This window comes from Echiichthys vipera (assembly GCF_963691815.1).
Source record: "Echiichthys vipera genome assembly, chromosome: 8".
NCBI lineage: Eukaryota > Metazoa > Chordata > Actinopteri > Perciformes > Trachinidae > Echiichthys > Echiichthys vipera.
Window position 1 is genome coordinate 14638568 of NC_139833.1, and position 70969 is coordinate 14709536.

The window sequence follows — 70969 nt, forward strand, 5'->3', positions numbered from 1 at the left end:
CCTGTACAGTTTTGTGACTGTGTTTTACATGATTACGCTGCAGACGGACAGACATACAAATAAGTTCCTGCTACAGTAGGTCTATCCAGGACCACATTTTGCCATGACACACACACACACACACACACACACACACACACACACACGCGATACATAAATAAATATGGGATAATGCCAAACTTCTTGGCATTTATTTTATTGGTAATAGTAGCACACCTGGAGAAGAGTCATAACGTAAGTGACCAGTTATAGTTATACAGCAAAAATGTTACTAATAGGGCCAACATTTGCAAACATTAGCTAACATTAGCCGCCATACTCGTGATACCCGACCAACTAAGGCTGCAGCAGTAAAACCTCTGAGCGTATTGAATGAATAAAGAAAAGGTTTGTTTTGTTTCTTCTGAAGCCAACTTTTCATATATAAGCAGAAACACATGTTATTTCTAACCTCAAAAGTCCTCCTAAAAGCACTGCGCTTTAATAATAACATTACAGCCTTCATTGTGTGTGGGTGTGTCTTTTTGTTTGTTTGTTTGTTTTTAAAGAAAGATAACAAACAGATTTACTGCTTCTCCGACTTCCAAAAGTAACATGTGGAAGATTTAAATGATAATTTCATGCGTCATGAACTTTGACTCTGTTCTGCAAAAGTATCTTCAGTGTGTGTCAAAGATGTTATAAAGTGTTATATTCAGACGGCAGCAGAGAACTGTTGCTTGCATCTCTGGAAGTCTGTCTGTCTGTCTGTCTTTGTGTCTGTCTTTTCTCTCTTTCTCTCTCCTTTTCTTCCTCCCCAACCGGTCAAGACAGATGTCCGTCCTCCACAGAGCTGGGTCTGTCTGACGTTCCTGCCTGTTATAGGGAAAGTTTTCGTTGCCACCGTACTCGATGGAGGAATTGTTGGGTCTATGTAAATCATAAATAAGTCATAGAGTGTGGTCTATAGCTACTCTGTAAAGTGTCCTGAGATAACTTTGTTATGATTTGGCACTATAAATAAAATTGAATTGAATTGAATTGAACTGTTTTTAGGTACTATGACACTGCTTTGGATAGTGACAGAAAAAATATCCGTTCATGTCAAACAAGACTGACACAACATGCATAAAATGATTGCGCTTAACGAATATATCAGAAATCTATCGGTACCGTTGATCATGTTTGAGGTTTGTGGACTGGTAAAGTGCAGGTGAGAGAGAAGGGTAAAGTCAGCCGCCAGAGAAAGGTGAAGGTGACATTGAAGGCTAATGACCTCTTTGTAGCACAGCACACTTTTAATGTCAACGCCCTGGTGCACTCCTTATTAGCAGAACACAAGGTTTACTTCAATCTCAATGAACTTTAATTAACTTTCTGCCTACATGTTGATCACTACCTCTGCTGACTGGTATATTTTAACTTAATTTTTACATAAAGTTAAAGTTACATCGCTCCACTGGACTCCAGCCCTGTCTTTCAATTATCAGTTAGCAAATCTATTAATCTACAAAAAAACTTATTCTATATATTTAAGGAGATTGTTTCCTTAAATTAATTTTTATATCCCTGTTGCTCAATTCAACAATACCACTTTGGTGTAAATATAAGCCGAGCCGTGACAACAGTAGGCTTAATATCCACCACATCACATCACATCCCATCACAGTAAGCACCACCTCTCTCTCCTCCTGTGTCTATAAAGCAGGGAAACCCCATCGCAGCATTAGACGCGCTCAGATGGGCTGTGGACACATGAAGAAGACACTACTTTAGGATTTACCAGCCAAGTGTTTTTGCAATGAGTTCAACTTTGTTTTTAATACGGGACACTTTGCATCTGAACTCCGGTTTATAGTAGAAATAGTTTAATCTGTTCAATAATCATTTACTGCTGAGTGTAGCAACAGAGCACATTTCTACTTATTCTTAATTTTGGGACAGTTTATTCTCTCTTTGGCATTATGATGTGTATCTGAAGCGGATAACTTTTGAGGACGAAATCGATTCCATTGACTTTCTTTTTGGGGTGTTTTCCCTAATAAAGGTTAAAAACGGTTTAAACCCACCGCTGTAAATTGGTCCAGTTCATCCTCATTTTGTCGCCGGCATGATGTCCACTGTGCGCCGGCACAGCCTCCGCCTGCAGACCGAGCTCCACCGATGGAGCATCTGCGACCCGGGCAGCCACCTGCTCACGGACAGCCTCCTGTCCCGGGTCCCCACCTGCATCTCCCGCTCCAAGTCCTGCACCAGCTCCGCCGGGGAGTCAGACGGGAGCCGCGGTAGCTGGTCATCCTCAGACTCGGTCATCTCCACCGACTCCACCGGGGAGCCGGCGGAACCCGGGAGACCGTACCGGGTGGTGTTGTTAGGGGCCAGCGGTGTCGGCAAAACGGCCTTCGCCAGCATCTTCGCCGGGGCAGCGGACAGCATGGACAGCGACGACTGCGAGCTGTGTGGAGGTGAGAAAAAGATGAAACTGAAACTTTGTATACTGTTATTATTATTATTATTATTGACAAGCTGATAAATCTGCATTTTATAATCAATTTTAGATGGATACAAAGGAATCCCCAAATAAATAAATTGCACATTATAATAACATACAGACTGAATGGATACAATCTGAAAAAAGCCATTATAATCTATGAGCACCGTGCACTTGTTAACTTCCTTTCCAATATTTCGTTTGTCTGTTTATTGTCAAATATGTAGCTGTTAACAAAAGCACTATAAGTCTGATTACTAATGTAAAATTGTCCTTGTGTTTGTTGTGTATATAGATGAATTATGTGAGAAGGATATCGAAGTGGATGGAGAGCCTGCAACTATAACTCTGCTTGACACATCGGATGCAGAGGTGAGATGAAAAAACAGCTGCATTGACTTAAATCAGAGCAGGGTACAGGGAACAACCCCTACTGTTAATATTTTACCTAATTGTGTGTTTGTCTCTGCAGACTGACAATGAATGGGCTCAGGAGCGCTACCTGCAGACAGGTGATGCCTACCTGTTGCTGTACTCTGTAACTGACCGAGCCTCCTTCCTGCGAGCTTCAGAGCTCCGGATAACCCTGAGGCGCTTCAGTCCGGCCCAGCACACACCCATCATCCTGGTGGGGAACAAATGTGACCTGGTGCGACGTAGAGAGGTGTCAGTCAGCGGTGAGGAGACACAATGTCTGTCCCTGTGTGATGAGCACTGTTCACTGACCTTCCTTTCTATATGCAAGTACTGATCATTGACTTTCTGTTTCAGAGGGTCGAGCCTGTGCTGCTGTGTTTGACTGCAAGTTCATTGAAACCTCAGCCGCCATGCAGCACAACGTCTGGGAGGCTTTTCACGGCATGGTGCGACAGCTGCGTCTACGCCGAGACTCCAAGGAAGCCAACAAACGTCGCAGGCACATACACTGTAGCGCGCGTCGTGAGAGCCTTCCTATGAAGGCCAAACGCTTCCTCGACAAGGTGGTGGCAAAGAACAATCCCAGTGTGGCGTTCTGGCTAAAATCTAAGTCCTGCCATGATCTCTCTGTGCTGTAGAGGCCTGACAGACACCTGTTTTTTTAAACTTTACACCAAACCTTTGAGCAGGTGAACAAGTTACAGCCCGGAGACAGAATGTGTAGACATGGGCCTGTTCCTGAAGGGCTCAAAGTTGGATGGTTCAGTCCTCAGGGTGTTCACGCTGAGCCAGCATGGTGCACACGAGTGGTGTTGCAACATTTCTGCACCGCCATCCATATGTTGCGGCCTAAACCAGACCAGAGTGGACTGAGCTCAGCCTGTGTAATGGGACCAGACAATCTGCAAATGAAGTGACACCTACTGATGCAAAGACTTATCTTGGAGGTTCAGAGATGGACTGAGGGAAACTAAGAGAAGGATGTGATGTTTCTGTGTTTTGAACAAAGCATTTATATGAACATTTTCTCTCCCGTCTTCTCTCTTTCTTTGCCCTTTTACTCTCATCCCTGCCAAATGTATCGCTTGTCGATCCCCAAAGTGCTAAGATTACCAGTTGTAAGCTTTTGATTAAATATGATGATCCTTTAGTTGAGTTTATTTATAACGTGTTGTATTTTGCACTTACTGTAAATAATTAACAGATTGATGATTTACTGTATTTTGCTATTTGTATGTTTCATTGTTGCCTATTGAAATAAAGTGACATCATCCAATTTGGGGGGAAAATGTTGCTTTTGTCTGTCATCTCTGAAAAGATATTAAAATGGGTGATTCAGCTTTGACACAAAGAGACAAACTTATGCAAACTATGACACATCTGAGCTGATGAATCAGGTGACATTAAAACTGTACTTTTTGTGTGTATAACGTTAGTGTATATAATAAATGTATCGGCTGATTGAGCTCAGTAATTTGGCTGCTCTGAGATGTGGGTCACAGTGTGAAACCAGACATCATGTTCACACGCCGCCTGCACAGATATCAAACTCAGTTTTGTCAGAAAAGCCATAAAATATGTTGCCACGGTAACATTCAGAGGAGCCCAGGAAGTGTGCTTCAGTTCAGGGAGCGTCAGGCAGATGGTGTTGGTGCACGGTGGCCAGAATATCTACAGAGCAGCGTTAAACATGGACCCATGCTTTACATAACAGAGTCACCTCCATCTGAATTAATGGCTCCATCCGCTGAACCGAGTCACAGGTTCTGGTTAAATAACAGTGCTGTGAAACGGTGACTCACTCACTCAGCCTGCTTTTTTCTACAGTTGCAGATTCACACAAATCTCCGCCTAGTTTCTGAGCAGCTTTCTGCAGCTTGTAAAGCTTTCAGCTCAGGATGGTAGCATGTGCCATCAGGACGTTTGGAACAAAATCTATGTGAGGTCATGAAGATAAAACTCGAATGAGAAAACAGCCTCTTTCAGGTATTTCTGTGGCATTCATTTGTGCATTTATTAGAGGTGGGGAAGTTTAGAGAAAGAGAGCCAACGCTGGAATCACACCTGCTGTTTGATGGTTTTATATCATCTGCCTTGACCTGCTGAATCACACCAGATGATGATAGGTTTGCATTCTTCTGATGCAATGGAGTGTCAGTGTAATCTGTTAGTCCTATTGTCTACACACACACAGCTCCTTATCAGGCACTGCTGCTAATGGAAAATCTGACAGGAAATGGTGCAGAGGTGCAGAGGTCAAAGTCTGAGGGGAAATTAGAAGCTGAATAATACATTTCTAGAGAACGTCCCCCCATTATTACAACCTTTTTGTTCAAAAATGTTCACTTTTTTGTTCACAATTCACACACCCACAGTCTAAAAAGTACTTGATTAATGTGAGATTCCTACAACTGGTTTGTTTTTTGGCAACTGTAACCCTTGAATAGTGCTCAATCTATAAGCATTTGAGGATTTATATAAAATCACTGGCTAATAATAAGTGATAATGGGTTGTCTTTTACACTGTGAGTATAATTTTTCTGTTCTTCCTGTCTCCTTCTCTTATTTTACAGCTACGCTCCCCATTGGCTAGCTCCACATGAGGGCAGGGTGATTAGACAATCATTAGATCCAATAAAACATAGCTGGTTAACACTTGGTTAACGTTTGACCAAACAGGATGAGGCTGCTCAGATCACTCTGAGGTCTGAGGAGTGACTCGCCTGATCTCTCCGGCAAAGGTAAGTCTCCTCGCTCTCCTGTCCACCAACTTTGGAAATGTTGAGTATTTGGAGTTTAGATTTTGGGATGTGAATAGGACCAAAACTGGACTTCTTCTCTTGGTTTCCACAGGCTGCGTTTGATTTGTCTGATTCTTTCAGTTTTTGGAAGAAGTTTTCTGATCTTCACTTGACTTTTCCAGGGCCTTTGCGTCAGGCGTTAGCATTTCTGACAGCCGACATAATCTGATCATCTTTGTGTCTACCTGGGTTGATGCCAGTGCCTGCTGGCTTTTTTGGGGCGGTGGTGGCGGAGGGAGGGGGGGGGGGGTGACCTCCAGGATTTGGATTTTTGCATAGATTTGGTGTCACAGATGCTGAAATATAGATTGACAAAGGTCATCAAGTCATTGCGCTAAAAGGAGAATCAAAGGGCCTGTAACACCCAAATCACTGTATCATACGGCTTTTCCACTTTGTCCATCAATCCCTTGCTGGACAAATACAGTTAATAATTCAATTTACTGAATATTTTTAACACTGGAAGTTAAACCAAAATGGCTATCTGTAAATTGGTAACGCCTGCATGTTGGCTTGCTAGTTAAAATATGCCAGTCAGCAGAGGTAGTATTCAACATGGAGACAGAAAGTTAATTAAAGTTCATTGAGATTGAAGTAAACCTTGTGTTCTGCTAATAAGGAGTGCACCAGGGCGTTGACATTAAAAGTGTGCTGTGCTACAAAGAGGTCATTAGCCTTCAATGTCACCTTCACCTTTCCGTGGCGGCTGACTTTACCCTTCTCTCTCACCTGCACTTTACCAGTCCACAAACCTCAAACATGATCAACGGTACCGATACATTTCTGATATATTTGTTAAGCGCAATCATTTTATGCATGTTGTGTCAGTCTTGTTTGACATGAACGGATATTTTCACTGTCACTATCCAAAGCAGTGTCATAGTACCTCAAACAGTTCTCTGCTGCCGTCTTTATAACATATGACACTTTATAACATCTTTGACACACACTGAAGATACTTTTGCAGAACAGAGTCAAAGTTTATGATGCATGAAATTATCATTTAAATCTTCCACAAGTTACTTTTGGAAGTCAGAGAAGCAGTAAATCTGTTTATCTTTCTTTTTAAACAAACAAAAAACAAACACAAAGACACCCACATTTGCAAAGACACAATGAAGGCTGTAATGTTATTCTAGTCTGTGAGACCGCTGTCACTGAGGTTAAACACTCGACACTGACCTTTAGGTATGTACATCATATCTTGTCTTGAAAGAAAAGTCACCTAAGTCTGCCGTTGCATGTAAGCTCTGACTTTCAGTTTCTCTGAGGTGGGTGGTTCACCTGGTTGTGTATGTGCAACCACACGTAGAGTTAACATGTACTCACGTGTGGATAACCCAAGGACAGAAGATGGATTTTCTTTGTCCTTATGAATCAATTACACATTGTGCTGAATAGAGAAAAGCGTACTGAGGCAAATTGTTTCTAGAAGGACTCAAGTAGCAATTATACATATCACTTTCCCTTATTCCTACAAGCATGAGATGTGAATTTTACAGCATACAGAGGTGAATTATATGCCTTTTAGAATATAAATGTGTAATTTAAATCCTCCTCTCATGTCACCTCTCTGCTTCCTCAACCACCTGCTTTCTCCCTCCCCATTTCTTACATATCCTATCCCACATATCTCCTCCTCCTTTCCCAGACTGTGATCATGACACCCATGATGCATCTGTTGTTGCTCCCACTCCTGCTCAGCATAGTGAGTATGCTGCAACTGTTGCTCTTGTTCTTCAATACATATTCATAATAAATGTACAAATACATAAATCTGTAAAAGGATGATTAGAAGTGCACATGTGTATATTTTTTCTAAAGGGATTTGAAGCAAGGTAAAAGAAATGTGTGCAAAAAAAACCCCACCTTTGGTAACTTATTTAAAATACTAAATGAAGGTGAAAATTTGAGTTAGTCTTTCGTCTGTAGACTTTGCTCCCCTGGGATACAAGAGTTTCCCCACTTGTCGTGTATATTTGGTTCAATAAATAACTGGGCTGTAAAAAAAACAACCTTCCCCTTAATGCCTGACTACATTCAGCTACAGTACAGAGCTTAAAGAAAAGGGCAAATGTGGGCGTGAATGTCCTCAGCCTGTACTATATTCAGTGACCTTTGACCTCTGTTTCTGTGCTCTGATAGGCTGCTGGGAAGGATCTGGAGGAAAAGAAGGGCCCGTTTGAGAACACACAGCTGGATGTGCCAGAGGGGACACCAGTGCCATATCCTATGTATCAGGTACAACACACACAAACACACATACACACACACACACACACACACACACACACACACACACACACACACACACACACACACACACGCACGCACGTAAGCAGTGGTGGGAAGTAACATTTACTCAAGTGTTGCACTTGATTTATTTAGATGATTTTAATCCAGGTCTGTATCATGGCAATGTGGCTCAGTGATAGAGTGGGTCGTCCTCTAATTGAGAAATCGGCGGTTCGATACCCAGCTTCCCTGGTTCACATGTCGAAGTGTCCTTGGACAAGACACTGAACCCTGAATTTCTCCCCGTGCTGTGCATGGGTGTGTAAATGTGGTGTGCATGGTTCGATTAGATTAGATGGTATGTAGATTCTGCCATCAATGTGAATTTCTGTGTGAATGGGTGAATGTGACAAACACTGTGAAAGCGCCTTGAGTAGTCAGAAGACTAGAAAGGCGCTATATACCGTAAGTACAAGTCCATTTACCATTTACCATTTACCATGTGGGCATTGAGTTCAGATGAATGGTGTTTGGAATTGTCTCAGTGGTGGAAGTACCCGGTGGAAATGAGTATAGTAGATTTGATGAAATACACTGAATAATAATAATAATAGATACATTATGACACAAAACAACACGTCTCCAGCTAACACCATTCATCTGAATGCAATGACCACATTGCCATGACACAGACCTAGATTAAAATTCTTCCTTATTGAATTTTATCCATACATGTTGTCTACATTTTATTTATGATTTATTTGTATTTATTATTATTTTATTTATTTACGAGTCTGTTTACTCCATGTAAAGCCAGTGAAGCATATACTTGTGTTTTCTTTTGGTTAATTGCACATCCCTACTGTGACTGTCTGTAGGGGTTGCAGGTTCAAAGTTATTAATTGCATTTTAAGTGAATAAAATGCTGTGCATTGAGCATGTCTTGATTTGGAGTTCATTCACTTATATGAGCTACAATACGTATGTAAAAATGTCTTGTAATTACTTATCAACATAATGGCATACAGAATTTAACATACGTGTTAAAAGTTGGATTTTAAAACCATTTATTTACATAAACATATAACAATTGGTATTCAGATGTTTAATATTGACTGAAAAATTCTCAGAGAAGCAGATTAACTCAAACTTCTCAGAAAATGTTACTGAAATACCTGAGGGAATATCATTTGTAAATTGCAGTTTTGGTTTTATGATCGAAATTGAACAAATCGCCCAGTAGGGCACCTATATATGCCCTACTGGAGGCATATATATATATATATATATATATATATATATAGTCAAATGACATAAAAATGGTCAAACTGCATTACATCAATATTTTGTCATTTGGACGACGCTTTACGTTCTGATGCTTACATGTTTTTATTTATTTACAATAGTTTTAGTAGTAGTAGTTTTCATTTTTCATTTGTCCCATATCAGGTTTACACAGGAGTGTACAAAAACAGGTTTTACAATGCGGTCATTTCATATGGACTATTTATTTATTGACTTACCAGAGAATACACTATGTTGTGATGTACAGTAAATCGCTATTGAGATATGAAATGGCCCATATGAGGCTATATCGTCCAGCCCTACTTCTTCTCCATTGATTTTAATATTGTACATTTTACTCCATTACAGCTGTAGTTATAATAAACTTTTAAGATTAGGAATTTACATTTAAAGGACTTATGACATACTTTAAAAATGCAATACAAAACCCCTTATACATCTACTTGCCACAGGTTTGAGATGTGTTGGTCTACACTAAACATGGATTTTCATAGGTTTCATAGAGTCCCAGAGAAAACATTCTTCAGTATTTCACAAAATGCAAAGATAAGTGAAAAGTAAGAAAAAAAGTTTTTTCCCTTTCCTCTCCTAAACATCCCACAACCCCTCAGATCTATCTTGTGACCCTTTGGAGGGGCTCACCCTTAGGTTGAAAACTACTGAGCTATGTATTTGTTGCCTTTTGTCTGTGATCACATGAAGGGTCAAATGACTCTAAATCAATCTGATATTGTTCTCACAAGTCTCTTTATTTTTCTCCCTTTCTCCCCATCTTTCACTCGTAGTTTCAGGTGACCCATCCAGGTGTTAATAATTTCAGGCTGAATGGAGAAGGTAAGGAAGACATTAAGATTTCAAAGGACGGTTGGTTGTTCCTGGAGAAGCCTCTGGATTGGTCTCGAGAGGACCATTACATGATCATGGTAAGGTGGTCCTCACTTTTACTTTTGCATTGTAGTAGCTATAAAACATGCATTTACACATATTTGCTTTTGTGTGCACGGCTATATCCAGGTGGAGGCTCTGGCAGATGATGAAGTTGTGGATGGCCCGGTTTATGTGACCATAAATGTGTTGGACGTCAACAACAACGCTCCGTACTTCAACCAGAGCGACTACACGGCTGTAGTCAGAGAAAACAATCCAGCAGGTATGTATTACAAGAATTTAAGTAAGAGGAGAAAAAGAAAAAAGTTTAAACCAACAGTGGCATGGTACAAATGTATACAGTGGCCTTCCTACAGTTAGTATGTTTGTACAGGTTGTTCACACTTGAAGCTGTAAGTATTGTAAGTACATACAATCCATCACAGGCAACAACAATGGAAGCTTTTGTACTTGAGAGTAAATGTGACTAAAGGACCAGTGTTCTTCTACCCCACCTTTGCTTGGGCATCGCGGCAGTTCTTAATGCCACGTGTAGATCAGTAGTTATGTAAAAACACCGGCAGGATTGTGCATTGTGTCTCCTACATGCACATGCATCCAAATAACAGTGAATTTCAAAGCTATACCATCAGAGAGAAACAAGAACACATAAACGGAGAGAAAAGGAAAACACGGTTCTTGGATTAAAGCTTTTCGAATCTGCTGTGCGTCTTTATTTCAGACTCTAGCGGATAAGCTAAAAGATACACATGTCAGGGAAATTTGTACAAACCTATTCATAGGACATGACGAATATTGCAGTTTGTAGAATTAAAAACACATGGAGTCGTGGATAATATATTTTAACTTGGTGTAAACAGCTTAGAGTTTCAATTTAAAGTTAGAACAAGCTTATACGTATATAAATACTACTATAAAGCTACTTCAGGGGAAGTCAGGATTAGGATAGAGGAAAACAGGATTTTTATGGCGGTATAAGGTTGTTCTTTGGCAGTGGGTTCTTGGCAGTGGATGTTGGTGCTTTCTAAGAGGCATCAAAAAGAAGAATATTCCTCATTACAGCTGTGAGTGTTGCAATGCAATTCTAAGCTAACTGTAACAAAGAGATACAGATGACTTGATGTTTTACGTGATGTAAAGTTCAAGCAAGTTTACGGTCTCTGCAGAGTGATTTTCACACTGTAATTAAATGAAGAGAAAACAATGGTGGTCTCCTAAAAACCCAAATGGGATGGTAAATAGTACAACAAATGTGGAGTTCATAGGCTGTAGCATCTAAAAGCACCACTGTGGTTCTTTAAGACTTCCCTCTAAGCAGTATTTCTACTGACATCCAGTCATTATACTTCTCCATTTTGAAATACTCCGACAATCACCTTGCTGTGGTAAAACTTTAAAATCAGTTTTGTGTGTTGTTTTAGGTATCCCATTTACCCGCGTGTTCGCGTTGGATAAGGACGACCCAAAGACTCCCAATGCTCATCTGAGCTACAGCCTGGTCAGCCAGATCCCCAACAAACACCACGTTCCCATGTTCCAGATCGATCCCAACACTGGAGAGATCTCCACCACAGAAGCAGGTGATAACACACAAATTATTGCACAGACATGAGCCCAGACATTGGCACACAGAACTAGGTGCAGTGTCTGCGGGAAAGTCTGTAATAATCTGTCCATCTCTGCCTGTAATCTGGCGGTATAGTGCCACTGTAAATCCAGATTACACAGATCATCTTGTGTGCTCAAGATTAACGCCGATTGGAGGCAGATTGCCTAAATGTGTCGCGTGATGTTGATCACTAATTACTTTGAGCATGTGGATGAGTCTGTGTTTGAAGATGCCCGTTTACATGTGTGAGCTGTTTGGCGTCACACTGGACAATATTTGATGTGTGTGTTTTCTCAAACAGGACAACAGATGCTTAAAGCCAGAGAAGGCATCCAGTATGCCAGAGGAGAAGATCGGAGCATTGACGCTCTGAAGACGAGGTTTAATGATTACTGTCCAGTGCAGAAGATCCCCTATGAAAATAACCCCTTCTTCACCTGTGTAGAGAGAGCAGGTTTGTATCTAGCAGAATAATAAAAAATATCAGTACAATAAAATGATAAAATCTTACGTAGATTTGAGAACCACTTATCTGCGGTTTGATCTGTGTCACACAACTGTATACACATACTTTGGATTTATCTTAAAAGTGATGAGTGATCCCAGCCAAGGGATTTGTGGTGTGTAAAATCTACAGCGTGTGATAGCGAAGGGCGGTGTCGATGTAGATAAGCACAGACTGTAATGAAGAAACGTCTGTCAGCGATTAGTGCTTTTGGTGTGACTTATTGGGTGTTGAGTTGATGCGTTCATCCAAGGAGAGTGGTTAAGCCAGCACCAATGTGACTCAGCTTTCCAAAAAAAAGAGATCTGCTTTTTTGTGATGTTCAACCCTTCAAACCTTTTTTATTTCGGTTGTCTTTACAATGGATCTAATTGCAACCCTTGTCCTTCTCTGGGCTGTCAGAAATAAGGAGGAGGAATGTGGACCCCCTGGAGGACCCGGACTTCACCCTGTCTGTGCGCGTGCAGGACCTGGCAGGAACATCAGAGAACGCGCTGAGTGGAAACGCCAGAGTGCACATTGTCGTGCAGCAAAACTTGTGGGTCAATCCTGGACCTGTGACTGTTAAAGAGCAGTTAAAGGAAACATACCCCATGGTCATCGCAAAGGTGCGGTGGGATGCCAGCTCTGCACAAATCTCAGGTTAAAGTGCACTCACCTTTATCCAGTAACTAACTCACCCACTCTGGCCTCTTTCCTCCCTTTTTGGATCCAGGTCCAGTCTAATGAGCCCAACGCCATCTACAAATTGATGCAGAAAGAGCGAGAGCTGAAATTCCCCTTCCAGATCACAGAGGATGGAGAAATACAACTGACAGAGGAGCTGGACAGAGAAGACAAGGACATGGTACACAATACATGCTTAGTTTGCTCAATAAATCTCTTTTATCCCATATGAAAATAACACTGACTTCTAGGGATGAATGATGATGATTCTTGAACTTGTGTTCTGTTTCAGTACATCCTGGTGGTGCTCGCAGTGGATCAAAATGACCAACAGGTGGATCCACCCATGGAGATTCAAGTCTTGGTGGAGGATGTGAATGACAATGCACCAGTGTGCGTGAATGAGGAGAGTGTGTTTGAGGTGCAGGAGGACGAGCCTGTAGGTAAGATGCGTGTGTGATTGTTACATGACGCATTCATGATACAATTGAGTGTGATCCATGTGCTTGAAGGTTAGGATGGTGCCTCATTCAGCCAAAGTTACTTCTATTCTCTTGCTTTGAATTAGATCTCACGTGTCTTCTGTTTTCTGTGTTTCCGGGTCCACATTTATCAATTGTTTAAGATTTACAATTAAGATTGCTCTAAAGATTTTATGTATTTAAGTGAACAGAGGCGGAAGAAGTAGACAGACAGACAGACAGACAGACAGACAGATAGATAAATAGATAGCTAGAGAGAAACTTAGATATATAAATAGATAGAGAAATTGATTGATAGATAGATAGATACACAGATAGATAAACATATAGACAGATAGATAGATAAATAGAAAAATTATAAATAGACAGATCGATAGATAAACAGATAGATAGATAAAAAGATAGAAACATAGACAGATAGAGAGATGGATAACCTTTATTTGAACAGGGAAAATCGATCAAAAATAGTTATACAATAAAAAGGTATAAAACCAAAATCACAGATACAACAGAACACAGACTAAGATCCTTTACTTAATTAAAATAAGTAAAAATCATGCATTCAAATGTTTAATTTAGTAGAAGTACAAAAGTATTAGCATCGAAATGTACAGTAAAAGTAAAAGAATGCTGAATGGCCCATTTTAAATGTATGTGCTATTGAGTGTCACATTGACAAGAACAGAAAATGAACCTGAATGGAAACTCAAAATCCAGCTTTACTCTTGTTGTTTGCCTGTCAAATTTAGGCAAATAAAGCGCTAAAAATATCTTATTCTGAATCATACATATAGCTTGTATTGATATGTTGCACAATCGCTCTGATATGTGTCTCAGAATGTGTGTCATCACTTCTGATTCTGCACTGCAGTGATATAGAGTAGGATTTACTATCACTGTAACAAGCCTCTGGAGCCTCCTCAAATTCAAGAACATTTTAATTCTTACTCTTATAACACTTGTGGTTCCAGGCAGCCTGATTGGTCTGCTGTTGGCCCATGACGACGATCAAGAAGGGACACTGAACTCTCAGCTGACTTTCACCATCGTGTCCCAAAATCCACCCACCACACCCAACGCCTTCTCCATCGACGCTGCTTCTGGAAGAATCCAGGCATTACGCACGCTGCAGAGAAAAGACCAGCAGGTGTATAACCTCAACGTCAGAGTCAACGACCAAGGTAATACAGACACACTGTATGATGTAACACACCTGTAAATAGACGTGAATCAGTTTTAACTCTGAGTACTTGTCGTCTCACAGGTTTCAGCACAGAATGTAAGGTCGTCGTAAAGGTCATTGACGTCAACAACGAGATGCCTCTGTTTGAGAAGAACAATGTAAGTATTTGAACCTCTTATTGTCTCTTATTTCACATGCTGTTTGGCTGATTTTCTTCATGTTTGTGTGTTTGTGTGTTTGTGTGTGTGTGTGTGTGTGTGTGTGTGTGTGTGTGTGTGTGTGTGTGTGTGTGTATGTGTGTGTGTCTTGTGCAGTACGGCAATCACGCTCTGTCAGAGGACACTCCTGTGGGACACACGCTGTTGACCATTAGAGCAACAGACGCTGATGACCCAGACAGTGGCAGCTCCCTTATCGAGTTCCACATCACCGCCGGCAACGATGATGACGTTTTTGCTGTAGAAACCGACGGCAAAGGCATTGGTCATCTGGTTGTAGCGAAGGTACTGCATCTCCATTCTTTACATGCCACACACGAACACACACACATGATTTCATACAACTCATTGACTTTGATCTTTTACTGTTCGCTGAAACTTTCAAGGCCCCTGTACCATAAACGGTTCATTATTAACCACCGGTGGTTTTGTATTTATGTGATATACTCTTAAGTCTATATAGGGTTGTCATTGTTTATTGATTTATTGATTTATTTTTATTAATAAATGTATGGTTTTGTCTAAAGGTCCACAGATGGTGGACTTTTGAAGGGCCAATGTAATAACGATAGTTTGGAGGGAAAAGCCAGTAAATCGGCCAATTTGAGAGTCTTATTGAAGATATAATCTACGTTGTAGTCTCGATTGATACCATAATTTAATGTAGAACAGTGAGTCCCTCCCCTCTCCTGATGTCAAAGTACCTTTGTCATAATTCATTAATAATTCCATACAATAACAACCCTAAAGCTGTCCTATATACAGTTACCTTTATTTATATATAAATTATCTCAGGAACAGTTACTTCGGGTACGGAGCCTCCTTGTGAAATGGGGAAGTACATCCCTGCATGAGTGGTGGACGCTGCACAGCCATCGGCCACTATCCAAGCCCGGTTCCACCTATTTAGATACTTTATTAAACATCCTATTGCCGCCAAATGGATAGATCGGTTGACCTTTAGTTAAGTCTATAAAATTCTGAACATACTGTGCATTTTAGTCCAAGGTCTCATCATTCTTTTGTTCAACCAATAGTCCAAAACCCCAAATTGTAAATGGCTGATATGATATAAAACAGAAGAAAAGCGGCATATCCTCGGATTTGAGAAGCTCATGTTTGACATTTTTACTTTATAAATTACTAAATTACTAATTACTAAAACAATCGGCTGTCAAAATAGTTGGTAATATCACACAAACATTAGAAGTCAAAAATAAATTTTTTCATAGATTTAGAAGAGTGTAAGTTGATTCTATAGTTGCTGGATTTGAGGTATAAATGTAAATGTAAAATTCCCTGAATAAGACATGTGAGAGATGCAGAGTTGCGACTCTGCTGTGACTTTTAACATATTCTTTGCCTCCTTTATCGCTGATTTTTTCTAACCAGCCTGCTTGTCGTCTAACAGCCTCTGGACTTTGAGTCGTCTCCCACCTACAACCTCCAGATTGATGCTCGTAACCCAGAGCCGCTGATGGCAGGTCTGGAGTATGGCAGCGAATCCACAGCCTCCGTCTCTGTGTCTCTCACCGATGTAGACGAGGCTCCAGAGTTCAGTTTGGACATCCTAGATGTGACTGTGCCTGAAAACACCACCAAGGGATCAGTGTTGCTCACCGTGGAGGCAAAGGATCCAGAGGGCAAAGAGATCAGGTAAACACACGCAGAAATAAGGAGCGGGAGCAGCAAGCAATGTACTGTCGCGGCTGGAGGCAGCAGCAAACTGTATTTAGCCACCAAAAAATAGGCCCACGGAAAAAAGTATTTCAGTTAAGTGTATGCTATATTCAGAATATTTTCCCTGCTTTACTTGTGCCAGTTAGCCCTATTTAAGTTTACACGGGGAACTGAAGCTGGTCTGTACTCTTCGACAAAAACAGTTATTTCATATCTCACAGGAGTTTGTTTGTTTTATTGTGTGACTTTGGTGTTTTAAAGGGTTAGGAACTAACACAATTAACAATCTAACTAACCGATCAAGGCAGTAGAGGTAGTAGATTCAGGTAATACACTGACTATGGGTCAGTACCTGATACTTAACCACTTTCAAAAATACTTACTTTCCCTTTCAGGTGCAGTTGCTCTACAGCCACTAGATCCTAACGACCACTATCTTTCTACAGAATTAAAGGAAATCAGAGAACTTCCAATTCTTAAAATAGAGAACTATTCACTTTCTTCCACATGACATTATGAATACCAATTGAATTTGTCAATCTTTTGTTTTGTTTTGTTGGTGTAGTAACTACAAAAACAGCTCCAAGCTGTATGCCCAAATATAGACTTGAAAACATCCTCTTCTATGCCCAAATACAGAGTTGAAAGCATCCTCTTAGAAACCTGACGGAGACAACACTGTTCTGCCTCTTAACAAGATGTACTGTATGATAGAAGACTGAACACAAACACACACATGCGTGCACAGATCAGCACAGGCTTTATTATTAAATCTCACTGCTACTGTTAGGACTATCACATGTATCCAAACCAGACTATTGATTTGTTTTGACCACCATTATTCCCCCAGGTCCTCCAGTTCAGAGCCTGGTGTGTTGTGGATGTTTTCTAAAATCTGCTCGCTCTGTATGTGTGTGCCTGTGTCTGGTTTCTGTTGTGTGTTGTGTAGTTTTAAGTTGGACGGTGACACTCAGGGCTGGCTGGAGATCAATTCTGCCACAGGAGAGATCAAGACCAAAGAAAAGCTGGACAGAGAAACTCTGGAGGCGTTTGAAGTCACGGTCATTGCATTTGAGAAGGGTGAGATTTTAGACTCATGGGTTGTTGATCAGCTGTTATAAAGGCCACAACGTTTTTAAATTAGTTCTAGTTGACCTCTTTTTAGTTTTTTTGCTGTTTAATTAAAGGTCCCCTATTGTAAAAACTGAGATTGTCATGTACGCTTTAATAATAAAGCAAGTGGAGGTGCTATATATATAGGCTGAAAGTATCAAAACGCTCAGTCCACAGAGAAATGCACACAGCCCGTATTCAGAAACAGTGTCTTTAAACGAGCCCTCAGGACTCCTGTACAGTTGCGATGTCACAAATATGCTATATATAAAGGCAGAAAGTGAGAAAGTCACTTTCTCAGAAAGTCCTTCCCCGGCTGCAATGGCGGTGCAGATTAGGAAGACCTTGAAACACTGACCGATCAGGCTACTGCAGGAGGGGGGCTCCTTTGGGAAGGGGTCTTAAAGAGACAGGCACTAAAAGGGAGAGTTTCAGACAGAGAGTGAATACAGATATATTGAGAAACAGACAGTATGAGAAAAAACTTTTTTTTTAGTTTAGTTAGTTTTTTAATATTAAAGCATGTAAGCATGTTCTAGTAAAAACCCAAAATACAAGTAAGAACCTGAAATTGAGCATAATATGGGACCTTTAAAAATTAAAACCCTGCTAATAGAGAAAAAAAAGGAGTTTCTAATCCGGAAACATTTTTCATACTTTCTGAAGAGAACCCGAAAAAGTCTTCTGAGCATGTCATGTCGGTGAGGCTGCTGGATGTGAACGACAACTTCCCCAAACTGAAGGAGACCCAGGCCTTCATCTGCGTGAAGAAACCCGAACCTGTCATCCTCAAGGCCGAGGACACAGACAGTGCCCCCTTCTCCCAGCCCTTCACCTTTGCTTTCTCCCACGGCAAGAAATCTCACAACTGGGAACTGAAAAGTATTGACGGTACGCTGACATACTGTACAACTGAAGATCAGAAGATGGTGTCAAACTAAGTTGTGAATTCAGATCATTGCATCGTTCTTGTTTCCTTTTTTATGTCACACAGGTACAACGGCTAAACTGACCCTGAAGAAAGCACCGATTGAAGATAAAACCTTCTCGCTCTCCATTAACATTTTAGACAATGCAGGCATGGGAGTCCCACAGTCGCTTGAGGGTGAGTTCAGCCTTTTAACCTAAAGCAATTCTTACCTTTCTGGCATGCAGTTAGTAAAAATTTGAACATGAACAACTCCGCCTCCCTCCAAAGTCCCACCCTGATCCCCCTGCCTATATTTATCTTATGAGACTTTTAATATATGAGAATTGAATCTTTTTGAGTTTTAACACCTTGTGGAATTCTTTTACATTTTAGTGTGCTGTACGCTTATTAGGAGCATTTTAAGATTACAAAAGAAAAGTGTAAAAATGCCAGAAAAGTAAGAATTGCTTTAAGCTTAAAGAGTTAGTATGGCGTTCAAAGCAAAGATGAAAACCAACAATGAATTGATCCTGAAGTATTGTTTTTTCAAACTCAACCTTCATTTTGATCTAAACCACACGCCTACTTAAAACCACCTCCGTGTTAATTCCCACTACAGGTGGTGCCTCCAGGACCACATTTGCCATGATGACACAAACACAGCCCCACACACACACATACACTTACACAAACTCAGATTCATAAGGTGAAAACAGATCAGTGAAGCCCCCTTCACACTGCAAACCTGAAATTATCTAGACATTACCCGGAGGAGCTGTATGTGAGAGCCAAATGTCCAAATCAGTTGGATTGGAGATCAAACGGTCCTTACCCTCCCAGCTCTCTCATACTAAATGAGGTTAATCTCAGAGTGAGCCCATGTGTGAACGCAGCCGCTCATTGTGCGGAGTATTCACAGCGACAAATTGGGTGCGTTAATGACGTTTCTACCATGTCTAGAAAATGTCTAAAGTCTTTTGTCTAAAGTCTTGTTGTGGCGCTAAATGATTAGACAAATTCAAGGAACGGCAAGTTTGTTTAGGACCAAACTGACGAACTGTCCGCATTACCGCGTTGTTTACAGTCAGTGAGAACACGTCTGAAACGGACAGTCTTCGGTTGTGTGCTGGATGTGTGACAGAGAAACTCTGGACATTGTTCTCAGTTCATATGTGAAAATGGCCTAAGCCACACTGTCACCATGTGAGATAGTTTACCTTATTACCATGAACACAGACACTGTAACTTATTTGGATTTATTTTGCTATTAATGCTGTATTAATTCACCGCTAAAAATAGTCCCCAACAAATGTACTATTTTCTCCTTTTATAGTAAGATTTGCTAAATACTAAAGTGCTGTGCTGTTCGAGGAAATTAATGAGCCTTTTATTAGGTTATTTTAGCTTATCTATACATAAATTGGTATTTTGTGAGCAATTTTTAAAAGAGTTATATCTCTATATATTTTAGCAGGAAAAGACAGGTTACACAGGATTTCCAGGGCTGAGATATTATATATAAGAGAAGGTTGCTGATGAACGAACACATTGTTTTTCTGTGTCTTTCTAATGGGATTTGTATACAGATATTAACCTCTGCATCCTTTAAATTCACAACAAAATGACACATCATGTATCTTGTAAAAGTTTAATGCACATGTGTGTTGCTCTCTACTCTCCATGCCAGTGAGAGTGTGTAACTGCACAGATCTGGGCTACTGCTACATGGCACCAGAGGGACGTGCCTTCAATTTTGGGTTGGGACCCACCGTGGGGATCCTGGCTGGCATTCTGGGATTCTGCAGTAAGTCTGACAAACTCTCAAATTAAAGAGGATCATGAACAGACGTGACCCGACGTCGTGTACAGACTGATGCTTTTATCTACTGTAGTTGTATGTTGTTGGTGCTGACTCTGTTTTTTTGTTGTCTTGCTGCAGTTATCGTCTTCGTCATAGTGATCAAACGCGTAAATAAAGATGGTAAGAAGACAGCCGAGTCCGGAGAAGAAGAGAGGAACGCCCTATCAGATTAGAGACTACAAACACACACGCACATATGTACTTTTATACTTGTGAGGACCCTAACCGTCACATCTACAAATAAATGAACAATACAAAAATGAATTAATAAATGAATCATCAGCAGAACAACTGCAGGAGTGAGGGCTGGATTTTCCAAGTTTCCGCTCTTTCAAGGTCTGAAAGTGGAATTACTGCTCACAAAGATAGATGTACACACACACACACACACCCACACACACACACACACACACACACATTTACATAAGATTATTATATTTTATTTACAAGAGAAAGCTGATTAATAAGTGCTGTGCATACTTAATTGCTGTCAGGTGGGTACCTGCTAATCATGCATTTATAAAGCTTGTTAACGTATTTTATTTGAGTTTCGCTCCCAGACTCAGGTTGTTTCATTAGCAGGTGAATCATCTCACATCATTCAATTTGTTTGTGGCCCAGAGCCTTTGTGTTGTGATTCTCTCCTACTTGAATGTTGTGTTACAGCGGGAAATATCTGTAATGTTAAGAAACATCTTACCCCAGAACGTATATGTGTAACAAGAATGCCTGTGTTGTTTTGTAATGAGCAGCCACTGCTCTGTTTCCAAATAGACAAATAAACTGGGAACCACTTTAGATTTCATTATTGTGTGTGTGTGCGTGTGTGCGTGTGTGCGTGTGCGTGTGTGTGTGCAGTACATGTCAGAGCGGGCGTGGAGTACAGCAGGTGATCGGAGACCACTGCACCTCACCTCAATATAACTTCCTCTACACTCTCTGATTCTGTCTCTGGCTATCATTTACTCTACGTCCGTACAGTAGTCAGTACTGTTGCATCCGTCATTCTCTTTTTCTCCTCCCTGACGCTGTTGAGGCCGTGCTGCTGCTGATGCTCTGAGTCATCTCTGACAGTGGGAGACAGGCTGCAGATTGTTTGCGGTGCTGAAAGGATGAATTGGTATGATTGTGGGCTTTTGTGAAGCACAAAGAGGCTGTGACACACAAAACAACACACTCTGACACACATGAGAGTTTAATGTGGGTGCCACATGTGCTGCCATGCTTTCTTCCAGTCCATGTGCCATGTTTGTGAGTAACTTTGTGTGTGTGTGTGTGTGTTTGAGATGAGTCATTTAATGGCCTGCTGCAGCTTCTAGTGTCAGAGGAGTGGTCTGAGCTACGGTCTTAATGACAAACTCAACATGGAGCCTCTCCAGTGTTAATGTCTGTGCTCTCTCCTCGTCTGTATCCCGGCAACACTTTCCACAACAACAAACACACACACACACACACACACACACACACACACACACACACACACACACCCACACACAGTTCTGGAGAGCTGGTAGGGGAAGTTGAAAGTTGGAGGAAAGACAGGGAGAGTAAACTGTGTGATGGATGACCTGACCAGCTCTGGTTATCAATCCTCACCTTCACTTGCAGACACACACCCAAATGTGCTGTTGATCCCTTTTATCCTAATATAGAAGTAGTAAAGGGATATGTCTCGCCATCACAATCGCACCAATATTTTAAAGACAAAAAGGTGTCAGAAAACCAAGATATATTATAATAAACACATTTTTATTATGCTTTTCAACATACAAAGACGCACACCGATAATACGAACAAAACACAGCGGACACAAGAACTAAACATCTGGACATCCAAAATACATTAGCGCATTCTGTACATAGCACACAATGTACTCAAAGAGATTATTTGCACTGTTACATAAATATGCTGTGGAAGTATAAATGTGAAAATATCATAGCTTCTATATTCAGTATATCAGGAAACACTCAGTCACCTTAAATTTTATCTGTAGGGCAAGAAGGAAATATACATTTATGATTTTGGAGAAAGAAATCCTAAAAATTCATCAGTCATTCCAAACTGTCCTTATTGCAGTGAATTTTTAAATAAATATTTGTACAATTTTGTTTCGATCTGTACTACAGCATATTCAGTCTGAAATGAAAACATTCCCTAACACACATTTTCAGCTTGTGACCCTTTAAAACGAAGACATCTCAATATTCAAATATGTTCATGTCTGTTGTGTATTTTATTACAATATTTGAAAGTATTTCACCACTTTATATTTAAAGAAATCCGCAATATATACACATTTAAGACATTATTTCTAGCACCCTATAATGGAGTTGTACATATATAAGGACTTGTATTTGAGGTGTTTATTTATGTGCAGTATTTGTCAAAATTCTGTTATATGTTGTTATAGAATACAGCTACAGTAGTAAACATGTATATCCAGTTGATGACAGTATAGTTAAACCTCCTCTATTAGACACATTGGCCTGACTGATGCTGCAGCATCATCTAGTGGCTGTTGACTGACTCTGAAAATAGCTGGATCAAACAACTGCGTCAGTGTTGCTACAGTGTAACTCTCAGTGCCGAAGGAAGAACTCAGATCTTTTATTTAAATAAAGGTAGTAATACCCCAGTGGTAAAATACTCCATTAGAAAATAAAAGTACTGCATTGAAAATGTACTTAAAGTAGCAAAAGTTTCCCTCAAGACCCAAAAAGAAAAAATGTACTATTTGGACCAAGTGGACTGAGTACATCAAACCAGTTAGATTAGATTTTAAATGGACTTTAAATGGACAATAAGAAATGTTGTGCATGTAAGTTTATGTTTGATCTTGTTTTATGTATACATATTTAGATATGTGTGCATAGGTAGATATGCATGATCGTATGCATGTGTATGGGGTGTTTGTACCATAGAACTCTGATGAACCAAAGAGTGAAAAGCTTCCCATGTTCAACTATGTGTAGTTAACTGGTAAATGGACTTGTACTTATACAGCTCCTTTCTAGTCTTCTGACTACTCAAGGCGCTTTCACCCATTCACACCACATCTACACACCCCTGCGCAGCACGGGGAGCAATTCGGGGTTCAGTGTCTTGCCCAAGGACACTTCGACATGTGGACCGGGGGAGGTGGGTATCGAACCACCGATCTCTCAAATGGAGGACGACCCACTCTCTCCCACTGAGTCACAGTTTTGTGTGTCCAATTGTTAAAAAAAAAAAAAGAAGGGCAAAATTTGGATATTTGAAGAAGGGAAAGTCTCAAAAATATGTTGTCTGTATATGTGTGACTTTATCGGTACACAGCAGTAACTGTGTGAGACCATATGTAAGAATGTATTTGCCAAAATAAAAAAAGTAGCAAAAGTAAAAGAACTCAAAGCGGAAAAGTGGTCCCTGTATGTATAAATTAATATTTATTCAGGACTTTAACTAAAGATTTGAATCAACCTGCCAATTGTTTCTTCCATGAATCTGTCACTTGGTTTGTAAAACATCAGAAACTAGTGAGAAACACTTGGAAATATTTAGTATTTTTGCTTGAAAAATGACTTTGGTTAATCAAATATCAAAGCCATTTCTTTCTTTTTTTCATAATTGATTTAATTATCATAACATGATATTTTAAAAGCTCTTAATATGAGTGAAACTACTTTCCTCTGAAATGTAATGCAGTGGAAGGATAAAGTAGTAGGAAATGGAAACACAAGTATAATTTCTGTTAAGTACGGTACTTCATTTGTTACATTCGACCACCTGTCAGTGCAACATGTAACACTGAACCCACTCATGTAAGCTGAGTAAAATGACGACTGACTCACCAGCACCAGCCAAGGTCGCAGTGACACAGTGCCACATTAGCAACCTGAGACGCACTGACCCTCCAGGTGCACCAGCTGCATTCAGGGATGTGTGTGTGTGTGTGTGTGTGTGTGTGTGTGTGTGTGTGTGTGTGTGTGTGTGTGTGTGTGTGAACCAAAACAGACAACCACAACAACAGCAGTAAAGTGGTTTGCATTAAGTATTTTATTAAACCATTCCATATATAAAACTTAACCCACATAAGTTACAATTTATACATATAATTGTAGATAAAGATGTGTAACATACCGCAAAGGCTGAGTAAATAATCTTTAATACTCAAACAGCTTTTTCTTTATACTAACATTCTGCGAATTAATTTGGACTCAAATACACTTGAACACACAGCTCCGGCCCGGTCGTTAGTGTTTAAGTGGAGAATATCAGAAGAGTGAGTCTGCTGTCACCATGAGTAGTAAAAACCCAAACTGCTAATGACCATTCATAAAAGAATAAACATAAGGCAAGATGAACTTTGAACAAGCCCCACAAGGCTCGGAAAAGAGCTACAAACTTATATTTTGCTCAGTATCTGCTTACATACATGCTGACTTTCGCTTCGGTGGTCTTCCTGTCGTGGTGCACAGGGCATGTCCTTCCTGTTCGACTGTGCAGCCTGTAAATATTTGCATAATTTTGTTTTGCTCTGTTCTTCAGCAAATTCAGTCTGAAGTTAAAACATTCATTGGCATTTTTGGTTTGTGACCCTTGAAAATTATTATTCTAATATGTTAATTTGGGGGATTTTAGAAGTATATGGTATTTATTTATGTAGATTACAACAAAATTAGTTTTTTCTCTCACTTCCCTATAATCATCTTGTGACCCCTGAAATCTTACTTGGGATTCATTAGTCAGCGCCACACAGGGTGGTAATCACTACACTACAGCCCCTTTCACACATTCGCTGCAAACCTGAAACGATCTAGACATTGCCCGGCTGGGACCAGGCATCAATCCCTTAAGGCTCCCTGTACAAAGACTGTGAAGACGTTTCAATCATGCTGCGGCCAAGACCGGATGGAAACAAACCTCTGACAGTGAAGAAAAAGTGTGATTTACACCAAGACAGCAATGCAACCTGCGAGAACTCAGAAAATTCAGAGAGTGAATTGAAAACTTTAATATTAGAGTCGGATGTAAAAACTTTAAAGTCAGCACTTAAACCTTGGAGGTAACTATTTTAATTGAAATCCGGTGTGGAGTAAACATCATCATCCATATACTCATTGACCGAAGTGTAAATGCAGACGAACATGAGTGTGTTTTTGGACAGCACTAAGAATATCTCATACAATTACAAACACAAAAAAAGTAAAAACAACAGTCCTCTGTCGTAACAGAAGCCTGGAAAGTGAGAAAGATTGTGCCGGGATGCAAATAACAACCAGACAGCAGAGAAGGACAGTGTTGGTGTTATAACGCCACTAGTTAAGAGTCCACATCAGAGACGCAGGTCGAGTCCAAGACGGCCTCTTCACTTGTACCAACCTTCGCCCTCTTTGGAATCTCTATAATTTCAACCCCCACCGAGTCTTTCAGCACACGAGGAGGTTGAATCTTTTGGCACAAAAATAAGTGTGTAACAGCATCTTATCAGCCACGCAGAGAGGTGTGTATGAAACAGTTGCCAGAGTATATTGGCGGCATAAATAAAAAGTTATATGGGAGACTTCAATCCAACGAAGATCTCTGAACTTCATGAGGAAATGGATCTTCTATAGCACTGCATATAAACATACAAATTCTTTACATAAATAGAGTTAAAACAATTCCAACTGCTGGACAGATATTTTCTTAATATGGCCTGTTTGTCCACAGAGTGTGCTTGCGTGTAGATCTAAGGTGCACAGTTACATAAGTGTGTATGTACTCCCAACTTAAACATTACTGAATGGCTTTTGTGTGGCTCAGGATTGCCCTTCCTGTCTCTGTGCTCCGATCACGTGAGGGTTGAACTGAGAGATGATAATGGTGATGTCATCGCGGTACATGCGAGCCAGCTCTTCGGGCAGCGACAGCATTTTCGACAGCCTCTCGTGGTCGACTGTGCCAAATTCGTTGTTTCCCACCGCGTGACGCATCAGGTGGGTCGATGAGTTCTGATCCTCAAAAGCCGAAGACACGCGGGCCTTTCTCTCTTCAAGCAGCCCCTGCATCTGTCCCAGGGTGACCTTATAGCCTCCGACTTTGAGGGGTTGACGCTGGTGCATCCCTGTTAAATACTCCCCCACGATGCGCACAACTTCCTGTCTGTGGAGGGTCTCCCAGAGGCCGTCAGAGCCGATCACCTGCAGGGACAGATAGAAGAGAGATGGAATCAGAAAACACACAGGAAAAAAAACCACACTACTCACATACTCACTGAAGTTTTTGTAAATAAGCTTCATTACAAAACACTTCGTATCATAAATATTGCCACTGGAAACAGATCTTTCTTCACAAACACAACTATAGAGTTCTCATTTCGAAACAACCAGAGAATTAAAAAAGTCAGCCATACAACTTGCAATCATGGGTCTAGAAGCTAGATAATTCCTTGCCAAAACAAAAACACCAGCTTTTTTTAGTCATTTTGTTTTAAAAGCAGCCGCCCAAAACCATCTGTGATGAGCAGTGCAAACACATTTATCAGCCGAGAGCTTCATTTTGTAATTTGGTAAGATATAAGAATGAATTAGCTGTGACTGAAATTACTTAATGTGAGCAGCCAAATCCATAATGTGTCAAACTATCATTCTAGCATTTTGAAGAGGGTAGAAATCTCCTGTATTCTCCCTGAATTCCTCCGCATGTCGATCAATTCAGCAATTCAAATAAGTCTGGTGTTGTACCCACTGATGGCTGTAGATACCCTTTGGGTAAACAGTTGTCCACTCAGAATAAACTTGAATGAGATCTTGAAAGTTGACTTACAGAAACTACAACTTTTAATGCAGTACATATGTTTTTGAAGTTTGTGGAAAAAGTCTGATTATCAGAGCAGAAATCTCCTTTTGGAAAGGATGTAAAGTATCACTGTGTTTTTGATTTGTCTTCTCTCACCAGGAAGCGATCCTGTGGCCGCAGTTTGTGGTACGTGATCTCAGGCTCCGCGGTCAGGTAGGGGGGCGTGTGGTAGTTAGGAGGGATGAACTTGGTCTGCTCGTTCTCATGGAGCTGATCAGGTCCAGACTCTAACACACACTTCTGTAGTTCAATACTCCACTTGAACTTCACATCCCCAAACGCACGGAACGGCATGAGGAGGCCGAGCAACCGGTCCTGATAAAGACAACAACAGAAAGAGGGGAAGAGGTCTTAATAAATGCTGCAACGATATTCAAATTGAGCAAACAACCAGATATCTTTACTTGTCGTATAACTGTCTTCCTCTCTGATGGAGGGTGTTCACTTCGAATCCGAGCCACCTCCTCCTCATTCTGGGCGCTGTGGTCGTTAGAGAGTGTGAGGGCGCTAAATGACCCGTCCTCCTCCTGCACACCCAACACCGCCCGAGCGTCACCTGAATTGGCTATAAAACTTTAGGAGTAAAGAAGAAGAAGAGAGTCTGAGAAATATTATTTTAAAATGTGTTATGTAACAGGAACGTGCATGTGTGTATTTATCCTTCTTACAGGTCTGATCCATCGATGTGAGCCACGCAGGCCGTTGCTCCAGAAAAGGCCACTCTCAGGACCCAGTAGTGCAGAAAAGCATTCGGGTCACCAACCTGCATTGAAGAATAACACTGTGAGTCTGCAGACAGGATATGGTACGTGGTTTAAATTACATGGAAAGGAATGACACCAATGAGTTCCTCTTTAAAAGTTTAAATTTAGATGCTGCTGCCATAGGGGAGAAGGGGATATTCAATATGTCTGAAGATTGTCAGTCATCCAGGTTGAGGTTTGAACATGTTTCACCTCTCATCCAAGGGGTTACTTCAGTTCTGACTGACTGTATTTTATCGCTGTGGGGTCATTATCAGGGTCACTGATACTCCTGAGTGTCCTCAGCCCAAATGTGAACAACGTCGATATTCAATATGTATTTTAATATGCAAGACTACACTCTAATCCTGCACTCAGCAAAAATTGAATGACTTGCAATTCGACTCAGACATGAACATCAAAGACTGTGTCGGTTCCAACACTGGTGCTGCAAAATCTATTTAAAGTGTTATCTTAGATTGTGCCTGATCATCTTCAACACAGTTAGACAAACTGCATGCCATGATGTCTTATGTGTAATGCATAATGTCACAGTACTTGGTCTAAAAACGCTGGAAGGCAAGTGCCATATTAAGCCTTGAAAATTTAATTTTCAAAATTTTTACATGAACTAATGTTTAAAGTAGGTCTAAATGTGATTAAAGGCCTCAAATCTTTGACTTCAATTGCTTAATATTGACTAAATATCTAACAAACTGAGTCAAAGAGTTGAGTGTGATGGGTTGACTACTCAGTGGTCTGTTTACCTATGAACATTTACTAAGCAAAACCCAAAATAAACCCCTAAATCTGCAAACATGTAAAAAGGCATGCTATGGGATTTAACAGTTTACGGATCTTTGGGGGGGACATCTGAGTTCCTCATAAAAAAAGAGATGCTTTTAAAAGAACCAGCAGAGGGGGGTAATACAAAGCTCGATCAGTGGGTTAGTGAAGTATAAAGCCTGGATCAGCTGTGACACCAAAGTCCCTCTCTTTTAGCGTCGCTGAATCACCATGGTAACTTATGCTTTTAACCAAACCTGGTTGGGAGGAGATTTTTTAGCTTAGACTTAGAGCTAAGACCTAGACTTTCGTGTTAGATCGGCTACTTAAAAGTCAAGCGCAGCTTCCTAGACTTCCTTTATGATAGAAACAGGTTCTCATCAGAGGATATTTGCTATTTGATTGTCCTTGTTGGAACTAATGTTGGCAATATTACACAAAGAAGCTGTGCACTGCGATTCTTTTCCACCGGGTACATATTATCATGCAGTTAGTGATGCCTCCACTCTGAGCAAAAATACAGATTAACTCTTAAGTGAGCTACCGTTTGACTTCGTATTTTTGACAATCCAGGTTATCCAAGCAAACCCTGGGTATGTTCAGCGCGCTGCGTAGTACACCCCTCAGCTCCATTTCACATTAAGACAGCAGACAGTTCCTACCTGAGCCTCCAGGGAAATGTCATTATCCAGCCTCTTGAAGGCATTCATCAACGCCTCGCGGGTGTCTGGAACTTCGCCTGGGCTGAAAACAGAGAGAGAGAGCAATATGTGTGAAGCATAAAGAGAGGAAGCCAGAGGTCGAGAACAGATACCGACAACACCACTATTGGCAAAACAACAGACGGGCCAGTGTTGGTGTGGGCGCATTGCTTCCCAGTTCTCACCTGGTGAGATCTATTAACTCCTGCCAGTAGGTTCGGAGGCTGTTGAAGTAGAGAGTCTGAGCCTCCCTGCTAAAGTAGTCGTTAGGGTGTTTGTGCCACTGCAGGATGGGACTGAGGGCCCTGCCAGCCTCCACTGCTGCCTCAAGCTCACACAGTGTGTTGTGCGGCAGCAGAGAGACTGCTATGTAGTAAAACAACCTCTCACTCAGCGCCTGGCAGAGAGGAGGAAAAATAATGTCAACACCACAGGGTATATCAGGGTATAGCAGGGTAATGTATTTGAAAGGTTTGTTACAACTTCTCAAGTTATTAAGCAAATAGTAGAAACTGAATTAAGAAGGAGAATAGTAAATATTCGTTCCTCCAACCTGCCAGTTTTACTATGTTTAAAAATGTAATGTCTGTTTGGTGTTCAGGCTATTCTAAGCATGTTACAAGTATGCATGAAAATGTATTTTTTATTTCAACATATTAACTCTTATATTAAATAATAGTAGTTTTTACAAAACAGTCACTTGACAATGAAAGATAAACTCTGTGAATGTGAAAGAACCTGCTATGTATTGTAGGTAGGGAGTGGGTATTTTAAGATGAGAGAAACTTTGTTGTCTGTCACAAAGCAACAGAAGTTCTTACAAACAAACAATTCACTTTTAAAACGCATATGAAAACAGTCAACTCCACCTGTGCACAGGCACAGCCAGCATGGCCGTCAAACACGCCCAGCAGCATTCCTCGCGTCTGCAGGCACGTGGCTGCACTTCGACGGTCTTCTATAGGAGCGTTTGCCGGCAGCTGATTACTCTCGAAACCCATCACTGATGACACATTCTTCCCATCAAACTCTGGCACCTGGAACCACAACATAATGGTAGGATGTAAATGTAAATGTGGAGATGGCAAGACGGGTTTTCTGTTTGCATAAATGACTCCACAAACCTTGAAGCTGTACTCGTTGGCTTTCAGAATAGAGTTCACCTGCGGTGGTGTGAGGATGTAGCTGTAGAGCCCTGAGGTTGTTTGGTAACTTCTTGAGTGCTGGTGGCCCTGCCATATATGGGAGGACCGTCTTGAGGCTCGTTGCTTAGTGATGGGTGATAACTGCGACTGGTGTTGTTGGCATGGTAACAGACTGGAGGCCAAGATGTTGGCACGGGGCAAACCCCTGAGCAGCTGAGATGTCACAGGCATGGCTCAAGGTACGCTGCAAGGACATACACAAACAGAAAACCATGAAAAAAAACGATTGAAAAAGCTTACGGAGCTAAGAAAGCAACAGCTGGATGTGCGAATGATGTAAATAACAAGAGGCCTTCATCCGCAGAGAAGATTGTTCTCTCTCTATGCACCATTAGGCAAACCGTATGGAAACAGAAGGAGATGATGTGGTAAGGTTTAGATATTGGAACAGGTTGACAGTAACAGGGCCTAAATAAATACCCTAACACCACCAACCTACCACACTTTTGAATATTAGAATATGAAAATCTTTTGGATAACTCTTTGGTAAGTACCCTTTTTAAACTCCATCCCTGTTGACTAATTTTCACATGTTATGCACGTGAGCAATAAACATTAAATCAGATTAATGGTTTAAACAGGTTGTTGATTAACTGCCCGTTGTACCAGAAACTTCCATCCCATTCTTCTACTCCCTGGATGGCTATTGAGCCTAACATTAGACACAACTTAATGATATTATCACGTGTTGAAATACAACCATTTAACTGTAAATTTAAGAGGAAGGCAAATATATATATATATATATATAATACATACACTCAGTTTCCAGGTGATCTGGTGAACCCTAACTAAACGAATGCAGTCTAAAACAACTGACATGAGATAAAACCTACCTCCACGAAGGTCGTAAAGTTCAGTTTAAGTTGAAACTGTTTTTAGAGAGGTTCAACATTATTAATCATTGTGGTGCTGTTCAATTCTACAGGTGTTTCTAATATTTGATATCAGTGTGGATACGCTAATATAAAACACATGTCTGTATAATGCATTATGGCTCAACAGCACCATCACAAATGACCTCCTCCAAAATGACCATATGGTTTAAACAACACTTCTTTTGGACAGTTGCATTACAACCTTTTAGAAGGCAGGGTTTATTGCAAGTCTTCTGTATTAGACTATTCATTTTGGCTAGGTGTAATTCAAAAAAATGGCAACTAAGTCTGCATCTCAAATCCCTCGGATCTATGTATCTTGCATGCACACACATTCATTCGGTGTGAGAATATCAAACCTAACCGAGGGTATATAACTAACTTTTCTAGGTGTTGACGTGCCGTAGCGTCACCCAGAGATCTTAACAGTCTTGTGCAAAACCACAGTGGCATCATCTGACTTTTGATATTGCGGTTTCAGCACAGTTCACTTGTTGTTTTTTTCCCCCTGAAGTCTGATGAAAAGTAGTATCAGGAGACAGCACCAGAGCATGTCTGTATGGTGTCCGGCTTTGAACTCTCCTCTCTTCTTCAATTGTAGGTCAGCGGGACTAAAATAGCTTTTGGAAAGAATCTCAGCCCTGACATTTGGATCTTGAGAAATGTTCTAGTGACCTAGTGAGCTGGATCCAGGCTGCGTATCTCCATATAATCTATTCTCATTGCATAATTTAAGTACATCTGCAGCTGCTCAGAGCTACGTTGAGTCAGTCTGGTTCTGGAGAAACATGCAGCAGCAGCAGCAGCACAGATGACGAACATCCATGCTGCTGTTGTTTCAGTGAAAATGTCCTACAAGCTGACAGCCTAACATTCTCCCAAACTCCAAATGTGCATGAGTCAGACAGACCACAGAGGGGCCGTCCCACATCTGAGTTCAGCAGGAAAGTTGCCATGTTTGTTGACATCACTAGCCTCCCCTAGCTAGCAGCAAAGCAAGTCTACAAGCAGTTAGCTCAACTTGCAACACAGAACATCAGTGTCAGGACAAAGCTAGGCCACCAAACCCGTGCCAAGATAATGGCACTTACAGATAATGAGAACCTTAACTCTCTCTAATGGATAAGACGTGCAGTAAGTCAGACAGGGAGAGCAGCCAAATGCATGCTAATGTTAGCTAGTGGTGTCAGGGTTACACCCACCAAGGATATGGATAAAGTCTGCACACATTTAAACAAAAACAACGCCGACTGAAAGCCCCCTAGACGCGACTGTCGAAAGGTTTGAGCGAAGAGCAAAGTTCAGGCTCACCTTAACCGACGGATGTGAAGAAGTTCGTGAAGTTCATGACTTAACCTCCAGGTCTGTATCACTCTGGAGAGCCGCACTGCAAACTGAGCGCTGATTGGCTGAGCTCAGCTCTGACGGACGCGCTGACGTCACGTCGTTCCCTCACGCACGGAGAGTCTTTAAAAATATATTTTCATAGTTCATAATAAAAATGTTGCTTTCTTTTAGTTTTTGACTAAGGCTAGGGATTTATAAAAATTATATAAATTAAAACGTTGGTTTGGAGACTGAACATTGTTGATTGTGAATAAAATATTTACCAAATAAAATAAAAATAAAAAACTAAATACTGACACTTGCTCTTATTTTCATAATAAAATATACCCCTGGTATTTAATGAAATGCATGATAACAAAGACTATTACATATATATATATATATTGACATGACAATGTTTATTTTTTTATTATTTTTTATTTTATATGAGATCCTTGCTATATTTATTTTTTCTATTCATTGTTTTTTGGAAAGTGAAAAAGCTCTCATGTGTTGATTTATATGTTAGTGTTTGACACTTTCTGTATAAATTAAAAAGTTAAATAAAGAAAGAAAATTTCAAAAAAAATTCTTATTTCATTATTGTTATTCATCTGTTTTGGAAATGTGAATATACCCGTAAACTGTGGCAAGATATTTGTAGATTCATTTAAGGTAATATCTGCTGTGATGTTGAGTTCCTCTTGCAAAATGTCCCTTTCGGCGTGGTAAAGAGTGACGCTCCAGCTGAAAAAGAATATTGTTGAATTAATCTTATTTTAATCTTGCAAAGTTTTACATCCATGTGTAAATTTTCCAAAGTAAAACCCATTTTTTTGTGTTTTCATGAAAGAACTGGAGGTGTAATTCAAGTCAATATCTTCTGCTAATAACAAGAAAGCTATCAAAATTTTAATCTTTGCTCCCACTTTAATAACTTTAATTCAATTTAATTTCCATTGCTCATGTCCCCCTGGTGTATCTTAATTTTACCCCTTTTTTAAATTATCATTATTATTTTATCTCTATTTATATATTTATGTATTTATTTTGTTGTTAAATCTATTTTCTATCCAATTGTTATTAATGTGATGCTCATCCCCTGGTTTAATGCACTATTTTGTAAATCAATATTAAAGTAAATGAAAAAACTACTGATGTAATTTTTTTCTTTTAATGTTGTATTAAATAAATAAAGTTTGTTAAAAAAATAAATACTTAAAAAATAAGTCTTTAAAAAATCACAAGACTGGGCACACTATATTACAATTATACCAAAGGACATCATTACTACATTCAAATGTAGTAATAATAAATCTTTAAAGTTACATAATGAACTTTATATTTATTATTGGTAAATTTCATATTCATAAAGGAAGATTATCTTAGCCCTTTCTTCACATTAACATTTGCATGTTTATTCATTTAATTTGAATTTAATTATTTTTGACATTCTCACATTTAACAATTTGTGAGGTGAGATTTCCTTAATAAACCTCTGCAAACAAATAAATAAATCAAAATATCCAAAAAGGTTTTCATGGTTGAATTCAATTTGTACATGGATACATTAACCCTTATGACAAACAAAAAAAGTGAACGCACATTGCTATATTTGAATGAATTATAACCCCTTATTAAGATATTATAACTGTTATCATTGTTTATTAATTTTAAAATGCATTATTTTTGTATTTAATTATTTACTTTTTATATTTTATTTAGCTATATCTTTGATATGTATTATTTGCACACTGTAATCTCATTTGTATACAAAAGTCTGATTAAAGGCTGATTGTCTGTTTGTTTCTAAGTAAATAAATTTAAATAAATGAATAATTACAATAAATTAATTATAAACATATTCTAAGAAAAAGCTGAAATAAATACATTTGAAAAAAGCTGATTGGTCATAAATCAAAACAGGGCAGAATCTGTAAAAATAAAAAAAGAGCTTTTTAAAATCTCTCTAGTCATTTAAACATCGACAACCTCTGTCTGAATTCTGTTTGTACATGGAAACATTAACCCTTAGGACAAACGAAAGAAATGAACGCATATATTTTCAAGAACTATTTTCTGTACCTCCTAATTAATGTATTATTATATTATATTACATTATTTTATATTTAATTTGTTTAATATCTTATTTAATTGATATATACTGTACTTTTTACTGTAATGTCTAAAATCGTAATGACAATTAAATTTGTAAAAAAAAGTATTGATCCATATTTCATCAAATGTTTTACATTGCAGGAGAAAGTGCATCTCTGTCTCAGCCTCCTGTTGCACAGTGACCACATATTCGGTTTTCTTTTGGTTGCCATGATTGTTTTGTGTCTTCCTGTTTGATTGCCAGTTTGTGGTCACTGAGCCTGTACTTTCTTATGATCCGTCTCTGTTTTCTCTCTCTGACAGTAGATATTCTGCCAAATCATAAACTCTTTTTTGGGACAGATAACATTCTCAACTATTTCTGCTTTTAGATATGTTCTTCCAATGTTTAAAAAGTGATCTTTCTGTACACTTTATACATGAAAAGGTGTAAATATTTGCAGAAATAACAAAAAGCCACTTTAAAAACAGAGTCAGGTGATGTTTTAGTGTGTGTTCCCACTTAAAAGTCAAAAGCCTTGAAGCTGTTGACAGCTGGGTGGAGACATGCAACGGATTATCTCCAACAGAAGTAACGATTGCAGACATTTAACAGCAGGAAAATACATTCAAACTCTCAAATAAGACAATTGCCCCTACAGTGGTAATGTTTTGCGACATTGTCCACAACAACCGAATATACCCAAATATGTTAAAGGGATAGGTATAACAGCATAATGGCAAAGCCTCTGAGGATTGGCAAAAATATTCTCACAGTATAGTCACCTCACACTTCTAACTTTTCTTCATATTATCACATGAATTCCATGATTATCATAAAACACCTGGGGGAGTAACTGTGTATTATTAAAATTTCCTCAAAACAAAATTCAAAACAAGACTGTTTTCATATCAAAACATTTTAATCAATAAAAAAACATCAAAATCTTTACAAAATTATGATATTTACATCATCAAACAGTAATGAAAATAGTGTATATGTAGTGAAAAGTACAAAAAGAGCTGAACAAGCTGTAAACAGTAAACATCTTTGTGAGGAATGCCTCAAAAAACAACACACATGACCCTACCAATCACGTAGCAGGGAGTTTTAGATCAGAAATCTCTCATCCACCAGAGTCTTGTTGACAAGGTTCTTCCTCCCGAGAGTGTTACGGATTAAGCGAAATATCTGTAATAAATGAGGTAGTTTTCAAATCATGTTCTTATTCTCAGAGTGAAAGCGACATAATGTATATGCTTCAAAACACTTACCATTTGCTGCACATATGTAAGCACAGCTGCGAGTACAAAGCTCTGAGATCCGAGGTCGACGACACAGAAGAATAAAGTGTCAAAGATCAGCAGCGTGCCCTCGTTTCCATAAAACAGCACATCACTGAAGGAGTGGGCCTCATCTGCAGTGAGAAAATCAAACAGACATTATATACACACACAGACATACGTATATAAACAAACAGAACTGTGCAGCCTATCTGGGCCAAGAGGTCGTTACCATTGTAAAAGATGCTTTTGTCAGTGGGTTCAAGGAACTCCATCCCTATGACCCTCTCCAACATCAGCTTGTCCTTCACAATGTAGTCCATGTCAGGTTGTGCCTGAGGTAAATAACATTAAAGACAGAACAAGGTTGTCTGTACAAAATATTTCATGTCAATGATAACAAAACCTATACTTCACAATCTAACAAATAAATGAACGTACAATCACACTCTGCTGGGTTCAATGTGCTTGTGTGAGTTAATGTACGTGTATTTGTACTAACATGGTCTATGACGGATCCCAGGAAATGGTTCATGGTCTGGTAGCCTCTGGCCCTCTGCTCAAACTGGTTAGCCGAGAATGCGTCGATCGGCCGCGATGGCCCGTGCCTCTGAAATACAAGCGACCATTTAAACTGGGGAATTATTTTTCTCTTTGTTTGATAGAGTTCATAGCTTAATTGCGAACGCAACAGAGAAAGCACACACCCTGCCGATCTGGTCCCGTATCCTCTCATACTGCGACCTCAGGCGGTTGGTGAGAGACACCTGAAAGGTCTGGATCTCTGTGTTGGGAAGAAGACCTCTTTGACCGCACAGGGACTCCTTGGGACAGAAGAAGAGACAAAAGTAAGAGGATGTGTGATATCAATGTCATAAATATATTAAGACGACTGACACATGTAGTCTGCCAGTGTACATACAGCTTCTCTATTCAGGTTGTTGTTCATTTCCTCCATGTTTGTATCTGCATGCCCATGAACTGAACGGCCGTGAATGTAGTAGCCAAAACAGCGGTGAGATAAGAGCAAGACAGAAATCTAGGACAGGAACACAGACAAAGGACGCTGAGATAAAATACTCCGAACAGATAACATGTTTAAAATATCACAAAAACATTGCTACTTACATTACTGATGGAGCAGAGGTCTACAAACTGACGGATTTTGTCCTCCACAAAGTGCTCATGAAACACAGTGAAGAAAATCACCTGTCGGGACAAGTGATTATAATTCAAAAGGGGCTCTCCACACTCCATACTTTATACAATATTTCCCTACTTTCTTAAGAAAGACAGGAAGAGGTAAGAGACCGAAGGGAAGTGAGGGAAGACGTGGTGGCAGTTTTACCTGCAGAAGTCCAATACAGAGCCACAGCACGGATGCCAGACCGTAGCGCAACATAAGGCAGTATGGGGGGGTGTATGCCTGTGAGGAGCGCTGTAAAGTTGGCCAGGGGTCCCTCAGGGCCAGGTTAGAGAAACCCAGCACCTTAAAAAACACAAGGTGACATGTCAGCAATGGGGGAAACGCACAAAAGCTGCAAGAAACAACAGAGTGCATGCTGGTGTAAGAGGTACTTCAAGAAAGAAGAGCACAGCCATGATCTGAAAAGTTGGGCTGATCTTGCGTATGGTCTGGATCTCATTCCATTCGTTGGCCACAAAGTAGGTCCTCCAGATGCTGACCGGAGAGGGGTCACGTTTTGGCTCGCCAGCAGCTGAAACAGCAGTGAATATGTATGTGATATACTGTATATATGTAGGGGTGTCACAATTCTCCAAAATCTGTTTTGATTTGAATTTGGATTTTAAGGTTGGGATTCGATTCAGTGTCAAACTTTTTCAGCACTGACAGTAAAAATGTTTACACTCTCATGCCCTGCTAAATTGAGACAGTTGTACCCAAGGTCACAGTCGGGTCAGTGACCAGCACAACAGTGTTAGGTCATGACTTGTCTCATTCAGAGCAATAGCTAAACTGGAGAGAAGCTGCGTTGATAGGACTTCTTCAAGGGCATAAGGAGTTAGACTTCACACAAAAACACATGCAGAGTGTCCCAGAAACAGGAGATACACACACTAAACTCAACACACACCAACATATGAAAGAGTGAACTCTGCCTCTCCTCTGAACAGACTGCCTGACCTTAGAAATGTGTTGAATGTGTCCTGGTATAACTGCAACATGACTTGAGTAAGCATAACTTGTGGCTAGACTCCAATAGTATTGTAACATATATGTAGATGAGTAAGGAAGAACCATATTTGGTTGTTTCTAATCTTGGATATCCAGAATGAGTTTAAGTAGAGTTGGGACGGCACTTAACGAAGCTACTCCGTGGTTGAATTGTCTACTTAATCTTAATTCTCCACGATCAAGTGTCAATAAATGTTTCAGTTAAGTCATCAAGTCTCCCCGACCTTTCTTGTCTCCAAGTTCTTCAGCTCTAAGATTTTTCCACAACAATAGCTGTGCCACACCCTGTTTGTCAGTGTAACTCACGAGGATTGCTCAATGTTGACACACCGGTGACTTCAGGGAAGCAGGAAGATTTTCTCTTTCTCCATTATCTCTGACTCTGGCAGTGGCCTTGGAATAGTGCAGCTGCAGGCTACCGGTAAGCTAACGTCACCCTGTGTCTTTAGCTGGATGCTGCTGGATGCTGAGCTACACTGTGTCGTCTGTGTGTGTTGTTTTTTATTCTTTTCTTTGCAAGTAGACGTCGATGCTGCTTTTGATTTTGATATATTAAATTGAAATCTCCAGTCGCTCTGTTTTCCATTTAAAATCAAATCGTGATACATCTAATGTATAGACAGCACCAGTCAAAAGTACAAGTCACTGGTACTGTATATGGTTAATGTAATACAAATCCTAAATAACTGCTTCTAATAAGCACAGGGTGAATATGTGTTTACCTTGCACGGTTCTGTTAGCTTTGCTTCGTGGCCTCTCCCAGTCAATAAAGAAAACATCAATTGACACCTGAAGAATCAGCTTATGGAGAAACTGGATAGCCTGTATACAATACACGAAACAACACTTTTTCAAAAGTTCTGAATAGAAGCTTTGAAAAACAACATAGATCATTTTTTCATTTGTTCAGTGGGTATCTGACCTTGAGAGCAAAGGCACAACCAATGTACGTCACAAACTGCTCCTCCTGAGCAGGCAGTGGTAACAGCACTGAGACAAACTGTTGGGCCTAAACAGACACATACACAAATCAATCACAGAAAGCCAATAATAATCACACCTAAATCTATGCATTCAAAAATCTGTTCAGGCATAGAAAGTAAAGGAGGAAAAAGACTTGCCTTTAACGTCTAAGAAGAGTACAGAGAGAAAAAAAAACAGTTAGAGGTCCATGCAAAGATAACACAAAATATTGGAAAATAAATAAAGTTTGAAAAAAGGTCTCAAAGGAGAAAGCCAAAGAAATTAGAAACATTAAAGATCACTCATGCAGAAAATCTCCAATCCTGTTTAAAGGAATTAGACTGACCTTGTAAAAGATGAGCCAGTAAAGTCCAGTTCCCACAGTGACGGCGAAGAAAACATTGGCCAGATCTCCGGCATAAAACAACAAAAACTTCAGCATAGTCTGAGGCAGAAGGAGGGAGAGGTTGACATTATTCCCAAGCTTCACACCATTATTATGGACGAATGTGACTTAAATTATGACATGTTAAAAATACAGTACCTCCACATCAATGAGCGGAGAGGCTATCCTCCTCTTCCAGCTGACTGTCTTTAGCAGAGAGTACAGGACGGCCACACCACCCATCACACCCAGAGCGGTCTGTGCACACACAAACATATCAGAGTCACCGGTGAGGCTGTATCCATGAGTGCTTTGACATTAACGCAAACAAACAAGAACTGCTCTTTTATCTGTCACATCAGATCATTTAACAATAAACGTTTTATTCATACTTCTACTCACATCTGTCTTCATGCGAGCCTCATTCTGATCCATCTCATACTCCACAGCAAACGTTGTCTAAAAACAGATTAATTAATTTTAACAAAAAGCTCGATTTGAGATAAAAAGCATCTAAAAAAGCGTTAAATTCCTCTTTAACCGAAAGCCTACTGACAAAAACAGTCTTTATTTATTTATTTAGTACTTATTTTTGTGACAGAAATAATCAGCTGTATGTGTGTGTGTGCGTGTGTGTGCGTGTGTGTGTGTGTGTGTGCATACTCACAGTCACAGTTTGTGTTTTGATATTTGTGATGGGAATGTCTATGTAGGTCACAGTCATTAAAGGGGGAAACACCTGTCCTTCCTGGGTTCGTGGAACCAGCTGAAATCTACCAAACACACACGTTTTGGTAAAAAAAAAAAACATCATCACTTCTCGAAGCAGTAACAAAAATAAGCTTTTACGTTCTTTCTGTTCTACCATGGTGATGTGCAAATTGGGAGCCCACCTTATTTTGACACTGCTGGCTACACGAATGACTTTGGGTTGGGAACTCATATTCTTCTCTCTTCCGCTCAGTGTGTCGACAACAAACATACGTCGAGACAGGTACCAGTTCTTCATGTTCTCTGAAAAAAGGCAAAATATTGTATATCAAAGCTATGCACACGCACCCACAGACACAAACAATGAGTTGACAATATGTACTATACTCGTGTTTTTCACCTTCCGAACATTATTGAACTGAACCCCACTTTGTTCTCCAAGATCTTGTGCTTTCAGAATCAACTCACCAGGGCACCTACACCTTTTCCAAAGTCAAATTCAGGCACTTTCAGGCATTTCAAGTTGCATTTTCATGTTTTTCTAGCACCTTACAGCCGTGGTAAACTATTAATTTGTTTACAGCATATGCAGTATATTCAACATACTTATTATTGCTATATTATATTATATATATTATTATGTGCTCATCACGTTAAATTAGATGTTCGTGTGCTATACACAACCCAAATTATGTTTCGAGACAGCTTTCTAAAGAGGGGTGACAAATGAAAGAAAACCAGCCTTTCACGTTTGTAAATAGACTTGCCATTTGAGCTGCAACAATTAGTCGACTAATAGATCAACTGATATATAATCACCAATTATTTTCATAATCTGTTAATTATCAAAAGTCATTTTTTCATGCAAAAAATGCTGTTTCTTATTTGTGTGTTTTTGTGTTATATTATATATGTCATCCAATAAAACATAACATTTCAAGCACTTTCAAGCACTTTATTCAAAATCCAAGCACATTTCAAACAAAACACTGACATTTTAGTGTGGTGTTTTCAAGGATTTCCAGAACCCGTACACACCCTGACTCACTAAAGGTCGAGACGGTAGATGATAAGAACCACAGAACAGCTGTGATCAGATTGTTCCACAACACCCACCTTGGTTGATGAACCGCCCATTGTATTGCTGGTTATAGACCAGTGTAGGCAGTGGGAAAAGTTTTCGGTTCTCTTCTCCACCAAGTTCCATAAACACATCATAGAACCGCGGCTCAGGATGCGTAGCCAACAGCTCTCCTACTAAGAGATCACACTACACACACACAAACACACCTCACAATGTAACTGGGCATTGCATGAGAGTTTATGCACCCTCTCTGAGTTAAATGAAAGAAGAAATACTCACACTTTCTTGGTAAGCGGTTCCAAAGCTGAAGGCTTCCGCTTGTTTGGTGGTTGTTTCTGGACAAAGCTAAAAGAGCAGAAGAAAGGTGGAGTGGACTATTTACCTTACTCCGCCTTTATACTTTAAATGAACCACATGAAAAACTACTTATTTTAGTCAACATTAACAACTGAAACATGCTTGTTGTTAACATGCAAAAGAGTGGCAGGCAACAATGACTGGGATCAAGCCCTACCAACAAACTTATCAGGGGAAAAAATCCAAGCTTAAAATCCGATTTATATTATCTTTCATTTGACACCATACCTGGAGATTACCTCCTCCTACTCGTTCCCATCTGAGGAACTCTCCTCTGACGTTATAGACAGCAGCAAGCAGCTTAATGTCAGTGTTCTGTCAGACAAACAGAACATGTTTTTTGTAACATTTCAGGTTTATTGCTCAATTTGTAGAATCATGGAACAATGGTTTTATTATGAAAACTGAAGAATGAGTAAAGTTTACCACTTACCTTTTTTCTTCCTCTGAAACTGAACCCAATTGGAACAGGATCAGTCTGAAGCACTCGACTGGCCAGTCCTGGTTCGTCCCCATAGAAAAGCCATGGCAGATTAACTCTCCTGGAGACAGAGTAACCAAAGCACTTACTGTCCACTCTGGGTGCAACACAAATACTGTATAGGGCAAATGAATGAAATGAAACCTTGGTAGTCTCATTAATAATTTGCAAAAATAGCACAACATAAACATATATGCTATGATAATGTTGATTACCAGTAGGAAATGTCTTGAGTTGAGCTCAAAGCAGCCCTGGATCTAAAGATGGTGCTAAAGAGACCGCAGGCATCGGTGGAGACGCCACTGACCGAATGCATGTTCATCACACACATGTTCCCGAGAGCCTGACACGCCGTAAGGTTGGAGAAGACCTGTAAACACACAACTTTGTTTATGCACAGCAGCTGAAACACACACAGCATGTTGAAGAAAAATCACCCCCTCATAATACTAAACTGTCATAATAAGGTCCCACTGCACAAAATATTTAATTTGTTTTAAGAAGAGATAGATAGAAGATACATTTTGGCATCAATCACGGTTAACATTTCAATGGCTGTATTGAATGTCTAGGATTCGTCACAAACACACACAACACAACGAGACAACAAAATAAGGTAGGGACTTACAAGGCAGGCTGCTGACGAGGAGTACAGGTTTTTGACGAACCAAGCAGACTGGACACTGAATTTCTGCAGGGGGGAATAGAGCAGAAAACACTGATTAGAATGCATCAAACAAACAAACATGAAGTGAGAGAGAGGCAAGGGAGACTCACCAACTGAGCATAGTTGACACTGGGATTCACATTGGTGGAGAGGCTGCCTGGAGGGAAACATAATCCGCCTGCCTGGAAAATCACATAGCAACCACATCGATGATGCATGTATCCTATGAGTCTGTTTGTTACTGAACGTTGTGTGTATGATGTGTCTGGAGGAAGGCATGAGGGTCAGCAGAACGTACCTGGACATTAGGAGGCTTACACACACAGGAGGTGTTAGTGAAGGTAGCCTGACATCTCTCACACCTGAAAGACAATTTTTGAAAACTGATACAACTCTCACATACTGTACAAAGAAAATCAGGAGTGATGGACGGCAACGCCAAATGCAGGTCGGGGTCAGTGTGGACTGAAAACTACTTATCTCCATGGTGTTGTTATGATGATGTCGTCTGTGACATAAATTCATCATTTCAATTCAATATAATAATCCATTGGCATTAACAGTCGGCCTGTTTCATTGTCAACATCTGTTGACTCATTTGTTATGATGTTGATTTTGCATTTGTGTTGTGTCTTTTGCATTTGTGTTGTGTCTTTTCCATCGGTGTTGCATGTCTTTTCCATCGGTGTTGCGTATCTTTTGCATTTGTGTTGTGTATCTTTTGCATTTGTGTTGTGTATCTTTTGCATTTGTGTTGTGTATCTTTTGCATTTGTGTTTTGTCTTTTGCATTTGTGTTGTGTCTTTTGCATTTGTGATGTGGCTTTTGCATTTGTGATGTGGCTTTTGCAATTGTGTTGTATCTTTTGCATTTGTGATGTGTCTTTTGCATTTGTGTTGTGTCTTTTGCATTTGTGATGTGGCTTTTGCAATTGTGTTGTGTCTTTTGCATTTGTGATGTGTCTTTTGCATTTGTGTTGTGTATCTTTTGCATTTGTGTTTTGTCTTTTGCATTTGTGTTGTGTCTTTTGCATTTGTGATGTGGCTTTTGCAATTGTGTTGTGTCTTTTGCATTTGTGATGTGTCTTTTGCATTTGTGTTCTGTCTTTTGCATTTGTGATGTGGCTTTTGCATTTGTGTTCTGTCTTTTGCATTTGTGATGTGGCTTTCGCATGTGTTTTGTGCATTTTCATTTGTATTGTGGCTGTTGCATTTCTGTTATGTGGATTTTTTTATTTGTGTTGTGGCTTTTGCTTGCTCAAGTGTGCATAAAACAGCTTGGTATATCAGTGTTTCGGTTGTATGGTACGTACCTGTCTCCACTGCGGTTTGGCACAGCCAATGCAGGGGAGTTTCCGTTACATGTTTCACATCTGGCCTCATTTAAAAGGTTTCCATTGACATCTCTCTCCACTGGAAAAAAACGCCCATGTTCAGCCATTTAAACATAAAAATATAGAATAATCTATGCTATTGTCTGTGTTAATTTTACAGCAAGCACATCCAACGTTAAAGACTGTTAGAAGCATTCTTGCAATTCATTAGCTCTGTCATTGGTGACTCACCCAGGACATTGCCTTCTGGGCACTGGCACTTCCCCTCATCACTGAGACTGCCTGGACAGCGGATACACCCCAACCCACTTTTAGTTACTGCCTGTAAAGAGAGACAACTTGTCAATTATATCAAATGGTACTGGAAATTCTGTTTAAAATGGTAAAGGTAAATTGCACATACAGGTTTGTCAGCGGGACATTGCTGACAAGTAATGGATGCCTTGTCGGTGGTGAGAGTTTTGTACCCAGTTTTGCAAACGCAGCCCAGGCCTGCAAAAAAAAGAAAACCATTGGAAAAGTTAGTGGGAAACAAGGCTATTGTACAGTGTTGAGTTCTGAGATATTAGTTAGTTAATGAATATCAGCTGCATGGTCTGTCCCTCCCACAGGGCTGAAGGGGTGAATGAAGTCCCTGTCAACACCTGCGAACACTGCTGCACCAAAAGTAAGCCAGATGATTACCTGCGGAGATGGATAAAGGTTGGCGCATGCAAAAATGTCCTGTTGCTATACTTGCTAATGGCATTGGAAGAGCAAAAGGCAATGAAAGAAGGAACAGCAAGAACCAATGAAAGAGATCTCAGAGTGTTGATTTGATAAGCACTAACACTAATTAATGGGTAAATACAAAAGTTATCAAACTGGTATGGAAGGGAGTTATTTTATCGTAATCAGTTTATGATGCTGGCTAACCATTGTTGGTATGAATTTATTATCACTAAACTCTTGATTTTATGCTACAATAAAGTTCTGATAACTTGTTGCTACAATTCACTGTAGGAACAGATGACACAACAGAACTCAATGTCACTTTAAATCTATTAAAACAACAATGAAGAGGAAATACCCTAGAAACTACCTGTTTGTAGAAAACATTTTTTACTGCTCTACTTCCCTCTTCTCTAATCTAACCTATTTGTATCAATGACAGGTCATTGATAGAAATGCATGAATTGTGCTTTGATTTTACTGGATAACAGGTGTGAAGGAGAAGTAAAGGGGACAGAAACTGAAGCTTACTTTGGCTCTATTTGAGAATTTTCTGAAAGATAAAAGAAGAGAAATCTGTTTTCAAGACTTACCAAAGGAGGACTGTCATTGATTCAGACCCTAATTTTTACTCCTGCTGGACCCTCGCAGGTCAGTTTGTAGTTGTCAGAAAAACTTTATTTCTCTCTCTAAATTAATACTTTATTACCAAAATACTGTACATTTAACTTTGGGGATAATCATTTTTAGCAAGCGCTTTATTAAAATTATCGTATCTTAATATTATTAAGAGAGATATTAAAATATCTATATCTAAAGATGTTCTCTCTAGTGTAAATTGTCTGAGTGGAAAAGCTGCTCAAACGGAGGGACAATGTATCTTTCTTAAAAGATGGAAACATTCCTTCAACTATTTATAGAAGGGGTGCATAGATAGATATTAGTTAGAATCGTCTGCTCAAGCAACCTTCCCTTTGCAGTATTTGTATACTTACTTTACATGATTATGGTACTGTTAACACTTTAAGTGGGATAGGTGTTGTTGTAAAGGGCTGGTGTGGTTTTGTGAAAAGTCAACAGTCAAGAACCATGCAAGAGACTTGTTTACTTAGCTATGGTTTGGTATATGTTTCAGTACATTGTGTTAGAATTGAAATTTAAAATATTGTGTTGAAGGGGAAAAAACACTCAGTTTGATTTCCCAGCACTAATGCCAAACATTCACTAGCTCCAGCTCCTCGCTATTTCTTTGAATTATGTGCACACTGAACATCTTTAAGTGATGAACCTTTGGTGGGCAATTAAATAACATAGTTTAGAAAACTAATAGCTTTTTTTCTTTCTTTAAAAAAAACTGTTTTCTGACATCTAATAGACCAAACAATAACTATTGCTTGACTATTGATTTTGATTTGATTAAAATGTATTTCAAACATGAACACAATAAACAGAAAATCACAATATTTTAGAACTTTTCTTTCCTTTTCTTTTAGACATGTCCGAAAAGGAGTGTTGAGAAGCATATTTAATCCCACCCTATTCTCCATCATTCATTATGAGTTAGTCAACAGCTTCCTCTATCACACATTGTTTTGAACACATGAAGAGTTTGGGTGGATAAATGCATAAAGATGGAACCTAATTCACTGCTTGACTATTCCGAATGATCTTGCATTATCGTGATAAATATCGATATGTAAAATTAGTATTTACATATAATATATAACAAATATTACTAATATCAAAATATTGACTTTAACCACATTGCTACCTACTTTTGTCCATGGTTTTAGGTATTGACTTCACTCCAGAGTAACGTGAACCTAAACAGCACATTGTGCCTTCTTTTTTAGGATGAATTACTAACGTTAGATATATTCTTATCTGCTTCATAATTTCTTAGCTATCCATTTGCACTGAGCTAACTGCTAACAAGTCAATTTCTTTGCGTTGGCTGAACACCTCGCAGAATAGTGAAGTAGGTTTAAAGTAAGACTAACGTTAATTAACGTTACGCTTCTGTTGGCGTAAGCTAATGTCGTCAGTGAATCAGTACTAGTGATGTGGTGTGATGGTAACTAACCGACCTGTTGTGCTCCGACGCTGATTTGAACCGCATCTCACACACGACAGACTCGAGATATCGAAAAATTCTTCCGCACTGCAGTCTGAAGGAGCCTTAAACGGGATAATAAACTGCTGGCAACAGAGTAGATCTATATTTATTAACAGAAATAATGTAAGACGCACGTTGTGTCTGTTAGCAACACACGGTAGCGTCCCCGTCGCCATGGTAAACAACAACGGTCTTCCTTTTTACCCACAATCCTGTTCATCCAGCGTGATGACGTTGAGCCCAATTCATGTGTGCGTCACAGATCACCGTCATTAATACAATTACATATCATTTTCAAGAGCAGAGATATATATAACGTTTATATCTGTTAGACTTCATTATACAGTCTATGGTTTATATATAACGTTACATATATTATAAATATTAACATCGTGAGTTAAATGTCAGGCAATTTAATTGCAATGCAAACTGTACATAAAATAAAGAAAAATAGTTAGTTTAGATAAATCTTACTATTTAATAAGAAATAATTACATTTATTGAGAAAAATGTAAATTGGGAGGCCTTTTCAAGACACAATTAATTCTTTTTTTTTTTTATTTCAGATACAATTGGCTACTACATGCGCGCGCACGCACGGATGCACACACGCTGTTAGAATAAGTTGCGGTTTCTGCACCCATTTGTCAATTTTCTATTGAATCACTTTGCTAGGCAACAGCCTTGGTCCTTGTTAATTTCTTGTCAGCTGAGTCATTCACATTAAATGCAACATAAAATAAACTAGGAAACATTTAGAATGTTTACTTCTTTAAAAAGGTAGGTCAACATAAATTGCAATTAATTAACCTACGGTAGTTCTTTATGTTAAAGTAATATCAAAGAGCTCTGTTAAACCATGTGTTGTATTGACCCTTAAATGTGAGTAATTACTAACAAAGATTATAATGATGAAATGGTTAAGAGTTGAATGAATGAAGTAATCAATTAAAAGTTGTCTAAAGCTGAGCAGGAATCGTACTTTAAAATGTCTTATTAAAAACTGTATTCTTAATTTGGATTGTGCAGTTTTAAATTGATTTTTAAACGCTCTTATTTCTTTAGGATTTCATTGATGTACTTTTACTGTTTTAAAGTTTAATTGAGAAACTATTAAATTAATAAATGGATTCCTGTTTTAAATGTACAAATCGATATTCAATAAAGAAAGGCATTATTTCAATTCCAATGTCCCATGAGGTCTTGAAGTACAATAACTTGTCAAAATCGTAAATTGACAGAACCGAGTAAGATAACAACTTAAGGCGTGGGAATGAGACATCCTGCTACTACAGACCGGGACAGCATCACCATAAAAGTTAAACAAGCCCAGGCTTGTCTCTCTCACACACACACACACACACACACACACACACACACACACACACACACACACACACACACACACACACACACACACACACACACACACACACACACACACACACACACACACACACACACACACACACACAAACACACGTAAAAAGAGAGGAGAGTAGTGGCTAGAGTAAAGAGAAAATTGGGCACTTCATTCTCGCTTCTTCTTCTTCATGTGAGCAGCCTGACATCTTGGAAAGTGACTTTAATATTTTCTCTAGTCGAAACAAAGACCAGAGCATAAGAGGATCGATTGAGGATTATAAAGTGGATTTTGGAGTTCCTTCACTTTGGTTACAAGTCTTGACTTAAAGAAGAGTTGAGGAACTTAACGGGGTACACACATGCCCTTTTTGTTTGAAACAGCAGACACATATTCATAGGCTATTCTTTGTTGAGGTCAAACTTTGTGGAAGAGGGTCATTTAAAAAAAAAAATGGTACTGAATGTAGACAAATATTTAATGAAACAGCTGCTTATTCCCTTTCCGGTTGATCGAAGTTTGTTACGTCATTTTCCACAGAATGAGCGAGGGACTTTTGGCAGGAAATGACAGCCTTGCGGCTGTAGCTTGTTCACTTCCTTTTGAATTAGTTATATGCTTGCATAATCCTCAAGAGAAAGACACACACACGCGCACACACACACGTGCATGTAAGTAAGACTTTACAATTTAACATTCAAGTGAAATGATCTTAAATGAATATTAGAGTGGAAGGTGTTTATTAGAAGCCTTAAACAGCTAAATGGATCGGGTGAGAAGAAAGAAGCTGTGCAGAAAAAGGCAACCCATGGGCCGGGGCTGTGCCAAGTAAAATGAGCTATCTGATTACTGTTAAATGTTATGGATTAAATAACATAGTCCGTTTCGGGCTGATGATTGTGGTCATTTGTTGGCTGAAGAACTGTTTTTTTTTTTTCTGATGAAAGATACATTTTTTGTAGTTTTTAAAATGTCTTTTATTAACTAGAACAGGAAATAGCTATATAGGTGTGTGATGATAGGGTGTGATGGTTTTTAATTAGAGCCAATGTGTCAAATCAAGAGGATAGTGAGCTGAACATAGATACACTCCCTCTAATATCGTTTCACTTCACTGCATTCGAAGATACTAGTAAAATCATTTAAATGTCAAAGTGCACCTATATGAACCGATGAAACCAGTGTTCTTGATCATTTCACACTTTCTAATAATTGTGCTGACTGTATATTTGAGCTTTACTTTCTTTGAGAAATATGAACTTCCTTTACTGTAACACCAATGATGTATTTGTTTTCACACGTTACAGTTTTGTCCACAGTGACATTTGCTTAAAGCCCCTGTTACACACTCTTGTGCGGTAGGTGGCGGTATGCACCTGAACGTTGTTTTTAATCCTCCACTAATCCAGAGAAGAAGAGAAGAGAAGAAAAAGGAAGAAGAAGAAGAAGCTCCTCCCACCCATCCTTTCTAAAGCTGAGCGGTAACTTGCAAGCAGGGGGTGACCACTCCTTCAGGACGTTATCACGGAAAACTTGAATCGAGACAACAGCAACAACGCTCGTAAAAAACACGTGTTATCAGTTATGCATTGCATCCACATGTGGTGAGTATTTGTGCGCATTTCAGTGAGGTAGAAAACTTCTTCCCTTCGGAGCTGCTGTGACGCACGTGTTTATTTTCTTCCTGAATATCTCGAAGTCTATGTAACACGTGTGAGTGTTTTTTTTTTTTTTTTTTTTTTAACAATTGTCTTAATTTTCAGACATCTTGACCGGTGAGAGAAAAATGACCATAATCCTGCGACTGCAAGGCCTTAATGTGAAGGCGGGAACTGAAGATATAAGGACATTCTTTGAACACCTTCACATACCTGATGGTGGAGTGTTCATAGTTGGAGGAAAGCTCAGAGAGGCCTTTATTGCATTCACCAGCGCAAAAGATGCCCAGCTTGCCATGCGGTTCACCGGAAAGTTCCTCAAAGGGTCTAAGGTTTCTCTTCACATAAGCAGCTTGGCAGAGACAGAGCACAAACTAAAGTCATTGTTAAAGAGAAAGAAAACTTCCCCCACACCACGTGCTGTGCAGAAGCATCCGGATGCAAATGTGCTTCCTTCTAATGCAAGTCCTCCCAATACTGCAAATCTACCACCACCTACTGGAAGGCCTCTTGGTCCCAGCACTGCAGAGCTGCCAAAGCCTCTTCATCCTGATAATTCAAATCTACAAACTTTAAATGCAAACTCGCTTGATACCAATACTGCCTTTATTCTTGGGGTTTGTACGGTCCTACAAGGTCTCCAGTCAACCCTCCAAAGACAAAACAATGACCCAGTGCCAACAGGTGACCTCCCCAAAACGGACAACACAGTTGTGTTGGACCCGAGGACATCAAGGCAAACTCTGGACACGGGGCCAGGCTATGTTAGGCTATTTGGTCTGCCGACCTCAACTACGAAAGAGGTCATCTGCCATTTTTTTGAAGGGTTGACGGTACAGGAAGCTATAGTCAATGTTGAGTTGGGACGCAGCCACGCCTGTCTTGTGAAGTTTGCAGACATGCAGGATGCATCGGATGCTCTTCTCTTCAACCAAAAGCCACTGGGCTCCATCTGTGTGGAGGTACGTGCAGCAACTGAGAAGATGTGGACCAGTGCGCTGCAGGAATGTATGTTGAAAAAGGACAAAATAAAATATTTTGATGTTGAGAACAATGTGCAACCTATGCAAAATCCTCTTAGGGAAACTGCAAATCAAAAACAAAAAGACCCGTCTGCACTGCAGGTCAAGAGGCGCTCCGTCCACCAGTCGCCATCTAAAGCACCAAAGAAGCCAAGACCTAACAGTGACTCAACAGCTGTTTTATCACCAACTGTGGAGTACACTGTCATGGTCAGGAATCTACCCAAAAACATGACCAAGACTGAAATAAAAGAATTGCTTGGGTGTCCACACCTTGCACATAATCATGTATTACATCTGCTCGACAAGGAAGGCAACAGAACAGACACCGCTTTTCTTTTTTTTAAGCGCACTGAGGACTACGACTATGCAATGAATCTCAGTGGCTGCCATGTGGGCTCTGATGCCATTGAGGTCTCATCGATCACTAAAACAATGATGAGGGACATGATGGCCGAAACCCTTCCCAGGAGTCTTAAGCAGTGCCCGAAGATGCTCAGGAAGAAGAGACCAAATGGAACGAGATTGCATCCAGTTGGGACAAAAGAATCACCAAGCATGAGCGCAGACCAAGCAGCGCAGGCATGCCTGTTTGTAAGAAACATGCCAGCAGATGTACAGAAAAATCAAATAAAAATGCTGTTCAGCAAATACAAACTGAGGAAGGATAATATCATCTTACTGCATGGCAGCAATGGTAAGGGTATTGGTGAGGCTGTTGTCCAGTTTAAATCGCCACAGCTTGCTGCACTGGCTCAAAGGCTCCACGGTCAGCACTTCCTAGGGACAGAAGTGCTTCTCAGTCACATAAATGTGAAGCAGATGGAGGACATTTTGATAAGAAATGCTTGGGGAAGTGGATTAATATGGAATTAATGCACCAATGCAGACGCTGTGGCCAAAGACTGATTCTTTTCCCATCAAGTTTATAACTAATGCGGCTTGATCACATCAACCTACTGAGTTTTGTGAGACTTGGTTTCCAGTTATTAAATCTCTACCACTCTATCACATTCCCTCTGTAAACATTCCATACATTTACAAAATAAAATGTTGTCCACTGTTTTATGGCGTAATATTTGTGTACTAAAACAAGGAAGATGTCTGAAGGGAACAAACGTGTTCATGAATGAGCATCTGATAAAACACAGTGCTGACATAGCACGACAAGCACATCATCTCACGAAACAGAAAATAATACTTAACACCTGAACTGCAAACTGCAATCTTCTTCAAGTTAAACGGAACACCAGAGGAAGCCGACATTGCAGACCTGGACAAACGCCAATGATCATCAAACTGGATGGGCGGTAAAAGTCTATACACAACCACGACTAAAGGAGCTCACTCATTCACATTTGGAAACACCAGCCAATTAACTAAAATAGTAGGCGAGCAGAAACAACTGGAGCTACGAACCTTTGAATACACAGATAATCAACAGGATTTGGAACATGATACCCGGACAATAACTTCTACTCCATATCTAACAACAATAACATATGTTGCTACTACACTGATAAACAGTATAATCAGAACATTAAATCAAAAGGCAAATTATCGATTATCCACTTCAACAGCAGGAACCTCTACGTGAATTTCAATAACGTCAAAGAGTATTCACACAAATTTTCACAACCATTCAACGTCTTGCATTATCTGAAACATGGATCAACCGGGAAAAGGAAACGACTTTAAGTTGGAGGGATACGACCTTAATGACATGAGCAGAAAAAATTAAGGGTGGAGGTATGGTAGCATTATAGGTGGATACAACTATAGAATATTAGATGATATGACAACTGTGGTTGACATTTGCTGGAATGCATGACCATAGAAATATTCAACAGTATAAATATCATTAGCTGCATATATAAGTCACTGGGGTCAAGCATTGAAATCTTCAGGGGCTGGATGGTAACCATGTTTACAATAACAAGTAGCAAAGCAGTTTTTTTATGTGGAGATTTCAACCTACTAAATCCCAATCAACACAACCTTACCGAAGACTTTGTCAACACAATGTACAGTATGACTATTTCCAAAAATCACCAGACCCAGTAGAATTACTTCTCGTGCTACACTCAATGACGATATATTCAACAATGACATCGAAAAACAATCCAGTAAGTGGATTATTAATCACTGATATAAGCGACCATTTGCCAGTCTTCATAGACGAGTGAGACTGGAGGAAGCTCTCAATTCAATAAAAAGGACTTACTGGCGCAAAATTGGGACTTAATAAACCAAAAAAGAGACATTGATAGTGCTTATGAAAAAGGAATACTAGGTTTAAGTCACTATTTTAAAAACAGTCCAATCAAAGAATATATCAGAAAACAAATAAATACTAAATGTCCATGGATTACAATATGCCTGCAAAAAAACCTCGACAGAAATTTCATAAGACAGAACTAAAGATTCAGAAAATAAATATAAAAAGTACAAGAATACGTTGACTTATAAGAGAAAGCAAGAAAGATTATTATAAGGAAATATTAGATAACAAAAACAATCTAAATAAAAGAATATGGAGTATACTTAATAGCATCACCAGAAATGACACAGGGAAAACAAATTACCGTAAATATTTTATTGATAAGGACAAAGAAAATATAACATGGAGGTTGTAGCTAATAGCTTTAATCATTTCTTTGTAAATGTTGAACCAGACCTGGCTAAACAAATCCATGCTCCAGGGACATCTGGAGAAATGTATAAGAATTTATTTGTTTCTGATGGCAGTAGATGAAAAACAACTTTTGGGCACTGTTAAAAAAAAAAAAAAAAAAATGTCCAACAAAGATGGCATCACAGGTCTAATACTGGGTTGGATAAAATGTGATTTAAATAACAGGCAACGGTTTGTGAAGCTGGGCAGCTGCAGTTCTACATCTTTGTAAATTGCTTGTGGTGTCCCCCAGGGGTCAGTGTTGGGTCCTAAATGATTCATTATGTATATAAACGATATCTGTAATGTGTCCAAATGCCTTGAGACTGGTATTGTTTGCAGACGACAAATATTTTTTTGTTCTGGGGAGAATTTAAAAAATCTACAGGACAAAATAAAAGAAATGGGCAAACATGCTTTGAAAGAAACAAAATATCCTTAAACTTAAGCAAAACCAAAATAATGTTATTCAGTAATTGCAGAACAAATACACAAGTAAATATATAGATAATGCTGTTGAAATTTCAAGTTCATGAAAATACATTTCCTGGAGTTATAATGGGTGATAGATCAGCTGGAAATAACACATTAAACATGTACAATCCAAACTGTCAGACAGCATTTCTGTATTACAGAAGGTTAAGCAGGATCACAAATCAATCCGCATTCTCTACTGTTCATTAATCTTACCCTATTTTAATAACTGTGCAGAAGTCTGGGGCAAGAACTATAAAAGCTCCCTACATTCAGTAAAAAAAAGAAAAAAGAGCAATACGCATTATTCACAATGTCAGGTATTTGGATCACACTAATCCATTAGTCTTACTGTCCGAATTATTAAATTTAGCAGATCTTGTTGCATTTTAAGCAGCACAGCTATTGTTTAGGGCCAAAAATAAAAACGTACCTGACAATATACAAAAATACTTCAACGAGCGAGTGGAGGGTTATAATTTCAGAATAACATTACATTTTAAGGTACAAAGGGTCCGCACGACCAGAAATACTTTTTGTGTTGTGGAAGCAATGTCCAAACATGAACCAGTTCAAAATACTTTTCACAATGTAAAGGGATGAAGGGGATGGTTGACAAACAATGGTTAAATATTATTTATTTTTTAGGTAACTTCAAACATATGACTTGTATGCCAGTTTTATGTAAACATACGTCTGTATGCATGTCTAAAAATGCCTTGGGTGAGTCTATGGTTAAATATGTGTCTATGGTCTAATTCATATAGTATGTAATTGATAATACACTTAATTACTATTGATACATTATCATTATTGTTATTATAAGCAATTGTAATAATTATTAAATATGTAAGAAGGGTTATGGAAAAGGGGTGAGTAAATAAGTTGTTTTCACTTCTTTCTGAGCTGTAAAGAAAAAAAAATCACTGGACATTTAAATTTTGATTTATGATTTTCATTGCTCTGCAAATATTGCTCGGCACGTCGAGTTGTTTGACTATTTTGATTTTTGTTTTTTATTCCTATTTTTATGTCTTTACTTGTTTGGAAAAAATAAACAAATACAAAAATGTCTGCATATACTTGTGTAGGGCTAAATGTCAATGTTGGAAAAGGGTCCACTTTGAAATTGAAACTGCTGGGGACTTTTATGCTGCACAAATCTATGATAATGGAAAGGAATAGACCTTAACTACACAGTCAGGAGGAAAAACACAGATAGTTATTTAGTGTAAAACTGGGATGCGGTCAGTAATTTAATGCATCCACTGAAACTTGTGTCTTGAACCCTTCTGGGACTATTTTCAGAACCTATTGAAGAAGCCCACATTATAGTCTATATGTAGCATAGGAACTAAATATCGTAAGGAAATGGCTGGAATGAAAGTATTTCAAAACGTGTCATTTTTACAATTACTTTTAATAGAATAGGGCTATGGGAAACTACAGCCATACACTTATGTTCAGTTAAAGCTGCTGAAAACATGCACAAGTAGTTTTTTGTAAAATGTTTAATCTTATAAATCTTCCCATATTCTAAAGATGTTAAACAAATTTAAAAAAAAGACTACTATGGATGATAGTAGTCAATAAAGCAACAAATAAGCAACAACAACAAAAAAAACTGCCTAAAAAATAAAACTCCTGAAGTCATGACTGGTGCACAAAGGGATGAGAAGATCGAGGTGTCGCATCTTGTGATTGTCATTCGTAATACCTGGGTGGACCATCAGAGAACCTAGATGGACCTGCAGAGAGACATGCCAGAAACACATTTAAAAAAGGGGAGAACGTATACAAGAGACTAAAATCACAGTTTGATTTATTTTAAATGTGACCAACAGAAATTTATTTGGTACATTTCTTCTTCCGGGCAACAAAATAACATCACATGACCTTCTTCATTTGCGACACAGATGCATCAAATGGAAAAGCTGAGGAGACTTGGTGGTTACATACCCGAGAGACTACTTGAGTATCGGTCGTTGCTCAGCAATCTGGGGTTTGTAGAGGAGAAGCTTGGGGAGCTCATTGAGAAGCTGTCCAGAGTAGAGCCCTGAGAAGTAAATGAAGGCCGCATTTGTGAGATGGAGACAACGCACATGTTGCCAGTTACACTTTGACTCTTTTCAAATCAACTGAGATAATACGACAATTGAGAAATCTGGACAAATGCATATCTGGTTTGGTAGGCTAAATCAGATTTGATTTGTCTTTAACATTTGGTTTTAAAATTCCATTGTAGAAATGAGCTCCATACCGTTGACACTTTCCGCAGTCTGTACTCCATCAGCACATCTGTTAGTTTCTGCGTCACCTTCAGCACCAGCTGTGCGTCACTCTCATTTTCTATCCGGAAAGTATCCTGGACAAACATTTTGAGAATTGAAGTGTCTTAACACAAATTAGTAATCCAACAAGATAACACTAACACTTTTGCTAAAGGGGCTGTACTCCAAATAATGAAAAAAGTTGCCTCCACACAGTTATCCCCAACTGTTCCCCAACTCGTCAACCGACATCTCTACTAACGCTTTGTAATGGCCCTCGTCGTTTGAGAACGAAGCACAAAGCAATCACATGCACACACAGCCAGACTGGATATCAAAACAAAGGGGGACCCCGATTATACTCAGATTAGAACACACACACTTATTTTCTTTCTTTACATAGCAAATATTTGTTTGCGGCTTAATTATTCTGAATGTCGAGTACAGCTCCTTTAAATTGGGGTGGAACCTATTGTGACAAATGAGACAAGTACCAGGTAAGTGAGTAGTGTGTTAGGAAGGCTGCCACTTTCTGGAGCTGCTCCCATCAAGCCTGGCCTCTCCAGTGGCTTGTCCATTAAGCTGTTCTCCACTTGGCTGCCCCGGTACTCATCAGGATACATTCTGCCTGGGCTGTCCTCCAGCAGTCCACTGCTTCCATAGCCACCTCTTCCCCCACCTGATCCAAATCCCTCTCCAATCCCACCTGGACGATTACCAGCTGGGAAAGGTCTACGACTCATACCAGAGTCGAGGAAATCTTGCCTGGATGAGTACTCAAAGCCTCCAAAGCCAGGCTCCCTGTAGTCTTCTGCTGGATAGTCAGAGGGAGGGCCACCATGATGAGGATACTCCCCTGGATACCTCGAGTCAGAGAACTTGGGGCCTGAGAAACATGTTATATTTGATTGCATATTTAGTCATTCAATTGAAAACAGCATACTTGCACAGTATTGAACAGATTATGCTTCAATGATAAAAATGACTCACCAAAAGATGGTTCCTTCATTCCCATTACTGATAATGGTGGAGGCACAGCTTTAGGAGCAGCAGAACCTTACGGAAAGAAGGACACAAGACACAGTCACAACTCAGGTTACCGACCAACAGGGTATCCTTTAATACTAAACTCATTTATAGCAGAGTAACTTACGGAGTCCTTTGAAAGCAAGTACTTCACTGGGCTCCTTCAGAATCACCTAAAAGACACAACAGGAACAGAAAAATGTCAGAACAATTAAACACTTCTCAAATATAAACAAACCTTCTAGACACTGTATTTCATCCTCTCAACAGCTACTTCCCCAAGCTAACGCATCCTCTTAACACAGCTGTTTATTTCCAATGATCATTATAAGCAGGGAAATAATTCCACCTAGACCCAGGAGGATAAAATGCTTTTGTGCCATTGCTGTAGTGATATAGGTCTGACACTTACCTTGAGTTGTCCCCTCCCCTCTGTCTTCTCCACTTCAGTTGCAACTTCTTTAATTATCTTCCGTACAGCAGGGTCTTTGATGGCCTCTTCCTCTTCATGGGTGACCTTTTCAGCGTGGACCTTTTTCTGTGTTCAAGCAGAGAGAAATATGTAAAAAATACAAATAACTTCATAATACCGTGCATTTGAGGCAGACTAAGAAACCAGCAATACTCACCAAGTATCTGAAGCTGTGTTTCCAGCCTTTCACATGGGCAAGCATGTCATGCTGCAAGCGGGTGACGGCACACAGTTTGCACTGGTAGTGTGGTGGGACAGATTTACTGGGGCTGCGGTACTCCCACACATACTGAAGACCTAAAGACGTGTGATGATCATTGATTATACATATAAGAAATACTGTATATTCCATATAGAAAGGGAAAGAGGTAAAGTCGATGCATGCAAGAAAAATAGCCCTACTGCTTACCAATGACACACTCTGTCACCCCTTTTAATTGTTTGCCGAGAGAGGGCAAGGTCTGGATAGATGAACCTTTGGTGAATACTGAAAACAAACAACAGTTTTCAACACAAAGCAAAAGCTTCCTATTGATCAACTAAAACATGTGAGACAACAAGGTTTGTGTCCAAAAGACTAGTTCAGAGAGCCACTTTATTATACATTTCTGGGTTTACCTGTGATCATAATACTAGGTTAAGAAGACACTGAAATTAAGAAATGTCTACAGTGTCTGATGGCCAATGAATTTAATGTACTGAAAAAGAATTAGAAATCCAAACTCCTCATGTGTGCTTTTGAAGCCTGGGGGAAGAATGGGAACAAGAGTTCCCAGCTCACCTCCATTTTGGCCCAAACTGGGCTACAGGACAGCAGATGCATTGCCTCTCATTGCCAACCACAGAGGAATCACTTCTGTGTCGCATTAATGAAGCAGAATGCACAATACGATCCTGCATAATTTAAAATACTCTGGTAAACGGGTAAGGTTTCCTCTGATTAACAAATAATGCAAATAAACACATTATCATTCATGCCAGTGTAGCACAGGCAACTACATTAAAAAAAATACTGCATTCAGCAGTGTTAAAAATATTTTATGGTGGAAAAAACCCCCATCACAGCACCAAAAGTGCATTGAAACTTCATCAGCAACCATTGCAGATGCATGGTTGTATGCTGACCATGTGCAGGTGTCACTGTGGACTAGTGGAGCTTATGGTTTTGGTCTTTAATGTAGCAACATCTTAGGAGAATGGGTTGACATTTCTAAAACTGTTCAGTAAGCTTCTTAAAACCATCGCAATGTTGAAAACTTTCCAAAACAGGAAAATTGTGGCAAGATACTGGAAAATATTTTGCAAGATTATTTCTGCAGTGGCAAACACAGATTTCCACAAACCAAAACCATGGGTGGCACCACAACAGCTCCCATCTCTGGGAGTGTGAGCCTCAAAGAGTGATGAACATGCCACCACCAATGACATGAAGCAGGAAATCTAGATCTCAAGCTTCAACTCTCAGCAGTGGCACCATGTATAAAGAACTTACCTATATCAGCAAAATGCTGCGGCTGCTTTCTCTGTCAATGGAGGGGATAAACCCACATACAGGAGAGAGACACATACAGGCATTAGTGACAGGATGACATTCAGCAGAGGACTGAACTCCTCGTCCTTGTCCGCCACATTATATATGCCATAGAGCCAATATTTATGTGGCTTTACACCCAGTGTCGTGCGTCTGGGACGGATGAAAAGAGCAAAAACAAATGATGTGTTTATGACTAAACACTCAACCTCTTGCAAAGAGGAGAGTGATGTTAGTTTTAATCATAAGCTGTATGAAAATATGGAGGAAATTCCTGCAATAGTTTTAAGCCTGAATTTATTTGGTATTTGGTATCTCTTGCTACCATCAAGTCAGTTAGTTAAAGGTTGAATATGGAGAATGAGCAGAACACCGTGTCTCAAGAGCGTAGTCGATCAACAGAAAATAATTCCACCACTCAGGTTGCCAGGTTCGCCAGACCCGGCCAAGTATCCTACAGGAGACCGGAGTCTGTTTGAACCCGTCCCCTCTGGCCATTTGCACCATAAAAGCAAGTATTGCAGAGGAGTTTGACTGTTACCGTTTTAATGCTTTCTGAACTCCTTTATCTCAGTCCATCAAGTAAATGCTTGCCCTTAGTGGCTCTCATTTTTGCCCGTCTCCGGTCACTCAGCTAGTGGGACAGATAACGCAGCTGCAGGATTGGCAAACTGCATTTCACCCAGTGCCAGTCCTCAGTAGCTGCGCTGTACAACAGACAACCCTGGCAACCCCACAATGCTGGCCGCTAAATGTAAACAGAATGTGACAGAAGTTCATCGTCTTGTCATTGTAAAATATTTATTCAGACTAAATATATCTTTTATGGAAAAGCAATACTTCCATTCTGTACCCCTCAAAATGCCCCGTGGGAGTATTATTATTATTTTTTTAAATACAGCTTTTAATGAAGATTCTACATATTCAACCTTTAATCAGAGGCAAGATGAATTTCACTAGGGAAATTCAAAATGCTGCATGTGGCTCATGAAATAAAATATCCAACATCTCTTTTTTTTAAATTCCCTTCTGTATTTTAGGAATTAGTACAGCAAATTCCCAAGTCTAACCGTGGGATTTCTTGCACTGAATTTCATTAGCGGCATTGTGATAACTGCAGTCATAGTCTGTACCGGGAACTAATTTACACATTATATAACAATGCAAATAACTGCTTTCAAACCATTTTTAAAGAGAATCCTTCAAGGAGCCCTGCTTAACATTAAGTCTTTTTGGTTTTTAATGTGGCAACACTCAGAAGTAAAAACTGAGTAGCCTGCCACTTGACAGTGGTTCAGAGAACCCAGGTCACATCACAAAAAGCTCAATGTCAAATCTTAAAAGAAGTGAAAACTGAAGAAATGTTTGCATTGTTAACCTGAGAAACTCCTTTAAACCACAACGATGATAAGAGGCCACAGGTGTGAGGCCCATACCACTGAGGGGGTGGGGTCGTCATAAATACAGTGATGCCTGAGAGCACAGAGGCTGGCACCAAGTCCACCTGCCAAGGACTGCTGCAGCCGGGCTCTGCATCAGGCATCACAACAGCCCGTGTACAATATCATATGAAGAAAAAATATTAAAAAGGAAAACATGTTTCCTTCATGAAAAGTCAGCATCATGTGTGTGAAGAAATATGCGTGTGGTTTCTTTAATTGTGGTGTTTTTATTCATGTCCAAATGCGACGTTAACATGTGCAGACTTAGCGTTATACTCACCCTGGCGTTCCCCCTTTGATTTGGCCCATTTCTAGGTGGAGGCCGGCGGATTGAGCCCGGAGCTTGCATTTTCTCAGTTTCTCCACTGCAGGCAAAGAAGGAGGTCATATAAAAAATAATTCCTATTCCAAGTAAATCCCCTTATGCGTAGAGACACATTCTCATTGGTATTATTCAGTTATGATCATAGACTGTATAAAAAAGGGTATGATCTATGTTACCCCTTTTCGACCCACCCAGACCTAGTTCTAGACTGGTGCTGGTGCTCATTCACTGTTGGTTCAACTTGGGAACCTTCTCAGAACCTGTTTGGTTTTCCACAGGCTAGAGAGCCCAGAGAGAGCCGTGTCATTACGTCCCTGTTTATGCCTAAGGTTTACCCAGCAATGCTAACGCCCACAAGCACAACAACAAAAACAATGGTAGACTACAACTCATTTGTGCTGCTCGTCTTGAATACAATGGATGATTTTGTTTGAGAAGAAAAGGTAATTGTCTAACACGTTTTGATTCTTATTAACTCTGAACGTAAGATGTTAATGTAAGCCTTTTTGGGAAGACATTAGTTGTTAGATTGCCTTAACTAGCGCTAACATTAGCTAGCCTTACCTAGCGCAGACTACCTGCAATTGATCACACTACAGTTAAAATAAAGATCCATTCATGTCTTTACAGGCAACATCAGAATCCAATGACTGCAGCTGGAGCTGTGTTCAATGAAAGCTGCTGTTACAACAGACATGTACATGTTCAGGTTCATGTTCATGTTCCGAGAGGTTAATAGTTCTTTGATTTTCTGAAAGGAACTGTGTTTAATTATTGTGCGTAACTGAATAAACATTGTTCTTAAAAACGTTAACTATATTTCTCTGCTGATTAAACATACTAGACAAGACATGTCTCTTTAAGAAAGTTGTTAATTTTGACAAAAAAACCCAACAACAATTAAATACACAAATTCTGAAATCACAACATTTTTTAAAGCATGCAAGAAGTGGTGCCGGTTCTAGACCAGTTTTCCTGGCCAAGAGCCGGTTCTTCATCTGTCGAAACAAGAAGAACGGATTCAAGATTGGGCACCGGCTCTGAACCGGCCCTCAAGATGTCTTTGTCGAAAAGGTCAGAGATCTTCAACAGAGTTACTGCAGGGGGTCTTTTTCTTATTTATTTACCTATTTTCAAAAAATATCTCTGAAAACATATGCATTCACATGAATGCAACGTATTATCAGTAAATAAACATTTGTGGGAGAAAAAAAACATTTACACAACCTTGCTGATAGGCTTACTGGCTTATAAGCACTAAGGTAGCCAAGCACAGATACAATTGCCTTCCAAATGTATGTTTCACATTGTTTAACATTGACACACACAAACACACATATACATATATATATATATATATATATATGTTAATAATGACCACTGTAATATCTTAGTAATGTATGCACCATTAGAAATATGTGTACAGGCTTTAGGCCGCCCTAGCAGTTAGGCCCATTTTAATATGCAACTCATTTTATTAAAATATTTGTAGTAGGGGGGTCCTTGGCCTAAAACGTTGGAGACCCCTGATCTATGTCATCTTCTACTTTAATATGTCTACGGTTATCTTCTATTAGCTGTTCTACTTGTTCGTTCCTCAGGCCTATAACGTTAGCCGAGTTGTATCCTACCAGCCTTTAGACATCATTAGATCAGCGGCGAGCTATATCTAAGCAAGTCTATACGCTTAATATCATAATGCATCTCCACTAGTTACGCAGTTGTATAATTTTACATAACTTACCGGAGATATTTTGACGTAAACAGCAAATATCTCAAAGGATCAAGGTTGGAAGGGCAGACTCGATGAGACGTTGTGACCGGTTGTAACAAAGCAGAGTCGGAAAGAATAGGAAGCAGTGCTGCTGCCTGTTTAAAAAAGACGGAGTTTGACCATTTAACCGCCGCATTTTACAACAACAAAACAGAATAGACGTCAGTTCGTCCAATTGTAAGACATTGAAAAGTTCTACTTATTTTATTGTATTAGTTAATTATTCTAATATATTTAATGCACCTGGGAGGGCAACTATATGCAGTGCGTTCGTCTTGTAAACCTGGTAACCGTTATACCTTTCTGGAGCAATTATTGAACAACACATTGAAAACTTTTACATTTCTAGGACCAATTGTGATCCAACTTTTGTATTTACTTTAATTCAATTACAAGTGAGTAAAAAAAATGTTGCCTGGGCACGGTAAATAACAAAACCCCTCTATGTTTCCGCAGCCGTTGGGTTCTCTGAACGTACACAGAGTCAGGACCCAAGGCATCAACACGAGACTGACGACAGAATATTCCCCTTTATATATGTATTGATATATCTTTAGGGGGCTACTCTTTAGCTGTAGACACCGAGTGAGTGTCTGGTGCTGTGTAAACCTGTCCCTGTAGTAGCCAAGGCTTTTCTTTTCTGGTGGTAAGTCAAACAAAGCATGATGGTCCTGCATGGTACCGAACCATGGAGGTAGTTAGCATCAAGCTAATGGTAGCTAACGTTGCTGTTGTTGTACCTCGTTTGATTTAAAACTAGTCTAAATATTCGGCGCAAAAATGAGCAGCAATGCTTCAATGTTTATGATTTAATACGTTGTTTTGGTCGTTCAGTCCAAACAAAAGCCAGTGTGTGGTGTGTGAATGCAACGTAGTGTGGTTATTATTAAATCAATGCACTCATTAACTGTCATCATGATGAAAAGTCAATTTCCATTAGTCCCTACAAAACCACAAAAAAAAACACAAGCAAATTTAATATTTCCATATTTATTCCAGGAACCCGTGCACTATGCACTTTTGTCATTGTTTACAATTTCCTCATTGTGTTTTTCTTTTATAAATATACTTTATTTCAATCTTGTTCTACGTTAGCTGTATGTCTATGTCAATTTCTGTGTGTGTATATTTAGAGCATTACATTTGCTGATTCTCATTCAGTTTCATCATCTCACCCGCATGTTTGCTTACACAGACAGCAGTATATAGACAGCAGATATGAAGTCCAAGAAGAAGAAAAGACAGGATGACTTCCAGAAGGTCAAATTAAAGGTGGGAAAGATGAAGCCCAAAGCCGATAATGCCACCAACACCAACTTCCGCTCACGGGGAATCCATCTAACTGAGCAGCTAAAGAGAGACAAAAGTGGCCCAACCACACACAGGCAGCTTGGAATCAATGTAAGGTCTTGACCCGTGTTTCACGTGTCAGAAAAATGCATGCTCTCACTACAAATTCATTTTTTAAACACTGCAATTTGTCTGCTTTCTCTTCCTTTCCTCCTACTTCACCAGGACCTCCTGTCTCAGCTCCACCATCACAATGCCAATGTGAAACATAGTGCCTTGTTGGGTTTGAAAGAGTTGCTGTCCCTTAATCCCTCTCTGTTAGAGCAGCATCTCTCTCGTCTGCTTTCTGAAGTGGCAGCTGTTTTCACAGACAAGGATGGAAATGTTCGTGTGGCAGCTACGCGTGTGCTTAGGTTAGTGAAGCAACACTGATAAAGCAAATTACAATACAGTAAAAACAAACTCTTGGCTTTTGCTTTGTCTCAAATAACATCGACAAAACTGTCTACAATTGTGCACTGCTTCCAGGTTCATTGCACAGTCTGTGCCTGCAGAACGAGTGGCTCCGTTTTTCCCCCTCCTCAGTGCCCACCTGACGTGTGCCATGACCCACATTGAGTCAAGCATCCAGGAAGATGCCTTGAAGGTCCTTGATGTGTTGCTGGAGCACTACCCTGCTCTTCTAGCAACACGGCCTGCAGTGCTCCTCACTAACTTCCTGGAGTTAATTTCTCACAGACAAAACAGCGGAGGAGCCAAAAAAGCCCAGGATGCTAAGGGACGGACCTGGGCACTTTCAGTCAACCCTAGCAGGGCTGTGACTAGTCAGCAGTGGCGGCTCTCCGTGCTCCTCAGGTATGGCGGCCACCTGCGCACAGATTCTGAAGAACCTAGTATAATTATAATTCCAGCTGCTAACCCTTTATTTTGTGTCACTATTTCAGGCTTGGATGCTTTCTGCAAGCAGTAGTTGAGGAAAGACCAGTGGAGGAAAGTGATATTTTTATCCCAGCTGAAGGAGTGTTTGGCTCCAGTGGAGAGGGCAGGCTTACACCTCTGAATCTCAACTGGGAAGAGCTTACCTACAGCAAGGTTGGAGTGAAGGTGTATGAGCATTCTGGGGCCAAACCAACTCCACGGTCCACCTATAGACTCAGGTATGAAACCACAAACTCCTCTGATCATTAAAGAATAACATTTTCACCAATTCAATCAATATATTTATCTCACCTACCTCATTTAGGAGCCTAGTGGCCATCCTATTGACCTGAGTGTAAAAGCTCTTCCTGAGCCCCCAGTGCTGGCCGAGTGTATTCGGTACCTTCTTCCCGACCTTAACAGAGAGAAAAGGCTGGAATAGTTGAACGCCTCAAATACTGCTGGTATCGATACAGTCAGAACCAAAAGTCTGGACAACCACCAACATTATATGATATTAAGGGGGCGTAGCTCCTTACTTGTGCCTTCACAAAGTTCACTTTCATCTCCTTAGTCTTACTAAAGTCCATTAGTTGGTTGTTATCCCGACACCAGCTGGGCTACTTCTTTCAGGTAGACAAACCAAAAGTGGCTACTGAGTCTTTGTACATATGAGGAGAACAGAAGAGGGCTCAAAACACAATTCAATTCAATTCAATTTTATTTATAGTGTCAAATCATAACAAAAGTTATCTCAGGACACTTTACAGAGTAGGTAAAGACCACACTCAATGACTTATTTATGATTTACATAGACCCAACAATTCCTCTGTAGAGTACAGTGGCAACGAAAACCTTCCCTATAACAGGCAGGAACGTCAGACAGACCCAGCTCTGTGGAGGACGGCCATCTGTCTTGACCGGTTGGGGAGGAAGAAAAGGAGAGAGAAAGAGAGAAAAGACACACAGATGGACAGGGAGAGACAGACAGACACACTTCCAGAGATGCAAGCAAAGCCTAACAGTAACTATAATATTTATAGTAATGTGAATATGACGTATATGTTAAGGCAGTTAATACAACAGAATAGTAGAAACAAGCACAGCTAAGGTGACAGAATATGAAAATGATAATAATTATGGTGGCAAACATGATCAATGATGAGTAGTGGCAATAGCAGCTACGATACAGCTACAAATTTTATAGTTTATTAAACTAGCGATAGTATATATGAGTAACAGTGACAATAGCAGCAGGAAGCGTCATGTAGGACCACGGCAGCAAGCACCACCACGATCAGCAGAGACCTGCGAGACGACAAAGCACAAACAGCTCCGGGGAAGAAGCTGAATCAGTAACATGCATTGATGGGACATGAATGATTCAGACAGAGAGGAGAGAAGCTCAGAGTATCAGGAAAAGTATTATCCCCCGGCAGACTAGGCCTATAGCAGCATCATTAAGCAGAATAAAGTCTTATCGTAAGCCCTAGCTGTAAGCTTTATCAAAAAGGAAAGTTTTAAGTTTACTTTTAAATAAGGGGACAGTGTCTGCCTCCCGAATAACATTTGGGAGTTTGTTCCACAGGAGAGGAGCTTGGTAGCTGAAGGCTCTGCCTCCCATTCTACTTTTGGAGACTCTAGGAACGACGAGTAGCCCTGCATTCTCAGAGCGCAGAGATCTAGTTGGGTGATACGGTACTATGAGCTCTTTAAGATACGACGGAGCCTGACCAATAAGAGCTTTGTACGTAAGGAGAAGGATTTTAAATTCTATTCTAGATTTTACAGGTAGCCAGTGCAGGGAAGCTAATACAGGAGAAATATGTTCTCTTCTATTTGTTTTAGTTAGTACACGAGCTGCAGCATTTTGGACCAACTGGAGACTCTTAACAGACTTATTGGAGCAGCCTGATAATAAGGAATTGCAATAGTCCAGCCTAGAAGTAACAAATGCATGAACAAGTTTCTCTGCATCTTTCTGAGACACAATGTTCCTAATTTTTGCAATATTACGCAGGTGAAAATATGCAGTCCTTGTTGTTAGTTTTATGTGAGAATCGAAGGACATATCCTGATCAAAAATAACACCCAGATTCCTTACTGTGGTGCTGGAGGACAACACTACATCATCCAGAGTAACAATATCTTTAGCTATTGAATTTCGGAGGCCTTTGGGGCCAAGTACAATAATTTCAGTTTTGTCTGAGTTTAACATCAGGAAATTGCAGGTCATCCAGCTTTTTATTTCCTTAATGCACATTTGAAGTTTATCTAACTGATGGGTTTCTTCTGGTTTGATCGACAAATATAATTGTGTATCATCAGCATAACAATGAAAATTTATGGAGTGCTTCCTTATAATAATTCCTAAGGGAAGCATATATAAGGTGAAAAGAATCGGTCCAAGGACAGAACCCTGTGGGACTCCGTGACTAACTTTAGTGTGCATGGAGGATTTGTCATTAACATGTACAAACTGAGATCTATCTGATAAATATGACTTAAACCAGCTCAGTGCGGTTCCTTTAATGCCGATCAGATGCTCTAGTCTGTGTAGCAGGATGTGATGGTCAATAGTGTCGAAGGCAGCACTAAGATCTAGTGCACACAGCCCTGGGGTGCTCCAGTGTTAAGGATGAGGGTATCATAGGTATTAGGGAAAGGATTTCCGAATATGTAACAAATAACTGTGTTTCAGTTGAATTTAAACAATTATATTTCATGTTAAACTTATTCTTTGTTCTATTTTCTCACCGTGTAGACTGGAGGTGGACTCTGGACCGGCAATAAGTGAGCGTCTGGACTCAGCTGAGGCTATTCAGAGCTTTGCAGCCACACTGGTGCCTCTTCTGCTGGAAGTTTGGGTAGAAGCCAGTACCAGTGACTGTCCCTGGAACACCACTGAGGGCGCTCACCTGCTCACCCCAGATGCCATGTCAGTAATGTTCCAGGTGTTGTCTATTCTGCAGCTGCTGAGAAAACTGGCACCACAGCAGGATCAACTGGATGCACTGGTGAGGAGAGAACAAATATCACACTGTACACTGTTTTTTCACAAGAAAAGGTTTTACCTAAAAAAAAATGTCTCATCTTTGTGTAGGATGCATGGTTCTATAAAGAATACCTGGGAGATTTTAAGCAGCTCTTCATGAAAAACTTTCCCTATGGTACTCGGGACACACCCAAACATAAAAAGAAGGTTGATCTCAAAAGGTAAGAAATGTCGGTGTTAATATGTCCTTACTTTATCTTTTGAATCATTACAATAGAAACTACCCAGGATCTTTAATTATGTCACCTGATTCATCAGATGTTTTGTTACGCAGTACCATCTAAGAAGTTGTCAGAAGAAACTGATTGGGAAAAGGCAGGCACTTTCAAAACATTCCGGGCAGGTGATTGGAATATCCTTCTGTCTATCAAACTCTCGCCAAAGTCAGTCAGGAGTAGAGTGAAAACATCTTTACCATCATGAAAAGCCTTCAGTGACGTTCTCTTTCCTCAATGCAGAAAAACTCTCCGGCTCTGATAAAACTGATGCTATTGCAGCATCTAAGCCAACCTCTTTAAGAGATGCTGTTGTTTTGATCGAGCGGTCGCCTCAGGTGTCGTCATCACTCCCTGCTACCCCTCTCCCCTTAACTGCCAGTAGCTTCTCACAGGATGCTGTGGCCGGGTTACATTTAGCCAAAACATAAACGCATTACTTAGAGCCTGATGGGATACATCTTTCTGTGACATGTGAAAGCAATTCTCAGGTGATCTTGTGTTATCTTGAGAATTTGGCTGCTGTGTAAGGTAAATATTTATGCCTACTGTTAGAAAGACCCTTTACTAGCTCTAACAACTGCAATCCCACTTCCCTTTCTTTAGGAGTAAGCAGACTGCAGTCGTCCCAGGATTAACAGTGGATCCTCTGGCCCTAAACATCACACTTTGCCAGGTCATGGTGTCCCTCAGCCAGAGGCAAGGACTCGGCCGAGAGACGGATGGAGACTGGCTGACACCTCTGAGGACGTTTGTCCGAGACACGCTGGGCAGCGGAGTGAAACTGAGCTACAGGCAGCTCCACATGCTGCTGGGTACTGTGTGGAAGATGGTGCTCACACAGAGAAGCAAAAGTAAGCATGTGTGATGTATTTCTGAAAGTGTGTCTGATTTTTAAATGGATTCAATTATATTAGAAAAGTTCGGTGTTAATGAGGCAATGTGGAGCACAAAAGAAACAGAAAGATTAGGAGTAGGTATCCAGATAACAGTTTGTGAACTGAGAAGACATTTTTAATGTCATTTAAACACAAGTATCTGTATGTATCATCTGTGTTTGTGCAGCAGTGACAGAGGAGCTGTTGGCAGCGGTGTATATCTACTATAAGCAGACGCACCTGACTCTACAGACACGATCTCTGCTGCTGTCTTTCTACAGCAAGCTCTACCTGCAAGAGCAAGGACATACACACATAGCAAGGTAACCTCCTTTTATTTTAAACATGTTTGATTTTGAAACTGAAGATTTACAGCACCTCTAGATTTTTATGAATAATTGGAGTAGGAGTAGACATAGTATCCTTGCAAAATAGCATAATAGTTTTGCAGAGCCAGACTACATCTCACAAGATCAGCCTTTGTGCTTTGTAAGCAAGGACCAGTGACTGACTAGAGAGCAGATTGTTCATCCAGTGAAATATAGGAAGGGTTGATGGATCATGTGTTACATCACATGATCCATCATCAGTCTACATGAAATGATGTTTTATTCAAGCTAATTCTTCCAGGGGGCTGTTGCACAAAACCGAAATGAGGGATTAAACCGAAATATTCCGGTTACCCTTGCTTACTTTGTCAATGATTCGGTTGCACAAAAGCGCAGGCACTTTTAGCCTAATTCAATTTTTTTCCATGAAAGTACTAGGGATACAATGTGTGTATGTTTTATTGTTCAGAATTTGATAGAATATCGGCTGTGCTAGCATGTCACAAAACAGTGAGATACTTCTCAGTTATTGGTGTTAATCCTGCACCTGGTGACAATTTACTTTTTTTCTATAGGATGATCAGACTAGTTCAAGGCTGGCTTTTTCATTTATCCCAGATGTCTTAATTCTGCTTGTAATATTGCAAATTAATCTTTTAGGCCTATACAAAAAAACATATCTACATTATTTGTCTGTGCAATAAATATTCCATGGTTAGGCCCAAATTGAAAATTCTTAAGATTCAAAACCTTCCGTTGTGCCTTTTTCTGTCCAGACAAACAATTCCTTACTGTGACTTTGGCTGCATTTGGCTCAAGTGCACCTCTGCATGTTCTCCCTTCCTGCATCTCTCTGAAGGAGTAAGGTGCTGTGTCGTTGGTTGGCATCTCTTCCTGTGCAGTTGTCCCAGCTTGGCCACCGCAACCCTACGCTCTCAGCGCGACTGATCCTTTCCATCGAAGCCGCTGCTTCTCGGAGACACAAAGACCTGCTCAACAGTCTTCACACACACGCCTGCAGGCTCTACGGTATGCACACTCAATTAGAAACAGAGAAAATGATCGT

The 70969-nt window shown here is 39.8% G+C and overlaps 7 protein-coding genes across 9 annotated transcripts in view; 4 read left to right on the forward strand and 3 right to left on the reverse strand.

The window, feature by feature from the left end:
- Positions 1 to 2089: 2089 nt before the first annotated feature.
- gem (GTP binding protein overexpressed in skeletal muscle) lies at positions 2090 to 3525 on the forward strand (the record flags this gene model as incomplete). Its single annotated transcript, XM_083919060.1, has 4 exons — positions 2090 to 2444; positions 2766 to 2842; positions 2943 to 3147; positions 3242 to 3525. The coding sequence occupies 4 exons, from the start codon at positions 2090 to 2092 to the stop codon at positions 3523 to 3525; spliced, it is 921 nt and encodes a 306-aa protein (XP_083775186.1).
- A 3823-nt stretch (positions 3526 to 7348) lies between these two features.
- cdh17 (cadherin 17, LI cadherin (liver-intestine)) lies at positions 7349 to 20516 on the forward strand (the record flags this gene model as incomplete). Its single annotated transcript, XM_083917828.1, has 18 exons — positions 7349 to 7396; positions 7834 to 7929; positions 10014 to 10151; positions 10243 to 10378; positions 11538 to 11696; positions 12027 to 12179; positions 12633 to 12838; positions 12946 to 13077; positions 13189 to 13339; positions 14350 to 14559; positions 14643 to 14719; positions 14876 to 15064; positions 16191 to 16435; positions 17409 to 17539; positions 18239 to 18463; positions 18567 to 18677; positions 20170 to 20286; positions 20422 to 20516. The coding sequence occupies 18 exons, from the start codon at positions 7349 to 7351 to the stop codon at positions 20514 to 20516; spliced, it is 2619 nt and encodes an 872-aa protein (XP_083773954.1).
- A 3852-nt stretch (positions 20517 to 24368) lies between these two features.
- On the reverse strand, positions 24369 to 32870 carry pdp1 (pyruvate dehydrogenase phosphatase catalytic subunit 1). Of its 2 annotated transcripts, none has more exons than XM_083917889.1 (9): positions 32787 to 32870; positions 30517 to 30781; positions 30262 to 30429; positions 29578 to 29789; positions 29354 to 29435; positions 27831 to 27925; positions 27567 to 27735; positions 27259 to 27477; positions 24369 to 26504 (listed from the first exon to the last, which is right to left on the reverse strand). In XM_083917889.1, exons 2-9 carry the CDS (start codon positions 30766 to 30768, stop codon positions 26124 to 26126), a joined length of 1578 nt encoding a protein of 525 aa, XP_083774015.1. In that variant the 5' UTR covers positions 30769 to 30781; positions 32787 to 32870; the 3' UTR covers positions 24369 to 26123. The 2 variants fall into 2 exon arrangements, with proteins under 2 accessions (XP_083774015.1, XP_083774016.1); XM_083917890.1 differs by having other exon boundaries at positions 32678 to 32792.
- A 3139-nt stretch (positions 32871 to 36009) lies between these two features.
- tmem67 (transmembrane protein 67) lies at positions 36010 to 47407 on the reverse strand (the record flags this gene model as incomplete). Its single annotated transcript, XM_083917659.1, is given in 29 exon segments — positions 36010 to 36090; positions 36174 to 36316; positions 36415 to 36517; positions 36685 to 36792; positions 36890 to 37006; positions 37105 to 37221; positions 37311 to 37391; positions 37531 to 37671; positions 37761 to 37900; positions 39102 to 39201; positions 39302 to 39388; positions 39689 to 39787; positions 39887 to 39985; positions 40130 to 40186; positions 40395 to 40500; positions 40621 to 40741; positions 41555 to 41708; positions 41802 to 41867; positions 42108 to 42194; positions 42313 to 42421; positions 42576 to 42730; positions 42989 to 43051; positions 43138 to 43209; positions 43326 to 43389; positions 44340 to 44439; positions 44592 to 44682; positions 44764 to 44852; positions 47159 to 47389; positions 47392 to 47407. Coding segments are annotated over 29 exon segments (2997 nt in total).
- A 2624-nt stretch (positions 47408 to 50031) lies between these two features.
- rbm12ba (RNA binding motif protein 12Ba) lies at positions 50032 to 52222 on the forward strand. Its single transcript, XM_083918024.1, has 2 exons — positions 50032 to 50154; positions 50314 to 52222. Exon 2 carries the CDS (start codon positions 50337 to 50339, stop codon positions 52104 to 52106), a length of 1770 nt encoding a protein of 589 aa, XP_083774150.1. The 5' UTR covers positions 50032 to 50154; positions 50314 to 50336; the 3' UTR covers positions 52107 to 52222.
- A 3636-nt stretch (positions 52223 to 55858) lies between these two features.
- LOC310950806 (uncharacterized protein) lies at positions 55859 to 63265 on the reverse strand. Its single transcript, XM_083918801.1, has 12 exons — positions 63189 to 63265; positions 61400 to 61484; positions 59639 to 59669; positions 58556 to 58633; positions 58304 to 58443; positions 58087 to 58212; positions 57802 to 57847; positions 57639 to 57704; positions 57143 to 57534; positions 56639 to 56743; positions 56338 to 56434; positions 55859 to 56126 (listed from the first exon to the last, which is right to left on the reverse strand). The coding sequence occupies exons 2-12, from the start codon at positions 61466 to 61468 to the stop codon at positions 56083 to 56085; spliced, it is 1194 nt and encodes a 397-aa protein (XP_083774927.1). The 5' UTR covers positions 61469 to 61484; positions 63189 to 63265; the 3' UTR covers positions 55859 to 56082.
- Positions 63266 to 63496: 231 nt separating this feature from the next.
- The window catches only part of tex10 (testis expressed 10), a 12615-nt gene continuing 5142 nt past the window's right edge, over positions 63497 to 70969 (forward strand). The window contains exons 1-10 of one of the 2 annotated variants that reach the window (XM_083917898.1): positions 63497 to 63613; positions 64414 to 64619; positions 64734 to 64921; positions 65037 to 65363; positions 65453 to 65665; positions 68191 to 68443; positions 68530 to 68642; positions 69303 to 69550; positions 69762 to 69897; positions 70763 to 70932. In XM_083917898.1, the coding sequence (XP_083774024.1) occupies positions 64437 to 64619; positions 64734 to 64921; positions 65037 to 65363; positions 65453 to 65665; positions 68191 to 68443; positions 68530 to 68642; positions 69303 to 69550; positions 69762 to 69897; positions 70763 to 70932 (1831 nt within the window). In that variant the 5' untranslated portion in view covers positions 63497 to 63613; positions 64414 to 64436. Of the gene's footprint in view, positions 63614 to 63744; positions 63865 to 64413; positions 64620 to 64733; positions 64922 to 65036; positions 65364 to 65452; positions 65666 to 68190; positions 68444 to 68529; positions 68643 to 69302; positions 69551 to 69761; positions 69898 to 70762; positions 70933 to 70969 lie in introns of those variants that run through there. The other variant, XM_083917897.1, reaches the window with a different exon arrangement.

What these genes read in the sequence shown, in the direction of transcription:
- pdp1 (XM_083917889.1), bottom strand. Translation starts at nt 30,768, where the DNA reads ATGCCTGTGACATCTCAGCTGCTCAGGGGTTTGCCCCGTGCCAACATC. An exon ending in GAGTTAATAGATCTCACCAG is followed by an intron (nt 29,436 to 29,577) that starts GTGAGAACTGGG and finishes CTCTGTTTTCAG; the next exon opens with CCCAGGCGAAGTTCCAGACA. An exon ending in CACATCGATGGATCAGACCT is followed by an intron (nt 27,736 to 27,830) that starts GTAAGAAGGATA and finishes TTACTCCTAAAG; the next exon opens with TTTTATAGCCAATTCAGGTG.
- rbm12ba (XM_083918024.1), top strand. Translation starts at nt 50,337, where the DNA reads ATGACCATAATCCTGCGACTGCAAGGCCTTAATGTGAAGGCGGGAACT.
- LOC310950806 (XM_083918801.1), bottom strand. Translation starts at nt 61,468, where the DNA reads ATGCAAGCTCCGGGCTCAATCCGCCGGCCTCCACCTAGAAATGGGCCA. An exon ending in AGGGGAGGGGACAACTCAAG is followed by an intron (nt 57,848 to 58,086) that starts GTAAGTGTCAGA and finishes TGTGTCTTTTAG; the next exon opens with GTGATTCTGAAGGAGCCCAG. An exon ending in ATACTCAAGTAGTCTCTCGG is followed by an intron (nt 56,127 to 56,337) that starts GTATGTAACCAC and finishes GTCTCTCTGCAG; the next exon opens with GTCCATCTAGGTTCTCTGAT.